This window comes from Carassius carassius, chromosome 15 (genome assembly GCF_963082965.1).
Source record: "Carassius carassius chromosome 15, fCarCar2.1, whole genome shotgun sequence".
NCBI lineage: Eukaryota > Metazoa > Chordata > Actinopteri > Cypriniformes > Cyprinidae > Carassius > Carassius carassius.
In genome coordinates, this window is record NC_081769.1 from 6,685,922 (window position 1) to 6,755,007 (window position 69,086).

The following is a 69,086-nucleotide window of genomic DNA, read 5'->3' on the forward strand; positions in this document are numbered from 1 at the left end:
CGGATTTAAATAGGCCATCATCAGAACAACGATAAAACTGAAACTGTATGCAAAAGTTGAGGCAAAAGTATAGCATCAATTTTAATCTTTAATACATTATACCAGGTATTGATGGGATTTTGAGGACTGTTTTCTCTGGAACTGAATGGGAAGTTAAATACCTTAAACTTTTGCTTTACCTTGGATTCGGTTCTCCTGCTGAACTGTTTACTTTCTTAATGTCTTCAGTTAATCTTAATGAGGCTGGTTTGGGTGGAGGTTTGTGTGTGTGTGTGTGTGTGTGTGTGTGTGTGTGTGTGTGTGTGTGTGTGTGTGTGTGTGTGTGTGTGTGTGTGTGTCTGTGTGTGTGTGTGTGTGTGTGTGTGTGTGTGTGTGTGTGTGTGTGTGTGTGTGTGTGTGTGTGAGAACAGAGATCTCTGAACTCTCTGTATATCTGTAGGATTAAACCATCACTATCATTCACAGATGTTTCTGGAAGCCAGCAGGTAAAACAAACAGATTTACATTTATTATAAATATACTTAAAATGTATATAATTAATTGAATTATTGTCTCTAGTCAACAAACTAATCATATTCAATTTAATCTTCAGTTAGTCATGATATGGACAAATTTTATTTTCTTGATTTGTTACCACCTAAAAATTATTATATGCTTTAATTCATATTTTAATCACTTAAGATATGGCCTATAACAAGTTTCTCACAAGTGTACGTAGACAAAATTCTAATACTTTATTATTATTTAATACATTATTATATTTCTTGCTGGAAAATGTAGATATAAATGTAACTAAAAAAATGCAGTCTTTATTTTATAATGATTGTTAATGTGTTACATATATTTTAACGACTGTTAAATCCTCCTTTTACTTTATAAAGATATCTAGAAAACAGAATTAATTCTTAAAAATGTAATGTTTCTGTTCTTGGTTTCGCTTTAGGAATTTCTTTCAAATTTCAGTTCAGTTAAAAATGTTCAGTAAAAGAAGAAAAAAAAATCACTTTATATTTGTTGTATTCTGTCAAATAAATGACTCAACTGCAATGATATAAAATATAAAAAAAAAATAAAAAAAATTCCTTGTATATATTAGATTTGTATTAAGTGTAATAATCCTTATGGAATGAATAAGCTGATCTTTATAAATTTCATGTAAGCAAACCCTCAAGCCACTGTCACTATAAAGGGTTTATGTAATATAGATGAATCCTGAGAATTTAATCAGTAATATAAATAGTTTAATAACACATGCACCAAATTTAGCATGGTCCTCTTTTGGTATAGATAGTCTCTGTTCGGTCATAGTATTAATCACCACGCCGCCCCCTCCGTGGTAAATGTTGTAAGGAGACAGACATATCTCCAGATGGCTGTTTTGAGGAAGTGGAGTTGAAGGAGGGATTAGAGCTCTGTTGCCCCGTTACCCCACATGAAAAGGGCTGGGAGGGGTGTCATCTGCAGAACGTGCGGCACACGTGCAGATCAGCTTCTCTAGCACATGTGTGTACACACACACACACACACTCGAACCTTCAGACTCGGGTCAATCCAGGTGTCATGGCTCAATATACTTTGCTTAATATTTCAGTAGTGGTGGGATTTGCTTGGAATAACAGCCACACACACAAGCAAAGGAAATGCACATAAGCTTTCTTTTAGTAATCATTCTATTTAGAGAGAAAGCCCTGATTAACCGATTTTAAAGAAGATAACACTGTTTACACTGTTTTAGAAGGGATGTGTTGTAGGTTGAGAGAAGGAAATTAGATTAAAAAAACACATTGGTTTCACATATCAGTCTCTGGCTACTGAGGCCTTGCGGCAGATTGGATGTGGTCGTCAACAACTTCTATGTTTGCAGTTTCAAGGATGTAAGCAATTACGCTGCACAAATTTGTCATTCCTTATTTCAAATCGGAACATTTCTATTTACGGTGCAAGAAGTTTTCGTACTTCATTTCTTCCTCTGTTGTGTGGGGATGTTATGAGCTGCCTGTGAAACGAATAGCACTGTTGATGTTCATTTGCCCGCTATTGTTTAGCTGGTTTTCTTCAGGCCACAGAGAGAGAGAGAGAGAGTCCTCCCTGCCTCCTGGCCTCAGTTTGTCCAAAGAAAGAGAAGGTGTCTGATCAAGCCCTGGAGAGTTAAGCCCTTTCTTGGGTTTGACGTCTCTTAAAGTGGATCTTATTGGGAAGGGCCTGAAACAAACTCTCTTCTCTCGGATCCAACTTGTTGGCAGGTCACCGTTTCAGCTATTTTGTTTGAAGGTGAATTTCATTGTTTTTGGTGCTGGTCCTTCCTGGACTTCTTATTGAGTGGGTTTCAGTGTAAACAGCTGTGGACCAGATTGGGGCGGGTTGTGGGCTGAGCGGGTTCTGGGCAGCCCTTGGGGCTACAACAATCTTCTGGGTAGTCTGCTGCCAGGAAATAGTAGGCTGCGACTGATGTGGTCAGCTCTTTGTCACCAGCTGAATTTCGGGTGGGTTAGAGTGTTTTTGTGTGTAATGAGTGTTTTTGAGTATGTCTGCTGATGGGCAGGCAAGAATCCTTCATTACTACATTATATTCTTCTAATAAAAGTTAAATGTTTACAAGAGAAGTTTCTCTGATTTTAAGAATGATCAACATGTAAGAACCCAAAATGTGAGTTTGTAGGAGTGCTCTTAAGCATGAATAATGCACCGGAGAAGGTAAGTATTGTGGGAAAGAGTGTGAAATGTGGGATAAAAGAGGAACAGGGACGTCAGTCAGCTCCCAGTAAACGGCATTAGTCATCGAGTCACCGTCACAGGACGTCCTTCCTTCACAGGATGAGAGCGAGGGGAAGACGCATCAACATGTTCACTTTCCTCTTCAAACAAGACCGTACCTCTGGGGGTTTGGGTCAAAACAGTCTTGTGTTATGTGTCTCAATAACTCAAAGACTATTTTGATCACTTTTTCATTTTGTAAGAGTCTGTGTTTATATATATATATATATACATACATAAACAGTATAAATTGAAATATAGTATTATGATTTTTGGTTTTAAAAAATTATTATAATCTATAATATAATGAAATAAATCAGATGCACAGAGATTAAAATTAATATTTCTATAATGAGTATTTAGAAAGTATATTTTAATACAGTATAAACTTTTTAATAGAGGAATATTTTAAGACAAAAGGTCAAAAGAAAGGAAACAATTTCAAGTGGTTAGTGCACAAGTTTTTTTTATAGTTATTTATTATAATAATGTGTTTGTAGCAGTGGAGTAATTGTTAGATCATGGACTCTGGAGGCGGAGTCAGTGACACTAAGGTGGGAGGAGAAAGTGGGCAGGGCCAAAGTGCCTTCAACAAGTCAGACAAACATGCTCAGGCAGTCAGTCAATCTCAGGCACTTGCAGGAGAAGTCACTTACCATCTGGACTAGCAGTGGGACAAGACAGGAGAACTGTGAGCTTCACCTGTCCCATACATATACACACACACTCAGGGGAGAGATCACACACAGCCTCTATGTGTGGCTGGGACCAGAGCGTCCTGGTAAGTGACATTTCTCTAAATTTGTGAGTTCTGAATTTCTTTCTGTTTAAAGCAGAGAATGTGTTTTACAATGGAAATGATTGTTTCTCTTATTTCACAAACAGTTATTATCAGTTATTTAGTTGTTGTTAATTCTATGTGGTGTGATTGTTTTGCGGCATAGAAAAACAGTTTTATTGGGGCTTTCTAGTTCATTTTTTTTACGTTAAAATTATTGACTGTGATAATTTAAACCATTTTTTATTCATTTTAGTATATAAAACAATTCTTAGAAAATAATTTATGTATTTAATAATAGTTTATAGTTTTATACATTTTAAACTAAACATTCTTTTGTAAAGTTTTCACTTAAAAGTATAATTTCTTTTTCTTATCTAACATAATATATAGTTTTATATTATGCGTGCATATTTAGTCTGCATACATCTGATTTCCATGTTTGTTAATGTGAAATTTTTCAGTTTCATTATGAGTTTTGATTCTACAGCTGTCCTAGGCACACAATTCTTTCTAACAAAAAACATAACTATTTACTGATCTTTATATATATATATATATATATATATATATTTATTTATATATATATATATATATAATGTTAGTATAATAGACAATGCTCAACTATGATTTATATTCATCACAAATCAACTTTTTCACAAATCAGCTTTGGAAATTTCACATTACTGTCTGTTTTTAAAAACATAAATGTTATTAATTCTGTAAACTTTACATAAAAATGAACTACAAACATTTGTAATTATAAGAACAAATAACTTTAAAAGTTTTTAGTTTAATGTAAATTTTCTTTAAAAAGTACTTTTAATCATTTTAAGAGATTTAATAAATTATTCTCAGAGAAGTTTAGTTTTAGTCCTGAACAGGTATAACTACATATTTTGCCTTTTGAATTTTGGTTAAAGAATGGTTGTATCAATTTGCGTCAAAGTTTTTCCTCTTTTGTTTCTGTTTCTCACACACACATTCTCTGGGATGGATTGATGGTTCCGTTGCTCTGCCACTCTGATTCCAATTTTAGCTACATTCAGATGTAGACAGGACTTCCTTCCTCTGTTTTCCTCCATTTGTGGCTATTTTTTCACTCAGGGAAGAAAACAGGGAGAGGGGTAAGATGCATGTTGATAGACAGAAATGAAGAGTAGGACTGGGATCAGTTCTGAGCTTACGGAGAGGGTCCTGTTTTTTATTTACCTAAAGAGCACTTCAGCTTCTATGTGTAGAGAGAAACTTCTTCGTTTTTAATGTTATGTAAACGATTAAGCCCTAATTTAGGCAAATATATGTAAATTTTAAATTAATTTAATTTAAATTAAGTAAACTTTTTAAGTATAAAAGAGTTTGGTACAGCACAAAAGTTGTTTAACCTTTAATCTTTCCTAAAATAATGTTTAGTTCTCTAGATCTCTGATCTGATAAGTCATTTAATTCTAATGCCTTTTCTTTTTCAGGCTGCTTCTCATCACAGCTCGGCCATGTTGACTACTGAGGGAGCACCCTATGCCGTGGACAATGAGGAGCTCAAGATGGATGTGGAGGATGTAGACATGACAAAATGGACGGAGGAAGAGTTTGAGGAGAAATGCACGTACGTCGTAAAAGACCACACCTGGGAGGGTCCTCTGGAGAACCCAGAACTCACCCGGGCCGAGGTGTCCTTACCTAGAAACCTGTCCTTCAAACACCCAGCAGACTCTAAAGAGGTATGACACAGCACTCACACACCATCACACATGCAACGGCATTACGCATGATGAACTCATGGCCTCGAGGCTTCCTTTTTGAAATGTGCCACAAGATTCATTGGATTACAACTGCAGTCCTGAGTGCCATCTGCTAATAATTGTTGTCTGCTTGTATGAGTGTACTGACAGTAAATCTCCAAACCCGCCTCAAGAGTGTCACATTATCAAACTGCAAGAAGCGGGTTTAAACAGAACTTCGGATGGTTGTGATTCTTGTTTTAACATCATCTCCATAAAGCTGCACCTACTAATCACAAAACTGGCATTAATCTTCTTTATCAGCACGGTCAGGCCAGTTTTTAAACTTGTTTTGTTGAACAAAAAAAGTCCCTGTCTATGTCTGTGTGCTTTATAATTTCTAGCTCACATTGTTACTCAGCTAACACAAACATCCATACATCAGAGCACCACATGACAAGCTCCTCAAGCAGCCGAGTGCAAAAGTTCCAGAGTGCCATCTATCAAACCTGTTTAATCTGCAGCAGACTGCCATGTCTGTGTCCATGACAATCCACAAACAGACTACTTTCCACCTTTCTAGCGCTAATGACGGCAGAAGCTTTGAACAGGATTAAGTCTCTCTTTTTTTGAAAGTGTTTATAGATCAGCAGGAACAGGGTTATAGATTTTTTCATCAGTCGCTCTGTCTGTCTTATCTCTTCCTGTGAGGAAAAGAGTGAGCCTCTTTTATGAGCATGTACTTATGAGGTGATAAAGAGTTAACCCTCTTTCTTCAAGAAACACCTGAGGTTCAAACAGAAAGAGAGTGAAGTCATGTGTTTCACAGAGGAAGATTATGACGAGGAGAGAGTATTGATGAGGAGGGCATTTAATAAGTTGAAAGTAGGAGTTTGGGTCAGGAAATCTTTGGTGATCACCTCCTCAGAAGTGTCTGTGCGGATAATAAGAGGTGAAACGGGACAAACAAATAGTCTCTCTCAGCCATAGGACACAACCTTGATGACCTTTAGCTTCCTGTGACTCTCAGGAGAGGTGACGGGTGAAGAGAGGCATGGCTTCATGTCTTTCAAGTGCGCACATCTGGCTGACTGTCAATTAATTACCCCTCTCTCTCTCTCACACACTATGTCTTGCTAATTCTGTCAAGCTAATTTAATGAATTATTTTTCAGAAAATGGTCAAATTGAGAACCTAAGATACTGTACTTTAAACGTCATCTACCGTTTTCTTAACCACCTATTTTCCTCCTTTTTTAAAAACCAGGTTATTGGTGTAGTAAGCAGAGAATTCATCCCCAAAGGCACACGGTTTGGCCCCCTTGTGGGAGAAAGTTACACTGCAGAAAATGTCCCCAAAGATGCGAACAGGAAGTACTTCTGGCGGGTAAGTTGTTTTGTTTCAGAATCTTTGAATAAAGTAGGAGCGGACGAGTAAAAAAAATAGTGGGTCACTTCCTGTTCCACTGACTGACTGCCTATGTGACATCATGGGCTAGATGATTATGTAGAAGAATTGCTTTTATATTCTCAGAGCAATCAGAAACTGCTGAGTAAAGATCTGCTGTTTTGGGAACTGCGTTGCTGTTGAGAGACTGAGAGAGCACTGATACGTTCCATGTAGTGTAATCTTTATTTGACTGTGCAGCGCTCTGAGCGTGTGGGACAGGAAGTGCTGAATGACTCTGCAGTTCTGCCGCTGTGAACATATATTTCTTTAGAATATGTCCGCTTTACAGGTCATCTGTGTCATTGCAGTTATTCAAAGTGTTTTACCAGTGAAAAATGAAATCCCATTGCAACATCACAGTTGCCACTACCACTAAATGGCACTAACAATTCAAACGAAGCATGTCTCTCACTCCTCTCTGACTTGCAGCTGTCGTCTACAGCTGTCGTCACGGAGAAAGTGCAAAGTCAACCCGCTCTGGTTTTGTGTTGACTTATTTTCTGTCACTTCCATATTGTTGCCAGATCGAAGATCCCCAAGTGGAACAACTCTGGTCTTTACCTACTAGACACAGCACTGACATCATTGTTTCCTGTGTTACTGTCTGTCCTTTACCATATGGTGCAGGGCAGGTGATTGCAGAGTCACTGCTTAGCTTTTCAAGCATTGAGAAAAAGTGCTACAGGAAGTGTAGTGTTGACTTTTCTGAGGGAAACCTTGTTTTGTGACATCTTGAAAATGTTCCAGGAACTTGCAAGCTTAGTATATACAACATACTGAGACAGGCGTCCCTCTACCATACTTCAGACGAGACCTAAGAATGCATCAGAGAGCTGGATGGAGATAATCTGAGACTGTGAATATTAGTGTGGGGGCGTTTGCTGACTCACTGTGAGACTGTATAAGAGCAAACCCCACTCTGGGGTCTGTCTCAAAGACATGAGAACGACACTGGAGGACTAGAGAGTAGAACATTGTAATAAAGACAAAGAAAGTTATTTTAATTAAAAAAAAAAGATCTGATTTTAATTTCCTTCATTGTATTTTGTAGATATACTCAAATGGAGAGTTCCATCATTTTGTGGACGGACTGGATGAGGAGAAGAGTAACTGGATGCGTTATGTGAATCCAGCACATTCCCAGCAGGAACAGAACCTTGCTGCCTGCCAAAACGGCATGAACATCTATTTCTACACCGTGAAGGCCATTCCTGCTGATCAGGAACTACTGGTGTGGTACTGCCCTGAGTTTGCCAGTCGTCTCAACTACCCTGCCTCTGGAGAGATTATGATGCAAAAACTCAGTAAGTTCACAAAAAAATGCATATATGTGACATCTCTCTATTTGCCATAGACCTGGACATATATATGTCCTTGTTATCTCAGTTTGAGTCAAGAAAAACATGCCTTTCCCACTATAGAGATAGACCATGTAAGCATTGTGCAAACACACCAGCTTCTTCCCTTTCATCTCTGTTAAGATCGGAATTCTTTGAACTACTCTATTTCTCTCCTTTCGTCCTCTACGATGTTTTTGTTCAGACTAATTATAAAGAATAGGAGTGTAATGTTGCAGCCATTGGAGTTTGAGGACGTTTTTTAAACATGAAAGTGCAGACTAAGGTTTGTTTTGCCCAACATACTAAACCAGCAATAAAAGTCTCTAAGCTTAAAAAAAAACACAGACAGAGGGAAAGATTGATACGGAGGAGAGGGGAGATTATAGGTAGGTGAACAGGCCAGTCAGTGTGACTCCTCTCCCCAGAGTCATGCGCATACCTTGGGGCCACTGGATGTAGCCGACCCCTTGAGCTCAACACACACACATTGACAAGTCTGTAATTACACCTACTTACTCATGTCTGCTGCCCCTCTACCTGCAGTCTTAAGAAGGAATAATAGCCACTGCATCTCAAAGTGGAACAGTAGCAACCGAAAAGAAACCTGGTGTATGACTCAATCTAATAGAATGGGCTGATCTGACTGACAAAGCCTCCCACATGAAACTTTCTATTTCACTACTCCTGTCTGGTGAAAGATGACAGCACATTCAGCCAACATGTATCTTGAGTCCCTTCATTCCTTTGTCATCCTGCCTCAGGATGTGTGGGAGGAACTTCTTCAGTTGTTTGCCACTTTAAGAGTAAGGAGAGGCTAGTAAGAGCGCGTACGAGAGGAAAAAATCCTTCCATTGACTAGTTGAACTTCCTGGCGGCAGGCTGCGCTGACAGATTGATATCTCTGTGATCGCCTGCTGTTTGTTTTTGGCAAGCTCTCTAGGGAGGAACAGAACTGGTACTATCTGTGGAAGAGAGGTGGGAGGGGAGAACTGATAACCTCTCGGTTTGTTTACAAGTAGCTGGCGGGACAGAAGGATCAGGGAGTAGAGAGTCTGGTACATCTTTTAAGGGATACTTATGCACACACTCATATTCACACTTGAATTCTATACAATTAACCCTGTGAAAGTTCAGTGAACAGGAAGCAGGAAGTTATTTAATTGTTTACATCCTTTTGAAGGAGATTAACAGTGAACTATTTAAGATATATGGGAAAGTAATTTTCTAATTAGCTTTCCACCTTTCATCAAATGTGAGTGGGTGGAAGGGTCAGGGTGGTTTATAATGGCACTATTTAGCCTTACATTTTTTAATTATATTACTATATGTATGTATTATTCATATTTTTTTATTTTGAATTCTGCAAAAGCTTTTAAGTTTGGCATTGTGAAGAAATTTGGGAACGCTTTTAAGATCAGTCTCTAAATAAAATCCACCCCTGGTCTCTGTGGACTCTAAAAGGGAGAGATCTAGGCATGTAGATCCCTATTAGCAGGACGCCATCAGTCCCCCCACACCCACTCAGTGAACCCCATTAGATAGTATCAGTGCATCCATCCCACCCTGACCGGGGCGGCTGTCAGGCCTCACATCCTGTCTGTAGACCCTAACGCAGGATAATTTGTCAAACTGTCACACTAAGTGTACCACTGGGGTGCTTTGTTGAAATTTACTTTAAGAAGAACTTTATCCTCTGGGACAATGGAACTGCCATGTCCCTTAAAGTAACAGTAACTGGAATAGGGATTGTGACCATGTAAAACATATCACAAACAGACCTGTATCAGTGAATGTAAATGAGTGAGAAAATTATTAACATATGCTTTTTTGTGTGTAAACAGAGCAGAGCCTGATTGAAGCCACCCAGCAAGTGAATGAAGTCAAGCGCCCAGTGAAACGAGAGCACAGTGTTTCAGAGATTTTGAAAGATGTACTGCAAGAACCCAGCAGACCACTTCCCACCCGTCCCCACTGCCCCAAAAGCCCAAACCGACCTCTTTACCCCAGTGCTGTTTATCCGCTCCACCCTCCCCTAAGCGAAGACTTTTTAAAGACTGCCGCAGTATTTGGCCTCCCGAACCGCTCCCAAAGACAGTGTTCAGTGACACCCAGCCCTTCAGCACACAGCAGTCCGGAGAGAAGTCCAGAAAGCAGTCCCACACCAGCATCCCTTGAGCCAAGAGACACCTTTCTCTCCTTCTCTCCAGCACTCTACAGTCATGGCCTGAACCACTACCCAGGCTACTCACCACCAGGCTCCATGCCATTCTACCCTAACCCGCACTACTCACGCTACCTCATGCCCCACTACCCTCTTAGTAGTCTGAGTGGACCACCTACTTTGGGCGGTATATTTCCACACATGTACCCCTTTTATAGCAGCTTGGTACCCCCTCATGTACCCTTCCCACCTGATATGCTTCCATCCGAGGGTAGTCGACAATTTCTTCTTCCACCTGACTCTCCAGCTCCCAGGGACATCCTGCTCCCGGCAGCCACCAGTGCCTTTTCTGCAGCCACCTCTCTGAAAGACAAACCAGTCCATGGGCATGGACACCTCTACGCTCCCGCTGGTGGGTCTCCAACAGCTGGCTCTGCAGCCCCTACCGGACGTTTTCCTACCAAGCCTACCCCAGCAATCCTGAGTACCAGCCGCTCGGAGGATAAGGCGATCAATCTCAGCAAGATGAAACAAGGTTCTGCAGGCTACAAAAGTCTAGATTACCCACTTAAGAAGCAGAACGGGAAGATCAAGTATGAGTGCAATGTCTGCACCAAGACTTTTGGTCAACTTTCCAATCTCAAGGTAAGCGAGAGAATTGTGCCTCCTTTTTGATGAAAAGCATATGTGTGCAACACATCTGTTAGAAACACTCCTGGTAGTACTTAGCTTACCTGTCTTTATTTTCAGGTGCATCTGCGTGTCCATAGTGGTGAAAGACCCTTTAAGTGTCAGACCTGCAATAAAGGTTTCACTCAGCTGGCCCACCTGCAGAAACACTACTTGGTCCACACAGGAGAGAAACCCCATGAGTGCCAGGTAAATAATACCAACAATTTCAGTCATTACCAGTCATTTCCTTTACTGAGTACATTTGTAAGGTCTCTGCTCCAGTAAGAACAAGATCCTAAAACTCTGCTTTCACCTCATAGGTGTGTCACAAGCGTTTCAGCAGCACTAGCAACTTGAAGACCCATTTGCGACTGCACTCTGGTGAAAAGCCCTACCAGTGCAAGATCTGCCCAGCCAAGTTTACACAGTTTGTCCACCTCAAGCTGCACAAAAGGTTGCACACACGAGAACGTCCACACCAATGCCCACATTGCCACCACAACTACATTCACCTTAGCAGCCTGCGGCTCCACCTCAAGGGCTACTGCTTAGCCATCTCTCCTTCTCCCAGCTGCAGCCTGGATGAACTCAACCGCGTGAATGAGGAAATTGAACGCTTTGACATCAGTGATAATGCGGATAGACTGGAAGAAATGGAAGGGTTTGACGTGGAGAACATGGTAGAGAAACAAATCTTTGGCCTGCTCTGGCAGGAGATGGATTTTAAGGTTTCTTATCACAAAGGTAGCACTGGAGGAGACCTGCACCCCCCACCACCTGCATTAACTACATATCGTTTGAACAAGCATGGCAGTGAGGCTTCTGTCATCAAGATTCATTGCAGCAGCCCTATCCAGCTCCTACCTGTCAAGGTTAAAAAGGAGACAGAGGAGGCCATGGAAACCTAGCCAACTAGAGGCTTGCTGACCATTTGCCTGACTAGCTCTCTAGGCCAGGTTATGGACTAGCCACGGTATGCATAATTCTTCTCAAAGAATCAGGCTATGGCCTTTACGTTCAGGGACTTGAGTACTCAGGGCTAACAGACATCGTTCCAGTCCATCAGTGGTCCAGTATGTCCTACTCAAATTAAAAAGACAATCATATTCTTTTATTAATATTATTATTATTAATATTATTTTCTCTTCTTGGAGTTTAATTTAGTTTGTTATGTAAACTATTTAATTTATTGTTAAATGCTTCATCCTTCACAACCAATACGTGGAAATAATGTTTACAATGACTGGTTAAGTCATTGTAATTTACTGTTTTGTATATTTTCTTTTGCTTTATTCTTTTGTGGATAGTAACTGTAAATAGTGTCCCAGTTGACTGTGATTGTGACTGTGTGACTGCAAAGAGCTCACCACATTCAGGTTTATTTTTAATGTGGGCTTTGAAGTCAGAGGAAGACCTTTTTGTTGAAGGCATTTTTTAACTATAGGAAAGGTCAGAGGTTACATATCTATGTGTACGTGTTTTACATAACATTTATTCTCTTAATGTTGTAACACAACATAATGAATACAAAAAGGGCATATTATCATATTATATATTACCAACAACTGTTACCTCAAATATTAGATTGTGTGTGTGTGTGTGTGTGTGTGTGTGTGTGTGTGTGTGTGTGTGTGTGTGTGTGGTGTGTGCTTGAACTGAGAGACGTCAGAGGCATATGTGATGTTTGTTTTGCAACTTGAAGAGGAAATCAAATGTCCCAATGTGCAGGTCTACATGTGGTCCAAAGAATAGCAGTCTGTCTTGCTGTCACACACAGGCTTTTAGACTGACACTGACTCTGCATTTTCTTACTTATGTGTGGCACATTACTGAAAGCAAAACGATAAAGAAATTAGAATGTGGAAATGGTAACCAAAGTGAACTCTTTCGTTTATTTTCAGAGATGTGTGCAAGTGCAGTGTCAGCTGCTGCAACTGTCTGCTCTGGAGGTCTGTGATGATGTTTATGGACACTCCACATCACTTTGGCCTTTGTATGCACTGGTTCTTTTTTCTTTTGTCTTATGTTTGTACTTTTTTCTTTGTTTTTAATATGATTTTTTGCAGCAATATTAGTAGGACAGTTTATCAGCAACATGTGCTGTGAGGTAGTGGTACTGTATCTCATACACTTTTTGTCTTAAAGTATGACCAAAGTCTACACCTCATCTTCAGCTTTAAATTAAAGAAAAAAAGACTGTCTTTGTTTACATACTGGTTTACGTAGCTATTTAAGTACAGCTTTGACAAAATGTAAATTATAATATAAATCTTCACTGATCTAAAGCATTTTTGTCACGTGTGTTTTTTTCATGAATATAAAACAGGACTCATTCTTCTCTAAAAACTCACCGAAGCACTTTCCTAAACATCTGAGATTCATAATCCATGTGGATATTTGTGGATTCTTGATGTGATTGCAGGAAGCAGCACAGAAATGATTCTGTGCTAATTTGGCCTAATTTAAATGTTATAGATTTATGGCAAATGTAAATCGATACAATTACAGAATATATTTTGCAGATAAGGTCTCGTAAATTATTTTCAGTTTTGTATAAAAGCTATAAGTATAAAAAGGATATTTGGCAATCTATCATTTACATTTACATTTATTCATTTAGCAGACGCTTTTATCCAAAGCGACTACAAACATTAATTTGTTTAGTAATAAGCAAACATTTTTAAAATGTATTTGTAATTACGTGCAATAGAAAACAGCCACAAATAAATTTAGTTTAGAAAATACAGAATTGGTTCAGTGCATTAAAAACTCTGGGTCTGTGTGTAGCTCCAGGGTAAAAGTTAGTAACACAGCAACCCAGAAATTAGAAGTTGCTTCATTTGCACTTCCGCTGAATAGATCCATGACTAGGCAGAAAAAAAGAAGCAGTTATCAAATACATAGTGTAAAACTGCACACCGCACAAATCATGACACTGTTATTAATACCAGCCACAAAAAGGCCTATAAATATATCTCTCTATGCACATACACGCTGTATCACTAATGAAACACATATGAATATCAGTCAATTAAAATGATTCTAATTGGCTGTTACTGTCATGTCTTAGATGTTTGTTTATGATTATATAAGTACTGTACAGCAGTTTACTTTTCTCAAAAGAGATCAAAATCTATTATCAGTGTAAATGATCGTGTCGAGCTGCATGACCATGCAAATTAAAACAAGGAGTCCATTTCAAAATGTTTTCTATTTAATGAAATTCTGCCAGAGCCACATTTAGCCTACTAGCTTAACTTTTGCTCTAAATGAACTCTTCAAAAGAAATCCAGAGAGTAATACAAATGTAACTGAATCTTGGCTGTAAAACCTGACTGTTAGAATCTGATGTTTACAGTGTGTTTTCTTTGTTAAGCAGAAGTGTGGTAATACGTTGCTTATGCAGTTTTGGCTCATGCGTGTTCCTAATCCAGTTCTGAGAACGCTGACTATATCAAATGGAATCCCTTTCAGCTTTTCCCAAATTTTACATTTATAGGCCCCATGTGAGCATGTGAATTATACGATAATTGGCTTTCTTCATTTCTCGCTGTGAGATGGTGTCTGAATCACTGAAGCTAAAAGGGGAAACACACAGTTACAGAAACGAGCTTGTTTTCAGAACATCGGCAAAAGTGAATGGACAGAACGGCAAGTCAGAATCTAATGATGTGGTCATACTGTTTAAACCAGAGTATAAAAAAAAAAAGTAAATAGGCTTATTGGAAAAATAAGCCTCTACCTAAATATTTTGGAAAAAATAAAAAAACATATATATATATATATATATATATATATATATATATATATTTATATATATATATACATAAAAATAACTGCGGATTCCAGCTTAAATTAACACACAGGGTAAGGATGTAACAATTAACCGTGAGCCGGTTGAAAATCGATTCAAATATGTGACTATTCAAATCGGTTGAGAAGCTAAACAAATCGCGATTCAGTGAGGGGTAGGAGTTTATATGAATGTATGTCTGAGGGGAACTTACTGTCTTTAGAAAAGTTTAGATGGCATTTTTTATTTCCTCTTGCCTCTGTATAATTTCTTAAAGGAACACTCATTTTACAACTTCCCTAGAGTTGAGCAGTCGAGTTTTACCGTTTACGAATACATTCAGCAGATTTCCAGGGTCTGGTAGTAGCACTTTTAGCTTAGCTTAGAATAAATCATTGAATCTGATTAGACCGTTAGCATCTCGCTCAAAAATGACCAAAGAGTTTCTATATTTTTCCTATTTAAAACTTGACTCTTCTGTAGTTACATCGTATACTAAGACCGACGGAAATTGAAAAGTTGCAATTTTCTAGGCCGATATGACTAGGAACTATACTCTCATTCCAGCGGAATAATCAAGGAACTTTGCTGCCGTACCTTGGGTGCAGCAGGCGCAGTGATATTTCGCAGTGCCTGGAAATATTCCCTATTTGGACTATTTACAGGCAACATCATTGTGCTTACTACACCCATGGTACGGCAGCAAAGTTCCTTGATTACTATGCCAGAATGAAAGTACAGAAGAGTCAAATTTTAAATAGGAAAATTATAGTAACTCTTTGGTAAATTTTGATATTTGATATTTTTTTATGCATAGTTTCACAAAAGTCAAACCATTCTGTTCTTGCTTTAAATTTCAAAATTATACGATGTAATTTAGATGAATAAAAAATGGCTGATGTTTCATGTATACAGCATCTTTGTCGATAATGATTAAAATGCATTGGTTGCCACTAATTTTAAATGGAAAAAGCACAGACAAAGCCTTATTTTGTTTATATGAAGATATTTCTTTTATTTATTTGATTTTGGGCTTGTTTTAAAATTTCAATTTAGTTTTGTTATTTACATTTACATTATATTTAAATTATGTTATTTAGCAGACGATTTTATCCAAAGCGACTTATAAATGAGGACAAAAGAAGCAATCAAAACCAACAAAAGAGCAATAATATGCAAGTGCTATATTAGTATAGGGTTACATTTCAATTTCACAAAGAAACGTGCAGCATTTTGTCCAAGCAATAATAATAATAATTCAATTTATAATCCAATTTATATTTTGTCTTAAATCTAATTTTGTAAACAAAAAAATACAAATAAATAAATGGTGAATTGAATCGAAGCGTGAAATCAAAATCGTGAATCGAATCGTGAGTTGAGTGAATCGTCACATCCCTATGGCAGGGAGAAGAAAATATCAATTAGTAAAGACTTTAACCTGCTAACCTTCACAATATGACCTCAAAACACTTTTACCATGCACGATTTGTAAACGAATACATTTTGAAGTCTGCATCACGTAACCAGCTGCATGTTTCTTTTCTGTAGTAAACATGCTATAGCTCACCGCGATGTGTAGCGCTCCGGTGCGAATCCCACGAAACACGAGTCACATTAGAAAAGCTCAGACTTGCAGAAGCAAGCTAAAATCTTCAGTAATTGTTTTATTGCATTTATCAACAAAATGATTCCTTATTTTCAAACATGATTGAATATTAGTAATTTAGCGTTGCTCACTAAGACATTTCATTTTCAAACTGCCTCGGAACATACAAATAATAACGTAATAAAATGTTGAACTGAACATGCTTTTAGCGCCACTCACTGGACTGTTCAATTTGAAAGTGTGGCAAAACCGACAAGAAGCAAAGCAGCATCACATTGTAGACATGTTTTCCCAATAAACCAATTTAAGTAATATTCTTATAAGTTTGATTGATGTTTTCAAATGGATTTAGCTATTCCATTAAATCAGCATAAATAAATAAAACAACAAAGGGGGAATATGTAGAAAACAGAAAAAGTACCAAAAAATTAATAAAATAAAAGTTAATGGAAACAAACCTAAGGTATAGAAAGGAAAATAAAATAATTGTGTGAAGGGGGTCATCATCATTGTCCCCTGAATGATCACAGCACCTCGGGGTCCCTCAGCACCTGTCCATTAGGAGCCGAGGTTAATGACAGGTTCTCGCTCTTCGTGAGCGAGAGGGGGAAGGGGGTCTGAAGAAAATTAGAGGGCAGCTCACGTTAGAGAAGAGAGAGTTTTGTTGTTTGTTCCTCTGTGATCGCCCCCCTCCCTCCACACAGCAGCCCAGTTCCAGGTGTATTCTGAATACGAGAAGGCCCTTCTGATCGGACAGAGGGGAAAGTTGTCTTCTGACACCTCATATAACTTAACAGGGCCTGGCTGAGTTATGGTCTTCAAGTTTTACTTTTATATCCCAATCAGCAAGTGTAAGGGAGTGGACGACACAAGAGTAATGTGGATCAAGTCTGTAAAACACATATGAGAGAGCTGAAGGAGACGTGAACCCTGTCCGCTTCCTCATTAAATTAACTTCAAAGAGGGTTCACTGCCTAAAACGGTCTGAAATGAAGGAAATGAAGAAATTCCTTTTTACTGCTCTTACGACATGCATCAGAACAAATGTCTGAAGGAGAGATGACAGAGGAAGACGCAGAGGAGGAGAGTGGCTCCTCTGATCTTTTAAGTGACGGGTTTACTGGAATCAGCGAGTGGATCTAGGATAGCTCTTTATTTAATGAACACATGAAGAGTGCTCGGCTTCACTTTGATGTCCACTGCACCGCCACACAGAAGAGACCGCTTCCCAGCCTCCTTCCTGTGCCTGAGAAAAACTAATGGCACTCAGCCCTGCCCCCAGCTGAAGACCACGTCACACAATGAGACTGAACTATAGGTTTAAAAAATCACAACAAAAAACAATACACATGGGAGAAACTAGATACACAGGAGATTATTTGGGGTTATGAACAATTCAAAAATGATACAACCAGAGCTATTGTTTTGTAACCCTTTAGACCTTGAGTATTATTATCAGACATCTTGGTCATCTACAGACGGTCCAATTTCAGAATCGGTATCAAAAACAATCTGGAATGAAAAGATTAAACCTCTTTATAACAGCATGTAGATTTTCTAAATGCAAAGAATACCTACAACATTGCCAAAGGGTGAAGTATACAACAGTATACAAGCATCCCACAATACAAGGCACTCAGCCAAACTGTCCATTTTTACTGTGACTAATGAACCGGATGTAGGTGGAAACAAGATATTGTGGCCATTTTATTCCCATGACTTAATTGCTAGTTTTAGATTAATCATGGCCACAGTGTACCAGTTCCTTCACTTATTTAAGTTAGATTGTGGACAGTTTAACTGAATGAAAACAATGGATAGAACATGGCCAAAATTGCACTTAAACAAATGGTACAAATTAGTGACACAAGTTAATAAACTGTTTGAACGAATTCATAATTTGTGGTCACTATATATATTTTTTTCATGAAATGAAAATGCTGAGAGTCAACGATTTTTAGCTACAACAGACCTCTCAGAATTTTTTAGAATCTCCTTCTTGACTCATTTCGGAAGCAGCAACGGATATTTTCTTGTGTATTTCAACTAACGTGCAAGTTAAACAGATAATAAAATAATAATCTGGATGGAGGCAGATTTGAATTTGCTGTCGACTGTAGGGTGGGATTTAAGCAGACTAAATGATTAGTCACCGGACGATTTTCACATTTTGATTTAAAATGAAGTAAAAAAAAAAAAAAAAAAAGTTTACAATCAGATCAATAATACCAATTTTGTAAAATATATTGAGTAAATTTGAATTTCATTCAGAAAAATGAAAGGACAACCAAACACTGCATAGCTATAAAATATTGTTTTAATCAAAGGCATTGTGAATTAATCTAGCAAAGACAGAAAACCAATCACTGCAATTAAAATAGCGCAAGAAAATGCACATTTGAACCATGTTATTATCATTTTAACCGTGTTATTAGTAGTGAGGAGTTGCAGCATCTTTATACAAGTCATACAAGGAATGAAATAAACATCTGAAAGTTTGTACACAAACAGCATTGTCTCAAGAACAGCCTGCCGAGAAGTCGCCTGGTGGTGGCGTATGCTCTGCGGTTTTGCCCGCTGTCTCTCTGTCTCGGTCTGGGGTAAAACACTCACCGATTCCTCTAAACGAATAATCACTCTCAGCTGTGTGTCGTCTGCAGCACTGATCTACAGTCCCCACATCCCCCTAAACACAGACAGCCAGTCTGCCTACAGGTTGTAAATAAAGGAGGGGGAAAAAATACTGTTAGGTTAATTAACAGTGATATGATAATGTATTTGTACGGCCTCTAACTTATGTTTTATACAATACATACCCATTTCAGAGATCAAGTATTTGCTCTAAATGAATGAAAACCTTTTTCCAAGCAGATGAAAGCCCCCCCACCAAAAAAATAAATAAATAAAGCAAACCATATATTTAACAGTGTCCGGGAAAGGGAGCTTCATTTGTGCTATATCCCACCAACATTTCTCTGGGACGGTGACTAATCAGCTCGCGGCATCATCACCTCCACTGAGCTGTGTGACCCCCTACACAGCTGCCAAAACCAGACACTGACACATTTTATCCAGTGCATGAAGTCACCGATATTTTCCCCTCAAATCCCGAAGTCATCTTTTTTTCTGCTTTAGTTTTTATGCAAGAATTCCATCTTTATTTTACACCTCATCTGACCTGGATGCATCCATAAAACATGCTGATAATCAAGCCCCATGGCAGTCATTTAGTACGTACAGCACTTTAGTGGCCTCATTAAACACCAAACAGGATTCCTCCTAATAATTACCAGATCTGAGAGTCTAAGTGTACGTTACTCACAAATTAGAGAGTGGGAACGGGAGTGTCAAAGAGTACAATCACATCAAGCTTGTGCAAATGTAAGAATTTTAAAGGCAGCAAGAACATGGGACCCATCTGAGAGCGTCTTCTTCATTCGATTCTGTTGTTTGATGACTATCGCTCGATAAGACCTCTGGCACAGATGAGAATGAGAAAACAGGAAGAAATGGTGTGCCATCAGAACGTCTCTGCAGATCTTTTATCCCTCATTCGAACGACTGGATCCTCTGGAATCAGTCACTTGGTGCTGGGATGATGCTGATGTGGAGAAAGTTGTCTGGGTGGCTCAAGTGTTCGCTCAACCACTGGATGGGTGTTTCCAGCAGTGGTTCGATGCCGTGAATCACAACCTGGAATCTCTTTGGCTCATCTGGAATGAGTGTGAAAGAGAGAAAAGGTCACAACTGAGCATTAAGGGAAGTACTATTCAAACTATGTCAAAAAAACAAACAAAAAAAACTTGTGTATTATGGTACATCTTAAAGCTTTTCACACAGTGGTGCTTTCTTGTAAACGGTCTAAACTTGTTGGTTTAACAACAGAACTGTTAATGATGAAATGCAGGTAGAGAAGTAACTTCTCCATTAACCAGTTTGACAATCAATGTCAGATTACTGCTGTAAAGAACAACATAGCTTCTGAGGCTACGTCTACACTAATCCGGATACATTTAAAAATGCTCCGCATCCACACTATCGCTTCCAATCGTTTCCCAAAAGTTGGTCATTGTGGCGAGTGGGGCGGGGCCTCACTCGTGTTCCCACGTCCCTCGGCTCCGCCCCACTCGCCACAGTCATCCACACTGAAAAGACTGAAAACGATTTCAGCCCTATACTGCGCATGTGTAAAACGTAGACGCTTTGACCTGCATCTTCTATTTATTTACTTTCTGGCTCTTTGAAACGTTGTGGCAATATGTTGAGGAAAAGCACCAAGTTTTTTAAATGGACCGACAGTGAGGTGGAGTTGTAGCTGCGAGAAACACAGGAGTATAAAGTTGCAAAATTGAGTAGAATATAGACTGGGAGACATGCCAAAACAAACGCGCCGAAATATTGGACCGTTTCAAAGAACACTAACGGAGAGCATCCAAAACAACTGCTGTACAATGTTGTCCACCATTTTAGCTGAATTGGTCACATGACAGCATGACATGACAGAAAAAGCATCATCATTTTTGAAAGCCTCTGTTTTCACAGTCCACACTGCGATGAAATTCGAGAGCTTTTCTTTAGTAAGGACATCGTTAAAACAATCCATGTGACATAAGTGCTTCAACCATAATATTATGAAGCTAAGAAAATACTTTTTGTGCGCAAAGGAAACAAAAATATTGACTTTATTGAACAATTTGTTCTCTTCCATGCCAGACATTACCTTTCTGCGACTTGAACGTGGTAGTTGTGCTGCTGTCTATGCAGTGTCAGAAAACTCTCGGATTTCATCAAAAACATCTTGATTTGTACACTTAAGATGAACAAAGGTCTTATGGGTTTAGAATGAGATGAAGGTGAGTAATTTTCATTTTTAAGTGAACTATCCTAAATCCTAAACCATCATAAATTGTATTAACCCCAAGAAAATTAAGATAAAACATGTAGGTGGGAGACTTGTGCCCAAGAAGTGGTCAAAGGCATGAAACACCCCTGAAATGTGTAACATCTAACAGCTGTTGGCACTAATTACATGATACTCCAGGAACATTACAAAGCCATGCAAGCATAATACATGTATATAAATATATGTTAAAAATTGCACAGAAAGTGCAAGATGATCTTGCTTTTGAACTGGTGCGTTAGGAATTCCTAGTTCCTAAGATGTTACCAATATTCAAAAGATATTCATTACCAGTCAAAAGTTTGGGCACACCTACTGAAACTTTATTTTTACAATTTTAGATAGTCATGAAAAAATGGCTCTTCACACTCTGGGCGTTTTATCAATCAAAAAGTTCCCATGTATTTTAAACAATTGACTGTTTTTTCTTCACAATCCACTCCAACCCTTCATTTTTTTAATCAGTTCTAAATCACAAGAAAAAATAAAAATAAATAAACACACACATAAAGGACCATACTAATTTAAGCACAATTTTTAAGTCAGAATATTTTTAAAAAAGCCAAAAAAAAAAAAATTGCAGAAAATGTACTCACTCTCAGGCTATCTAAGATGTAGATGAGTTCGCCTCTACATCGGAACAGTGAATGGGTGCCGTCAGAATGTCTAATCAGCTAAATTAACTTAATTTCAAACTGTTGCTTCTGGCTAATATACAATTCTCTATTCATAATTTACTTTAGTAATTAGTAATTACTAATTTCTCCAGTGAGAAAGTTGTCTCGTCTGAATCATGCAAAGAATTATGCAAAGACAGAGCACTGCTTACAATTGAAAACAGTCCAAAATGGCTCTAAACAAATATGTGGGTGGATTTAAGAGAGGAAAAACAGGAGTGGCCATCTTCAATATTTTCAGGGTTATTTGTGGATTATTGTGATGTTTTATTAGCTGTTTGAACTCTCATTCTGACGGCACCCATTCACTACAGAGGATCCACTGGTGAGAAAGTGAACTTCTCCAAAACTGTTAAGATGAAGAAAAAAACTCATCTACATCTTGGATGGCCTGAGAGTGATCCAAGTTTAAGCAAATTTTCATTTTTTGGGTGAACTTTATGACCAAAAGAAACATAATTTCTGAAATTTAAATGTAATTAAAAAAAACAAAACACTTCACATTCATAAATATATCCAAGCATTTATTAGTTTATATTACTTATTTATTTTTTGACATTTTAAAATTGTTATTCCGTGAACTGTGGAAAATACATGACCAGATCATGTGAGAGGTTCTATTGTTAGGAAACACAGCATGATAATTAGTCCTATTCTCCACTACTTTATCATCTCCTGAACAGAACAAATTGACCAAGTTCACGCTGCGTAGCTAGTTACATACGAGTGGAAAATTGAAGGAAACGCTAGAGGCAGTAACATTACCCTGTTGACCCATGGAGGTTAAATGGCTAATGCAGTTGGAGGGAAGAAGTTTCAGTTTGACAGCAAGTGATGGTTCAGGCATCAGCATGTGCGCTGGATGACCTTCTCACACTACTGAACTGCATCATGACCCACCAGATCATTTGCATAAAAGCACATACAGCAAGCATTTGCTATTTGGCCTTTAAAAACTTTCAGATAAACAACACCGAATCTCACTGAATGAATCTCCCCATGAAGAATCCTAAAGTTTCACTGTAGCACACAAAAAGCACAAGTAAACTCTCTCTCAAACTCACACAAAAGCAATTCATCATGCCTGCTCAACTTACTCCATTTATCATGAGTCTGATGAGCTGTAGCTCAGGGCTGGAGAGGTTGGGGACACAGATAACATGGGTGCAGGAAGGAACTTCTCATATTAATGCATTCTTTTGTTTCTTAAATGAGTGGTCAAAAAGGCATGGCCTCAGCTTTCCCTCTGACTGCTGTCAGCTCAATGATCTTTAACTAGATTCATGCATCATTTGCGCTTTCGTTAGGAATAGCTGTCAATAAGGGCAAAAAGACAAGTAGTTTCCTATTTCTGCGTGAAACAAGTACATCTCTCCACCTTTACTTAAATGGAAACACTTAAACCTAACTGGATAGATTCTCTATTTTCTGGTGAATTATATATATATATATATAAACCCACACTATTCAACATCATAATATATATTTCTAATAGCAAATCCAATCTGACTATTGGATATCTCTCTATGCAGTTATTTATATATTGCATTGCTGCACATATTTGTTTTTCTTATCTAATGACATTTGAGTATTTTGTATGTAACTTGTTGTATATAAAAATATCTTGTTCATTTATTTCTTATAAACACGCAGCTTCATTACTTTGCATGATTGCAGGGGATTTTTGTCATGTTATATATATATATATATTCACTCCCCCCATCCACAATTCCCGCCGGACCTGAGACTCGAACCCGCAACCTTCAGTCCGACTCTCTGCTTGAACGTTTGTAAACTCTTTATAATTTTCTATATTTCTCCTTAAATATGACCCAAAACATCATCAGATTTTGTAGGATTGTAGGATTTGTAGCCCCTTCCTCAGTACAGAACCACTTCAACTCTGTGTTGTTGGTGGGTTTCCTCCTATGAACTGCTTGCTTCAGCTCAGTCCACAGAATTTCAATTGGATTAAGGTCCAGACTTTGACTCTGTCATTCCAAAACATTAACATTGTTCTTCTTTAACCATTCTTTGGTAAAATGACTTGCTGCATGGCCCACTTTTTCTTGAGATTCAGTGAATTTGCTGGTATAATTCAGAATTCTTGTTCCATCAATGATGGCAAGCTGTCCTGGCCCAGATGCAGAAAAACAGGCCCAAAATATAATACTACCACCACCATGTTTCACAGATGGGATAATGTTGTTATCCTTGAATGCAGTATGTTCTTTTCTCCAAAGAAAATGCTTCTCATTTAAACCAAAAAATTATATTTTGGTCTCATTCATCCATATAACATTTCTCTAATAGCCTTCTGGCTTGTCCACTTTAGCAAACTGCAGATGGGCAGCATCAGATGTTCTTTTTGGACAGCAGTAACTTTCTCCTTGCAACTCTACCATGCACACCATGGGTGTTAATTGTTCTCCTGATGGTGGATTCATGAACATTAGCCAATGTGAGACAGCCCTTCGTTTCGCCTAGAAGATACACTGGGTTCCTTTGCAACCTTTTGGCCTATTACATTGTCTTGCTTTTGGAGTTATCTTTGTTGGTGGACCACTTCTGGGGAAGGTAACAATGATCTTGAATTTCCTCCATTTGTACATCAATCTGACTGTGGATGTGTGGGGTCCAATCTACAACCTGATGAGCAACAACTCTTTTTATGAGGTCCTAAGAGATCTCCTTTGCTCGTGCCATGATTCACTTCCACAAACATGATCAGACTTTGATAGATCCCTGTTCTTTAAATAAAACAGGGCATGCGATGACATCTGATAGTCATTTCACTGAATGGAAACACCTCTGAACAGATGGACTCTAATTTCACCTTCAAATTCACTGCTGATCCTAGAGATTCACAGATATGCACCACACAGATATGTAACACTGGATCATTTTTCTCAAATAAATAAATGAAAAAGAAAATATTTTTGTCTCATTTGTTTGACTGGGTTATCTTTGTTTATTTTCAGGACTTGTGAATTGAAAATCTGATTATGTTTTTTGGTTCAAATTTATGCAGAAATATAGAACATTCTAAAAGGTTCACAAACTTTCAAGCAGCACTATATATATATATATATATATATATATATATATATACACACACACACACACACACACACACACACACACACAAAACCTATAAAGGGGTAAAAACCTAGTGATTTAAAGGATAATCACAAATACTGATAAAGATTCATTTACAGTAAATTACTTTTTGGGGTTACACTGTGGTCCTTAAATAGAGTCTTTTAGTGTTGTGATGTAATATAATGATTCTTGTTCTAAATGTGCCTGAAAAGACTTTCTGGTATATAAACTACCGTTACACTAAATAAAATTTAAATGAATGTCTTCTGTAACATGGTAAAAATGTATTCAATCTATATTATGATTTACGATCTTTGACCAGTAAATATAAAAACCCAAATTCACTATATTAATCATCACATTATATTTCTAATAGAAAATCACATCTAACACTATAGGATTTTTTTGTTATTAGTGTTTTATTTATTTATTTATTTCTGCATCATATTTTTTGTTCCGACATTACCTAAGACTTCTTTTTATCTTTTACATTTTGTATGGTTTTTTTGGGGGGGGTATTTGTATAAATGTGTTGATATTGTCTGTTTAAGATAATTAGTGGTCATTAATATTCTTGTTATAACACAAAGACTTCATGAACCTTGTTAGTGAATAATAGCCCATTTAATAAAATCATCAAAATGAAAAACAACTGAGCATTTGGCAGGTGTAAATTGTACGTGTTCTTCATAACTTGAGACAGTTAGATGTTAATTTAGATGTTACTTATCTTTTGCTCAACAGGAAAAAGTTGAAGCCGTACCTCCCAAAGATACCAAGAACATGGAAGCAACAAGCACACTGGGATTGAAGCTTCGGTATACGAATATGACTAAACATGATGACCATTTCAAACACAAGCACAAACACTTCCATGAACAAAACAGCCATGTAATAACAGAACTGGGCAATTGGAATTATATATATATATATATATATATATACACACACACACACACACACATACACATATAATCCTTTGCATAATAGAGTTTGACGTCTAAAACCCTGAACACCTCTGACCTTGATTTTTTTAATTGTTAACGGTCAATCTGAACAAAAACCATCTCAAAGAGAGGACTAAACAATCAACTGACCCTGATTTTGAAGTCACACAGTAATAGTGTGATGAGCAGAAGTAACTCATTCCTTGAAGTCCTGTGTGTGTGTCTGCCCCCGTGGAGTTTGTAAGGGTGTAAGGTGGGTGCGTCCCCAGTGTAACTCTCAGAATGATGCGAGGGGAATTCAAACAACACAAACTCATATAGTAATTGAACACAACTTGCATTCTTCCGGCAGTTATGACAAACGCCCACACAAAGCCCTAGCATGGGTCGGCTCTGGACCTCTGCCACCTTGGAGAGTTTCACTCAACCAAGACCAATTTTGAAAGAAGACCAATTTTTGAAAAAATATAAATTTGGGGGTTTTCGTCACCAGATTTGAAAGAAGCTGGTAATGAAATCCCAAAAATGTATATTTCATCAATTCTTGTATTATTATATGTGCTACATGATTGCTAATAAACTATTCATATCCTTTGTTGTGACCTTACCATTGCTAGTGCCATACTCTACTCTCTGAACTAGATCAGAGTTCCCCAACCACCGGGTTGCGACCCAGTGCCAGGCCGTGGATGAGCTGCTACCAGATTGCGAGAATGTTCTTGGAAAAATGTCTATAGATATGACAATCTGTTATTTATTGCATACGAAAGATTATTCTAATAATTCTGTATTTTCATTTGTTGTATGCATTTTCATGTAGATTAAATGTTTAATTAGCAAATTAATGATTGTTCTGACTCACAGAGATGTGTTTCAGACAGCGCCAGAATTGAGTTGATTTCCAGTGGCAGCTTGTTGGGGGAGGCACAGCTTCCCCAAAATTTTGAGGTGACAATTTAATGCTAGTAAAATTCACAATTCATTTCAGTTCATGTCAAGAATGTAAATATTTTTGTTTGTAATTTCACAGTTGTAATACCATTATGTGAAAGCGGCGCTTTTCTATCGGGAATGTGCCAAATCTGCTGATGTAATTGAATTAAATTTAAATTAAATGTATGCATTTTGCAAATGCTTTTATCCAAAGTGACTTACAATGCATTCAGACTCACATTTTTTACCTTACATGTGTTCCCTGGGAATTGAACCCACAACCTTGCGCTGCTAACGCAATGCTCTACCACTTGAGCCACAGGAACATATATAGCCACTAAGTGACAGAGAAGGGGAGAGATGAGCGCTCGTGCCTCCGGTGTAAAAAAAAAAAAAAAAAAAAAAAGCCACTCAGCATTGAATGTTCACTTTTTGCGCTGAGGAGTGTTGGGAAAAGGAACATCATAGAAGAGGCTAGCCTTCCTTCTGGTATATCAACCAATCATCATAGAGACGTAAATTATGTGTGCTATTAGTCTGAATGCCTCCCGTAGAGGCTGGGCTGATAATTTACCAAGTGTTTATGAGCAACGATATTGGATATTTGATCGGCAACAGATTTCCCAAGCTGTCATTCAAACAGTATATATACAAATTGAAAATAAAGGGAGCTAGAACTATAGGCTACAGAACTATGCCTAATTAAATAGCCCAACAGGCAGCTCTCTTTTACCACAGACTTTTAAGAAGGAATGGATGTTTGTTTCAAATGTGAATTCTTGCTGTATGTGTGTTGTTTCCTTTACGTTTTCTGACTAAAAGCCACCAAAAAGCAATTTCAAAGTGGTTAAGCAAATAATAATAATAACAATCAGCAGGGATCCCCAGACCAATACAATTAGTGTGCTTCCTCTATTTTAAAACCCATGAGCCGCCAGTGTTTATTTCTATTTTACATCTCCCTGCATCTGAGATACATGCACATAAAATTATTTCAAAAAACCCTTCTTGAGATTCTCATTCTCTGTGCTTTAAATACTTCTGAAAAGGAAAAATCATATGAACCGTGAAGTCTCAAAAACCACAATATCATCCGTTGAACCACTAATATATCTTCCCGTGGACCCTCCAGCTGGTCCACAAGAAAAAATGTAATACATAACCGGTTTGTGGTGTAAAAATTATTGGAGATTCATGAGCTAGATGGTTGCACTTGGTGCCTATGCAAGATTATGCATGGCCCAACTGGGCTACAGATAACAGTCGGAGTCTGTTCATAATATAAATCAATCACGACTACTCAGAAGACTTGGATTAAACGGCTAATTTTATATGGATTACTTTTAGGGGTGTAACGGTACGCAAAAATCACGGTTCGGTACGTACCTCGGTTTTAAAGTCACGGTTCCGTTCATTTTCGGTACAGTAAGGGAAAGAAATGCAAACATAAAACTGCCGGTTGTTTATTACTATAAACTTTTTTTTTTTACAATTTGTTTACACTTTTTTTTTTAAATACTTTTCAATAAAATATATATAAAATAAAAAAAGAATAAGAAATAAAATACTGCTGCAAAGTTCTCCACTAAGTAAAATACTCTCAGTCTCAAACCAATATCATATAATAAAATATAATGAAAAATATAAATAAATAACTATGATTACAGTGCAGCATTACCAATCCCAGCTTGTAGGCCTGCTCATATTTAAAATATATATATATATAACTTTTTCAAAGTGTAAAATGCAGCATCAACCGTTTCAGTTTTTAAACCTGCTCAGATTTCGTTATTGCGTTGGCCCGATCGGAATTAAGAGCAAAGGTCTGTTTAAATGCCGACGGGAGCTGCGTTTGAATTACAATCGTAGTGTAGTAGTTGTAGTGATGTTAACACTCGCGTGATGCCTTCAACTGCAGGGCGGGATTTGCGCTGAACGCGGAGACTTACACCCCTAATTACTTTACAATGTCTTTATGAACACAAAGTTTTGGATGAATGGACTTTTAATGGAAAAACGGAAATCTCTCAGGTTTGATTAAAATATTTCCAAATGTTTAATTGGTTTGGAATGACGTAAGTAAATTATGACAATTAAATATTTTGGATGAACTATCCCTTTAAAACAAGAGTAAAGTTTAAAATGATTGCAAACATGACCTAATGTATATGCATTCCCTTATACATTCATATGTAGTTTATAAAAATATTTAAAAAAAAATTCCATGAACACTAAATACTGGGTAAACTACCCACAAGCCTTTATATCCAACATATGAAACACAGTTGACATAATCTGTCTAAAAGCCTGATTTCTAACTTTAAAATTAATCAGTCTACAGAGTTCATCATTTGACTCTACAGAGTCAATGATCCTTTTTTTCACCACATTATAAGACAAAGTGATCAAAAAGGGATATTTCAGTGCCTGCCCCAGATTGAGTAGTGAGACGTGCTGGTGGTGATGGAGGTGGGAGGGCCAGCTGGAGGTTTCCCCACTCGCAGCGTGGGTTGACATAAAGAGCTGTTGGGCGGGGGTTTTCTGTGCAAATCATTTATTTGAAATAATACCACCACACACCTCTTATTTACTATAAAACATCTCACTATTCTGACCGACTTCTTAAGCAGAACATGGGGAAATTTTTTTCGAGTACCATGTATTGCCATTTTGATATATAAAATCTTCATCTTATTGTGAAAAGCGTAGGAGAGACCACACCGTTTGAGCATGTCTCCATTTTTACCCCCGAAGGGGTGAATATCTAGTGATAGATTCCATACTGCTGGGTGTTCGAGACATACAGATGGCTTTAATATGGCACGGACATTACATGTCAGTCTGGCATATGCTTTTTATTTTTATTTGTGGGAATCCCCATTACACTGCAAACATAACAGTACTGTAACTCATCAAAGCCTTTCATAAAACAGAAAACCTCATCTGCTGATTAAACAACATGTTTAAAGTTACAAAATGCAGATTTTCATTCATGTGTAATTGAGATGAATCAAGCCGACACGGTGATAAACAAAAATGATTTGAGACCATCCTGACACAGAAAAGGTATTTTCCAGGTTGAGTAAGTAGACACATTTTTCCCTGTAATCTCAACACTTTGCTCTGCGCTGCTATCAAAGCAAACCCCAAATATCTGGAAGAGACAGAACGATAACAAAAAGAGAAGCACAAAGTGCCACTTTCTCTTCAACCAAACCACCAGGCCTTTCAGACAAAGCAAGCAGGTCTTGAATTGGGCTGGAAGCAGCACAGATGTGCTCCGTCATGCAGGCATGTCTGCCTGCAGGTGCTCCGTTTGTCACTGCTATTGTCTGCTTATCTACTTCCTCTCAGGAGAAACCAAGACCGCCCATGTTTTGGCTGTGGATTTCATTCATGCAACCCTGATTTGTCCTTTTCTTTCTTTCCCTATTTCTCATCTCCTTTGTAAATCTCGAGATGTTAAAGATTTGTTTTCCTCTAACGTCTTTGCCTCTCATCTTTGATTCCAACCTCCTGTGAGAGAGCAAACACGTTTTTATCAAATAATATGTGTGAGAATTATTTTCAGCTCACCCTCCGCACATATGGCAGCAGGAAACAGCTCCTTCAGCAGGTCTCCCAACGTATGCGTGTGGCCTTCAGGAGACACTGGTCGGAAGAGCTTTTGGATGAACGGTCTGTCACTCATCGTCTAAATTGAGACAAATATGAAACCCATTTTACTGATTATATTAGTAGAATCACAGTGTAAAGTTCTCAAAAATGTGAACTTGTTTAAAACCTCATTATCTATTGCTGCATAAGTATCAAAAGTGTTCATGTGATAAAGAAATTTCACATCACTGTTTCACTTGTTTTTGACCTAACAGCCAACTCTTCACATAACAGGTCCTGTAGGTGGCACTTGGTCTATATTTAAATGACTATGACAGTTTCTTTATAGTCGACAGTAAACGGTATATCAGTATGAAGTATGTAAATAACAGTAAATTAAACACTACTTTAAATGAATGTGACTACTGTTTTAGCCATTTTAGTTTGTAAAACAGTGTCTACATAGTATCAACCAATTTATGAACAAGACTGGGAAATGAACACTACTTCACATTGTCATTGACGGTGAAATTTGAGCTTGTTTGAGCAGGACATGAGCATGCAACTCACAGCAACTAATGTTTCGTAATGGCAACAACATCTCAGATAGACAGATAAGTAAACAAACGTGAATTTACAGACTTTTGAGCTATTTGTTCCTGTTTTGTACACTGTCATATAAATTATTATTGAAGGGTGGATTATTTATTTTTAACAGCAGAGTGAGGTTACAGCTGAGTGTGTATCTGTGCTCCATAAGCTGAAATTCTGATAAAATTAATATAATAATTATAATAATAAATAAATAAATAAAGATTTTGAATGATTGTGCTTGATAGGTCACTTTACAAAAGTTGTGTTTCTGGCAGTTCCAAAACAAATAACAACCTTATCAACAGAAAGTGAAAAGTTCAGGAAGTTCCTCGTCAGCATGTGTGAAAAGTGAAAATTCTGTCGTCTAAACGCACTGATCCCAAATGAATAATCCATCCATGCATCTACTTTCTTACAATCAACTGCAAACGACTACTGATTTCTGCTAGTCGATTTCTTATTTAAAAAATACTCAAGTTACTCGACTTCTCGTGGTCCATGCTACTGTAAATGAAAAGACATGAAATATTTCTTCTCAATAAACACTGATTATTTCATAGCCTTATGCAACAGTTACATATGTAAATTGTCAAAACTTTATAATTATGACATTAAATATTACATTTTTATGTAACAGCCAGTATTTGTATCTGTAACAAATCACAAAAAATGTTCTTATCTGCATTCGGATACAACGTCGTACAGTTACTTTATAAGACCTCTTTGACTCGATTTTTTTCATAGTTATGATAACTCACTGAACAAGTATGCCGTGTTAAACTAAAATAATTATTAATTTCTAAAATAATATTTATCATGCAAGCAGAGAGATGTCATGACAAACGTTTAGTGATCATTTGAACTCGACTGAATCAATTCAATGCGCACATAGTTAGTCCTTTTGTGAACTTCACTAAACAAATGTGCATGTGCCACGCAAACCAGTAAAATATAAATATGCAAACAAGTAGGCTAAATAGAAAATGTATCTAAGTTGATTATTAGCGTACTCTTGAGAGACAACTGGTTTGGTTTTTGAGAGACTGAGATGCACAACGCAGCTGTTTGATTGGTGAGCACGCTGTGCTTATTCCATTCATTCGTATCATATCGGACACACCCCTAATTATTAAATTACACATTGTAATTTTACATGCAACATAGATAAGGTCATAGAAAGTAACAGCTACACGCAATATTGTAATCCTAAAATTCACGTTGTGCTTGCAAACTCTGTGTGCATGCATTATTGTTAATACATGTTCGAGTAGTCGATTGTTTCTGACAGTGCCAACTAATGACTGATGCCCTACTGCAAACTAACATACAATTATTTTAGCTAATTATTATTTTATTTTTTTAGTACACTGGAAAGTGAGAATGGGGTTTCTCTTAAGAACGTCGTGTTCTTAAGAACTCATGATTTACCCTGAAATAATAATAAAAAAAACTTTTTAAGAAGAGTTTTTGAAGAGTTGTTTCAGATGATGAAACAGATGCATGTGTGGTGGATGTACATTATATACTAGAATAGGGCTGCACGATGTGTTGTTTAAGCATCGATATCGCGATGTACGAATCCACGATAATCACATCGCAGGATGTACGATGTAGGCTGTCATAGTTGATTCGTTATTCATTAACCGTATGGGTCAGCTGCTCCCCGGCACTTGACGAATGTGATTCGCGGATTAATTGCACAGCTTAACCATCATAGAGTGAAAGTTTAACATTTGCATGTGTTTTTCAGTCCTGTCAGTTTAACAGGGCGCATATAGAGCATCACAGTCCCGCCCACAGCCCGAGAGAGCTTAGGTGCTGGAAGTAAATTTCCCATTCATTTCTCCCATTGACTTTCAGAAAAATCCGTATCTAAAGATTTTAGAGCATATCTGAGGATAACCAGCTTCGGCTTAACTCATAAGCATACAACATATCATTTCGAGTGAAAAAATTAAGAGAAAATCCAAAAAAAGTCAAAGGAACAAGACTGTGTACATACTTTTATTTCGAGCGAAGGAACTACTCATCCCATAAACCACCGCGCCTCACTGAATTCGACTGAAGCCACAACCGCGAATGAGCCTTTTGAGCGACTTCCAAATCTAACTTTGGTCCCACTTTATATTAGGTGGCCTTAACTACTTACATAAAAAAATAAGTACAATGTACTTATTGTGTTCATATTGTATTGTAAAACACTTTTGCTGCTATTGAGGTGGGATAGGGGTAAGGTTAGGGAGAGGGTTGGAGGTATGGGTAAGTTTAAGGGTGGGTTAAGGTGTAAAGTATGGGTCAACAGTGTAATTATAAATGTAATTACAGAAATTAAATACAGATGTAATTACATGTAGTTTTTTTTAAATATAAGTACAATGTAAAAACATGTATGTACACAATAAGTACATTGTACTAAATTATTAATTAAAATGTAAGTACATAGTAGTTAAGGCCACTTAATATAAAGTGGGTCCCTAACTTTTTCCTCCAGTGAATTTTATTTTATATAGCGAATGTGCAGTAATAGCAGTTCTTTCAGTATTAATCGTGTAAATAAATAGTGTTTTATATAGGTATTGTGTATTGATTTTTATATTTATCATTGTGTATTTTATATATTGTGTGCGTATGTGAAAGCGGTTAACGATAACGTCAGCAACATCGTGCAGTGCTTTGTACCTGACTGCAATCACCACTCAGTCGTCAACACAAGTCGTTGCCATTACACAAATGTTCAGTAAATGCACAAAAAGGTATGCCTAGGCTAAATATTGTTTTGACAGTGGCATCATAAAATGCTTGATATGACTCATACCAAATGAAGGCTACAGTAGCCTAGCTAAAGTGGACGATAATGCTAACTAACGTTACCAACCTCCCTGCAAAACTCACCAAAACTTTGTAGGTCTTGTCCCTCATGCTGACCCTTACAAAACCAACAAGCTGACCCTCGGACACGCTACACTCAACTAACGTTACATGACCCTATCTGAAGTGGTTTTCAACCCTTTGAACACTTTTGTTTTCCTCCTTGAAAAAAGCCATCATGGCAGCCAAGGAGCTCCATGATTGCACTGATAAGTCAGGTTTTTATTTTATTTATTTATTTTTATTAATGATCTTCAGTCTTCACGGACCTTCGCGGGGTTTAACCAGACGGTTACACGAGTTCCACCAATCAGATGCATCACTGTGGGATTGTTCAGGATTGTGGGTAATGAAGTACTTATCCAAGACATCGCGAATGAAAGGTTTTTATCTCAAAACAAGGTTAGTGCCCCATGAACCTTTGGCGTTTATATGAGCATATACTATCACTTAGTACAGCCGTAGCTGGTTTTAAGTCTACCATATATGTTTACGTTTTTATGGCTTATACCCCAACTGTCAATGCAGAAATTGTATTAAATTTTTACTTCCGGCACCGGCTGTGGGCGGGACTGTGATGCTCTTTAAGAATGAGCAGAGAGAGAGAGAGAGAGAGAGAGAGAGAGAGAGAAAGAGAGAGAGCAAGTGAGAGAGCCCCGGCCGCGCGCGCACGCTCACCTTCATCGTCTTCAAACAACACTGTTTTGCTCTCTCTCCCTCGCGCATATTAATCAGAATCAATTGACACGATGGTGTCGAACCAAAAAAAAAAAAAAAAACTATCCAGTCATTGAAAAGTTTTCTGTGTTGTCAAATCTTGTGCAATATCCTAAACTGCAGAGATAATTAAACAACGCGTGCTGTACACGTCTGATTCGCGAACTAATGATTCCTTTGAACCAATTCAATTTAATGAATGGTTTAAACAACTGACCTTTCCAACACTGAACTCACGAGACGTCTGAATTGGTGTATAAAAAAAATTAACTCCATTATTTAACATGTATTATTACTAAACTGCACTTCTACAACATTGTTAATTTCAACATTTAGGCTATAGCCTTCATTGTTGAAATCAAAAGTTGTACAGTAATTGTTAACATAGCTAATGCACTATGAACTAACATTACCAAACAATGAACAGCTGTGTTTTTATAAACTAAGATAAACAAAGATTAATTAATATAGTAACAAAAATATTGCTAATTCAAACCATATCCTAAAGTTACAAACAAATAATTTACTCTAATTTAAATAAAGCTCTGATGTTTAAATCATTTAAAATGAGAATGTAAGTGTGCTCACCCCATTTTTGATTGTAAGAAAAAATTAGATTAGATTTCATATCACAATATATATCGCAGAAAAAAAATAAAATATCGCAATGACATTTTTTCCCAATATCGTGCAGCCATGCTATGCAACATGACAAAATACTATAGAACCACTGATCTATAATAGAGATTCATTATATATAGATCAGTTAATACAACTCAGTAAAATCCGCTGTCTACATTGGGTGTGGCATGGCATGACACCATAAAATTCCTGACAGTAAACTGCTTTCAAATGATTTTCAACGGTTGCTTAGTCACGTCCAGTATAGACAGTCTTTAGCTGATGTGGCTTGGCGCCACACAACAACTGTCGTGTCCAGTGTAGAGTAATGTGTAAGAAGAGATGACTGAGGACGATGGCGAATGATTTGCAGATCCTCAGTACCACTGACAAACATATAATCTTGCAAAATGTGTTGAAGTACTGCCGCTCCATAGTATAGCGTATGAGTGATCGTGAATCTCTAAAGTGATAGTGAAACTAAAAAGTGATCATGCATTCAAAAAGGGGATGGGATGGGGGATCATGATGCTGGTGCAACATCGTGACGTCTATCAGCCATCAGCAATGGACAATCTCATCGTCTATTGGCCCAACCCTAGTTTTCATGTGTCTTAACTGAAGGGAGGATTGAGTTTGGCCACACCGCCATAAAGACTGGATTGGTGGAGTGTTGCTCAATTGCTCAACTAGAGTGACCATCAAGTTCTTGGTCACCAGTCTAACCAAAGCCCTTCTCCATCAGTTGCTCAGATTGGCCAGCTCTAGGAAAAGTCCTGGTTGTTTCACACTTCTTCCATTAAGGGTAACAGAGACTACATGCTTCAGTGAACCTTCAATGAAGCAGAATGCTTTTCTGAACTCTTCCACAGCTGTGTGGCTTCACGCAAACCTGTTTCTGAGCTCTACGGGCAGTTATTTTGACCTCAGTGGTTGGATTTTGCTTTGATATGCATTATCAGCTGTTAGACCTTTTATTAAGATGTGTGTGCCTTTCCAAATCATACCCATTCAATTGAATTTGCCACAGGTTAACTTCACTTGAAATGTAGTAACATCTACTAGCGAAATGAATGCTCCTGAGATAAATTTCCACTGTCCCTGATAAGGGTATGAAAACTTACGCAATGGAAACATTTTATTTTTAATAAATCTGCAAAGATGTCAAAAACTGTTTTTTTTTCTTTTCTTTACTATTATGGTATATGTAGTGTAGATTTTTGTGGGGGAAAAAACTAATTTAAAGCAGTTTAATAACATAAGGCAGCAAAAAAAAAAAACGTAAAAAAATGAAAGGGTATGAATACATTCGCAAGGCACTGTTTATGTAATCTTTAGCCAGTCAGCATACATGACTACAGCTGGGAGAAATGGCATCTATAGCCCCTTTCACACTGAACGTCGGACCCGGCATATTGCCTGAACATTGCCAGGTCACCTGCTGTGTGAAAGCAAACACGTCCCGGGATTGATTCTGGCATTGAACCCGGGTCGAGGACCTAGTAACATTGCCGGGCTCAACCCAGGACGAGCGCTATGTGAACAAAAGCCAGATCTAATGCCGTGTCGAAGTGATGACGCACGTTATCGCACGACTCTTTTACCGGCTGTTTTGAAGGAAGATTAACGTTCGTGACGAAAAATATTTGCAAACTGTAATGAAGCAGAGATCAGTTAGTTCCTCACTTTCCGCGCTGACGCCGAGATCGTTCGGTTGCTTCAGTGAGAGTATAACAAGTATAACGTTTTCGACTTGTACATTACACATCACGCCCTGATGTCACGTGTCATTACGGGATCTTTACGGGTTGTGTGTGAAAGCACGCACATATCCCGGGTAATCACTGGGAGTGTGAAAGTGCAAAATCTAGCTACCCGGGAACAATTGCCGTCATTTCAGTGTACCCACTTTTCACACCAATTATAGAGAGCTAACAACAAATAATTAATTTGTTAATATCTTGTCACCTAGCAGCTGTTTTTTTAACCCACAATAGTTGGGTATAATGTTGTGAATTGCTGAATAAGATATCGAGTGGATTAACAGCCGGCAGTCACGGCTTAGTCTTTCCTTTGGCCTTGAGCGTGTGAGCGAGGTGTCGAATGCTGAACAGGATCCAGTTTTCACACACAGCTTGCATGTGGTCAGTGATAGAGGGTATCATTCTGTAAGATCTGGACCTGTGGTGACAAACAGTGGCCTGACAAACAATAGGAGTCAATCTTGGAACTGTGAAAAGGAAACTGGTGACACAACGGCTCAGGTAGTCCAGCTGACACTGACACCCCCAGGTCTCAGGAAGAGAAGGTGTCTCAGGATGCTACGACCTCGATCAGGTTACCAGAAAAACTGACTCACTGCTCACTTGGACCAGGATCATCTCCAGAGTCAGAGAAGAGAGAGTGTGAGAAGTGACAGCTACTTCGTTGCATTTTTAAACGGCAGCATTAATTATTGACCCCAGCATTATCAAAAAGGCTCCTGATACTGATGAGAAGTGTGATACTGTTGGTGCCGACACTTTCTTTTCAACTACCCTGACATCCTAGCTGGCAAACCAGCACATGAACCACACAACAGACATCATTAGCCTTTCTCCAAAAGCAAGAGGCCAGAGAAAAGAGATGCTCTCAGGTCTCAGAGCTCATGATCAGAGGCTAGGCTATTCTTTAGAGTATGCAGATGATTATAGGTTCTTTAAGCAATAATCGGAGTGTAAAACACAATGTAAGTCACTCAGGGAAGCAGGTACCCCTGAGCCTTGCCCTAAAGAGATGAGTGGTAATAGTAAATTAAAACATCCATGACATTTGAATATTCAAACTGTCAATTCAAAGTCCAAACATTATTAGTGCAGTCAAAAAATATCAAACTGCTGAAACATTTGAATATATGTTAAAAAAAAATTATATATATATATATATATTCTTAAGCTTCATTTTCAAACTGTCAATTCAGTCCATGAATGAATGAATGAAAAATATTAATTCAAATAACAATCCAACGTGCTAAAAAAAAAAAAAACATTAAATTGTCAACCAAAATATACAAACTGTCTTTCAAATATTCAAATGGTGAATTCAAATAATCAAATAATCATTCAAATTAAAAACATTTGCAATGTGAATTTATAACATTCAAACTGTCAATTCAAATACTTGCATACTGAATTCTCCAATTGGACATTCGAGCTGTCTGACTGAAAAATTAAAGCAAGGAATTTGCTGAATATAGCATTCTGGGCCAATTAATTTAACTACACTGAAAACCCTAATAAGTTGACTGAACTAAATTGATTGAGTAAACTCGTTGCCTCAATTTAATTGAGTAATGGAGTCTCCCAAAACTTACATATTTAAGTTTATTTAACTTGACGCTTTTGTAGACTCTACCTAAATCACTCAGAGGTTTTAAATGTTGATACTTGATTCATCTGAAGTCACCATTGTGGTGGAAAGTGTTTGGTTTAGTTGGGATCTTGGTCCAGTTGCTGCTGGGTTGGTGTATTTTAAAACGCTGTTTTTGTGGTGAAAAAAGACAAATTTAAATGAGCTCAGGTGTTATCAGATGTTTTTTGTTGATGAGAAAGTCATCACATAATACGTATTTGAGATCATAAAATAAGTTTTGTTTGATATTTTTAACAGGCACCAAGAGCAAAATACTTATTTTGAAGATGGACAAAATGAATGCATTTGAAATATTTTGAGTAAAAGAATCAAGTACTCACACACACAGACTTCTAGATTTAGCATATGCATCACAACAACGGTGACAAACAAAAGAGCTCCATAGCACAAACTCATCCTTATTTTACAGCCTTTTTTGTTCTGATTGTCACCATTGATGTGATGCATATCCAAAATCTTGATGTCTGTTTGTGACGATGTGATCTGTTTTCAAAAAGTAAGTACATTATTTTATCTACTAGGTTTCTATCCATAAAAGTGAATCCACAGTTGCAGCAATACATTTTATTTTAACTTGTCACCATTACAAGCAAGATGTGCATGTCTAATCTCAACTCTCATTGCCACAATAACAGTGTTTTACAACACACAAGTTACAGCAGCAAGAGACAAGCTAACACCAATAAAGAGCTGATGACACCTGAGCTCATTTAAGTTTGTCTTTCTTCGCCACAAAAACAGTGTTTTAAAATACACTGTTACAGCAGCAAAAGACAAGCTTACACAAGAAGTAACTGGACCAAGATCCCAACTAAACCAAACACTTTCCACCACAATGGTGACTTCAAATGTATAAAGTATCAACATTTAAACCTCTGTTAATTCTCAATAAGAGCTTCTCTAGATGTCTGACAGAAATAAAGTCACAGAAAACCTTGTAAGGAGGATCTGTGAACGTCTATATCGGACGTACAGAAGACATAAAAAACATTTTAAAAAAGACATCATAAAACATTCTGCCTCCTCAGTGGACATCTTTTCAACGTCTGCAAAGACATAAAAAGATGTCCACTGGACGTAACTTTGCCCAATGGATTAGGTTGATGTTAAAATACGCAAACATAGTAATTTTTTGTTAAGTTTACTCAAAAAAGCGCTAATGATAAGTTGCCTTATTTTTTAAGTTGACACAACTTTTTTTTTTTACAGTGCAGTATAGGGTTTACTGCATTTTCATAAATATTGTGACATTTTGTCAAAAGGTCAAAGTTTAAATATGCTGTTATTTGTTTTACTTCAGTGTGCAAAAAGTGTGCGGTCAAAAATAAGAACATAATTTTCTGTTAAATTTACATGTTGAGTTAACTTAAATATATAAGTACACTTGAAATTAATACCAAGTTAAGTGAACATAATCGTTTAAGTACATTAAATAAGCACCAAGTTTGGTGAACTGAGTGATTTAAGTACAATCTACAAAACCGTCAAGTTAAATAAACTTAAATATGTAAGTTTTGGGAAACTCCATTACTCAATTAAATTGAGGCAACGAGTTTACTCAATCAATTTAGTTCAGTCAACTTATTAGGGTTTTCTACAAAAGCGTCAAGTTAAACTTTTGTTCTCTTGTTGCTAGGCAGAATTCCTCCCATGGCCAATCACATTAAAGGAAGAACAGAGTGACGTTGAGTTTTTCCAAAGGATTACTCATGATTTTGAGCTCACAACACTTGAAATCTTAAGTTTATGCATTTTGAAGGTAAATTAGTTAAATTAACTCATATTTTTAAGTGGCAGGGCCAAAACGCAAAATTTTAAGTAATGTTTAGTCAACATTACTTGATTTTTTAAGTCAAGACAACATTAGGGTTTACAGTGATCAAAGGCGGAGTAACTCTGTGTCTGGAGAGCGTCAGCGCGGATCATTTCAGAAAGATAACAGCTTTAACACTGGTATTAAAGGCTTTTTTAAATAAGTTGAGCTCAAAACTCACTCTTAGTCAGCAGCGAGTGTTTGAAATAACTCGATCCGATGTGGATTATAATCACTAAACAAGGCAGAAATATTTAAAAGTGATGTAAAAGACTATGTAGGCTAAACATTAACGTTACCATAGTAAACATGGTAAATGCAACCACTTGAAGAAATCAGACGTCAGCTTCTTATTCTCTATCACAATTGTGTATTTATTCAGTAACATATTTTATCTGTCGTCTTGTCTGAGTTTAGCTCCACGTAGCATAGCCTATCATCAAAATATAATAGCCTAATGATTTTTGTTCGGGAGCTTTTATAAAGTAGAGAGTCTGTGCTGCGGATCATTTCAGAAAGCTTACAGCTATAACACCAGCAATAATTCTTTTTTTTTTTTTTAAATAAGTTGAGCTCAAAACTCCCTTTCAGTCAGCAGGAGTCTTTGCAATAACTTGACCTGATGTGAATTACAATTACCATACAAGGCAGAAATATTCATAAACGATGCAAAAGTCTGTGCACGCTAAACATTAACATTACCATAGTAAACATGGTAAATATGACCGCTTGAAGAAATCAGATGTCAGCTTCTTATTCTCTATCAAAATCGTGTAATTATTTAGTAACTTATATTATCTGTCATAAGTCTCGTGTTGAGAGTTTAGCTCCACGTAGCCTATCATAGAAATATAATAATGTTTTATGTTCAGGAGCTTTTATAAAAACATAGATATTATCATTCATTCTAAATGTGACGTATAGGCTACTGTGACTACAAATAAACAGAAACAGACTCGACTGAATAAGCAGGCTATTTTCATAAGCGTTAAAAATAAATAAATAAAATATAAAAACATTTATTTCTGTGTGATTAATTTTGAGTCCCGATAAATTAATTCATTATGATCAATGTATCACGTATTCTATTGTTAAACATAGATGCTTTTGAATTTGAATATTTAACAAAGCATGCAAACAAACGGCCACTTTTATCGTGTTCGTTTTGGATCGTGCAAGTTCCAGTGACTCATTTCTTAGTTTTCTGATAACTTCTCTTTGTTGGTGAAATGATGGGGTTGCGTGACGTTGTTCCTGAGAGGCGTGTTTTAGTGACGCGCAGCGGAGCTTCAGGCTCCACTGTGGAAACCCTGCGCTATTCTGGCCTCAGTGCTACTGGCCCGAGGCTATTAGCCCCGCCCGGCCCGGTTTAAGCCCTGGCTCGCATTGGCCCGACAGTGGAAATGCAGCTATTGAGTACGGATATGCCGGTATCAAATTTTCCTGTTGCGATTAATTGCTCATGCTTTTATCACGGTAAACAGTATTATCACGGTATTGAAATTTAGTTTTAAAAAGTGCTCAAAATATAGTGTAATATAATATAATAGGTTAAATGACTTATTTTCTAATAACAAAAATAATTGAACATTTAAATAAAATAAAGCAATAAAGAAAAATATATAAAGTTTAAAGTTTTGCACAGATTAAAGTGCAAAAGAACTATAAAGTAGAGCTGAAGATCTTTGCCCGAACCCGACGGGACCCGACGTCTGAAAAAGTCTGAAGTGTGGAAAAGTTTTGATCATGTTTATAATGAGAATAATAAGTGAATAATGCAGCACCATCAGTGAGTGCAGGAACGCGCTGAAGACATCTACACTGGATTTCCTAAATATTTTTGAATGTTTTCGCAAAAAAAAAAAAAAAAAAGATCATAAGATTTAATATAAAGTCATAAACAAATATTTCTGCTATTCGCTAAGTCAAATCAGTCAAATCCTTTACCGTACAGTACAGTACAGGACTGCAGAAAGTAGATAAATGAGGAAATACCTGATATATTCTAAAGGGGACATAGCGGAAGCCTCCCTCTTCGGTAGGATACTCCATGAGCTTACGATTCATGGCCCAGAACTGGTCGAATTTATCTGATAAAAGAAAGAAATTGTTTTAATCAATGACAATAAATCATGTTTCATTTTGATTCTTTCTCAAATTATGCAGCACAGTATTGTACCAACAATTCGAATTTCTTTCTTCCATGGGGAAGCCTCAGTAACCATTTAATTTTAATATATGGAACAAAAACTCAATGAAAGAGAATAGTGTCTACGGCAGTCAGTCCCTAACATGTGTTTAGCATCTCTTATTGTGCTTCACAGAAGAAAGAAAACAATTTAGATTCGGAAAAAATACATATTTCTAATAAAGGTCCATTTCACACCAAGAACAAAATACTATACTATATTATCATCCACAGCAACGGCCAATAGCATTCTGTTTATTATTTATTATGTTTTGTTGTCAGCCACTTAAAATGCTTGAGCACTTTAAAGTCGGACAGATTCTGCCTGGCTGCCATTTATACAGAAAATGTATTTACTGTTATTCAGCTGGAAAAAAACCTTCTGAAAGTGATTCCACTGATACCATTCCTCTGTGTTAGTATCATTACAGCTGTGAATAATAGTTGTGGATTTCCCAATTCTAATAGAATTATAATGATTATTAAAATGTTATAGTTACTGTTGATAACTTTGGAATAAACAGGCATGAGTTCTGAGCTAAGCCATGTGTGTTCCGTCACGCTGGCTGCGTTCTCACATGTGCAGGTGAAAATCAACATCCGCTTAGAAATTGTTACTTTCTCTGCTCACACAGCTGTGACAGTGTGTTATCAAAACATCTATGCTTCTGAAACTTACACCTCTCTCAGTTTATCTGCAGAGCTTCACATTTTCACCTTTAAATTAACTACTGAAACCACTGCCTAAGCACTGCCTGCATCACACACTTATTCTCAGATGAAAGTATGGGTTTGAAGTTACTGAAGACATTATCTTTAAAGCTCAAAGCTAGAATGCACCACACAACTTTTAAACTATTACACCCAAAGATGAAAATTTGCTTACTCGGGACATCCATGATTTTTTGGGCAGATTTATAGGAAATTAGCATTACATCATGTGCTAACTTCAAAGGATCCACTGTTGTGCATTTGATATAATGCTACATTTCTCCAAATCTGTTTGAATGAATCAACAAACTCATCTACATCTTAGATGGCCTGAGGATGAGTACATTTTCAGCATTTTTTCACTTAAAATAAAAATTGGGGTAAACTATTTTTTCAAAATCTGAACAGATTTTTTAATTATTCATACACGTTCCAACTTAAATGGTTACAGAGGAAAAAAGTGGACTTCATAAACTAAACAACAAGGGATCACACAAACTCAAGCAAAAGCATGCGCCTCATTGCTAGGAGACACATGAAAAATTAATACAAAATATTTTATGTCCTCCGACTGGATGGAATCATAGTCTAAATATCAGAGTATGTAATTTTCTATGAAATCTGTCAACTATGACAGCTAAAAATCTCTAAACTGGCTATAAGGCCATCCTTAAAAATTTCCTTTAAAAAAAAAATCCTTTATTTTATTTTTTGCTTTTAGTCCAACCGACTTGCCGATTGTAAATTTGCGTTAAAACCGACCAATTTTTTTTACTCTTCAAACAACTAATACAAAAGCAATAAAATAATATTAATTATATTTAAGTAAGTATTGTAAATATATAAATTTCCTAGGCCTACATACAATCGAAGGCTATCTTCCTTGATTAAAAAAAAACCTGTGACGTCATCTATGTTTACACTATTGGTTAACGGATGTCACACTATGGCCTGTGCGTTCGCTTCGTCTCATATTCTCATTCATTGTCAGAGTCAACGGTTTGTGCTTGGTAATGATGGCTGCGGCTGCAGTAAACAAAATGTTCGCAGTCACTGTTTAAAGTCATACTGGTTCGGGCACCATAGTACATCTAAAAAATGCATTAAAACAGCTCGACACCGCTTTAACTTGGCACAAAGTTCTGGAAAAACTGTGCTAGGGGCTGCACAATATTGGGAAAAAATGCCATTGCGATATATTTTTCTGCGATATATATTGCGATATGAAATCTAATCTAATTTTTTCTTACAAACAAAAATGGGGTGAGCACACTTAAATTCTCATTTTAAATGATTTAAACATCGACACCATCGTGTCAATTGATTAATATGAGCAAGGGAGAAAGAGCAAGACAGCGCTTGTGTTGTTTGAAGACGGTGAGCGTGCGGCCGGGGCCCGCTCGCTCTCTCTCTCTCTTGCGCTCACGCTCTCTCGCGCACTCTCTCTCTCTCTGCCCTGTTAAACTTACAGGACTTAAAAACACATGCAAATGATAAACTTTCACTCTATGATGGTTAAGCTGTGCAATTAATCCGCGAATCACATACGTCAAGGGCCGGGGAGCAGCTGGTCCATACAGTTAATGAATAACGGATCAACTACAACAGCCTATATCGCACATCCTGCGATGTGACTATCGTGGATTCGTACATTGCGATATCGATGCTTAAACGACACATCGTGCAGCCCTAAACTGTGCCCATATCTTTTCCCATCCCTTCTCCCGTCTAGCCTAAAACCGTGACCATATCGGCTGTCACTTTATGTTCGAAAATCTATTCCACGAATCGATTGGACCAACCAACACAAGTTTCGAAAACGAAAATAGGAAATTGATTTTAACGACCTTCTCTCGGAGCGCGTCCAGGTTTTTTTTTGGAGCGTGTCCAGGTTTTTTTTTTTTTTTGGAACACTTGTCACACAGCAACTACAGCTTCGGACACACACGCATAACAGCAAATAATACTTCTACACAGTGTTTCTCTTTTTAACAACAGAAATGTGAATTCTGCCGGTATTCAGACAGTCTCATGCATACAGATACCGATTCGGGCTAGAATCGCCTAGGGCTGTCAAAATAGCTGAAAAACTAAATTCAAATTTTTTACTTAAATATGATCAAAATTCGATTTGTATTCAAATTTAAAATGCATAATTTCAGTTAGGGTGAAGAAAAGCTTTTTGCTTCTCTTCTGAGGCCTCAAGATAACATATTACTGCACGTTTATTCAAAGCATTAGAATACATGACTGTGAAAAAACAACATAATATTTAAAATAATTTTTATGAACCAATTATTATTAATTAAGTTGCTTAAAGAACTATAAACAAAACAGCGTCATGTATGCATGCATTGTTAAATAAATAAAAAGGGCGGAAAACCAGTCACACAGAATAAATTCTTTTCATTTAAAAACATGAAATGCAGTGGGATGGGGAACAAAAACCCAACATAAAGTCTCGAGATATTTTTTGAAAATTAAATTAAATACATTAATTTTACATGTCTTTCTAAACATGCAGCTCTCTTGTGTGAGACGCGAGTCCAACGGTGTCCCTCTAGAAAATGCGCGAAATATGCATTCTATGTGAACGGCTTGGTTTCAGTTTTGATGTAAACAAGATCTTCTCCACATTGATGTTCTCTTCTTCTTTTTTTGTAGTGGCTTCAACTGGATAGGCTAACATAACCTTATAATGCAATGCCACATACATCGTCATTGCATCTCGTGCGCCACTGATAAAGATCAAGTATACTTCGGCCGTCCGCACACTGTCTGCATTATGTCCTTTTCATCATCCACATGCAGGCATTTTTTGAGACCGCGCGGACGGTGCGCATACACGAGGTGAAAGATGAGATAGCTACTCCGTGTCGAGCTCGTCCGTGTTTGAAAGATGTGTAGACACGGCTGTGCACACGGCAAGATGGAATGGAACACGGACTGTGAAGTACCGGGGATCATAAGGCAGCTTCCTTAATGCACACCTAAAATTTGAATGTGGATTTTTATTTTAAATTCGACGAATATTCGAAATTCAATTTTTTTTTGACAGCCCTAGAATCGCCTATACGATTTTTTGTTGTTGTTGACATTTCTAATCGCAAACACAGCCACGTTGAAGCCTGCAGTAAATGTATTTACCTATATTTGGTGTTATTTGCCGTATAAAACTTATTTAGACACGCAAAATCGAATTTACAATCGATTTAATGAACACTTGTCACTCAAATCAAACAGGATTTTTTTCACAAAAGTGACAACCCAAGAAAGCAAAGTTAACAGTCTCTCATTTGTAGGTTGCATTGATACCTAGTGGTGGATGCAAGTAAAACAGTATAACAGTACCTCATTTATTTTCTTCTCACCTGAAATTCATGCAATAAACATGTTTTTGACAAAAATTTTAATTTGTTTGTGGTCTATATAGCATGCATCAAAATGAGGTTTGCAATTATGCGCCCAAAGGTACGGGTTGAAGACGCAGTCAGTGACGTCACGATATGCTAATTTGTTTAAATTCATACCTACGTCATCACCATCACCAAAACTTTCCTTTTTTTTTTTTACATTGAAACTTGAAAAAAAAAAAAAGAGACCGACCTACCGACCCTTTTTTTTTTTTAATTACTGTTACTGCAAACCAAAATATTTTTAAGGATGGCCTAAGTTTCTGCAGCTACCGTCAACTCATTCAGACGGCAAACTGGGGCAAAACGCATTGGGCAAAAGTTGAGTAGTGTATCCCAGCTTTAAAGGTGTTGTTCACTAAAAAAAGGAAATCCTGTCATCATTTACTCACACTCAAAAGTTTCTTTCTTCTGTTGAACATACAAGAAGATATTCTAAAGAATGTGGGTTACCAAACGGTTGCTGGTCTTCATTGACTTCCATAGTATGGAAGAAAAGAAAAAATATGGGGAGCTATCCGCTTTCTTCATAATAGGCCTACTTTTTTGTGTTCAACAGAATATATAAATTCATAAAGGTTTGAAAAAACTTGAGGGCAAGTAAAGGATAGTTTTCATTTTTGGGTAGCTTATCCATTTAAAGCAAGACACGACTAGTTTCTAAATATTTCCCAGCTGTTGACAGTATTTCCTGAATTATGGAGCAATAAAAAGAGTTATCCAAAATCTAATATTATATTTATATTTTATTTTAATATTCCCACCTGTATTGTCTTGCCTTACAGAGTATGCACATGAAGAGTACAAGCAAAACGGATATATGAACGTCCTACATGCCTTCTGTCATTTGATTGACTGTTTTTGTCTTAACCAAAGAAAAGGCTTTTTAGTACCACCTACAGGTTGAGGTACTGTTTGTTTTTTTTTTGCTGTAAAATCTATACTGATCTTTATGAATTAAACATAAGAATAAACTTAAAATTGTTAGTAATATTTCAAGATGAACACTTACTGAACTTAGGGTTAGGGTTAATTATCCATTCATGTTTTTTAGCAGGCTTTTGTATAGTACTTTATTATCCATGCATCATTTTAGTGGGTTGTAGTAGGATAACTTACAAAATGTCAGCAGTTCTTACCGTTCTGCAGACCCATCCACAGTTGTTTATGGTCTTTTTTCTGCATGTCGTTGATGACTTGGCCTTTGTGTTTGAGTGCATCTGCCTCTTTAATGCATGACATGAAATGCGCTTCTATCACAGAATTCGATGCGCAGTGAAGCAAGTCATCTTCTGGGAAGTTCTACAAAATAAAGTAAATTACAACTGTAGAATAATAATAACTTCATGAAAAATAAATGTTTGAGTCTACGCACCTTAAAGTGCACTGTGACATTCCAGGGCAGAGCAGTGTTTGAAGCGTGGAGATCAAACAAAACGCCAATGGGATAGTGCCTTAAAACGATGAAAATAACACGTTTATAGTCCATCAAGAAAACATAAGGCATTAGCAGAATCAATCAGGGAGTTACTCAAAATGTGGAAAAAATCTAACGGTTCTCGTTCCTCAAGCAAGCAGAGATCTCATCCATAAGCCTTGTTTTGTCCTGCCACCTAGTGGTACAAGACAAAAGTAAACCTATATCTCACACCATTAATGGACTAAAACTAGCTGCCAGGATTTAGGAGTATTAAAAATATCTATAAAAAGGAATAAATCAGATCTGTGTACAAGTGCTGGACATAAGTAACCACATATATGCATCAGCTAAGAAAATGCCATCGAGAAAGTAATGTAAACAGCCTCTAAATGATCAACATGACGAACACTTTCTGAAAAACTTCTTGTTCACAATGTACTACATGCCTTCTGGCATATGATTGACAGTTCATGTCTTTGGCAAGTGAAAGTAATTTTAGTACCAACTACAGGTACAAGTGTCTTTCTGATGTGAAATCTTTACTGATCTTTATAAAGTAAACGTAAGAATAAATGTAATATTTCAAGATGAACTCTAACTGAACTTATTTACTTAATTATCCATTCAAGATTTTCTGCAGGTTTTTGTATAATTACTTGATTATCCATATCCATTAGAAAAAAAAATAACTGTATCAAATATGATTCATCACGCTTTTGAAAAACACATATTTGTACTAGGGTGGTTTCTTAGCTGATGCATATATGTGTTTATTGACATCCAGCACTAGTACTTAGATCTGATTTATTGCATTTCATAGATTTTAAAACTCTCAAATCCAGGCAGCTTTGTATCTGTTAGTCTTGTAATGGTCAGGGCAATGTATTGCGTTGCATTATTTGTTTTGAAACTACAGACTTCTGATCATAAAACAAAGTATTTAAATATCTTCTTCCCAAGACATATTATTGGAATAATGATATTCATATGCATTTTGTATACGTGGCCTGCATTCAGCCTTAATTGCTTCTGTACCTCACTTAGTTGAGTAGCTGTGTAAGTGACTCTGGATGAAAACAGCCGCAAAATTAATGAATGTGAAAATGAGTTAGTTTAGATTAAACAAGAGGTTTGAAAACACACCGTCAGCTCAACATACCATTTGAGAGGCGTTCCCTCATATTCTAACCACATCTCCTCCACGTCTTCTGCCTTCATGACTCGGAGGAAATGTTTCTTGACTTTATCAGTGACTAGCGTCAGGTAACTGACCCGTGGGAGGAGCAGCTGACAGATTGACAGAGAGAAACAGCACAGGTCAGGTGACATGAGACTAACCACTCTACAGCAGAAAGAAAGTCTGACTCTTAACTGACATAGTAGGGTTCAGCCTCTCTCTCTGTGGTTTCCTCTGGAGACAGGGTGAAACAGGCCGGGATCCTGCCGAACCACACATCTCGGAGCACATCCTTGTCATCTGCCATTATTATTACCTCTCTCCAGGTGACACATACAATGTCTTCAGTTTCTGAGCTGTTTAGAACACAGAACTTCAATATTTCATAACACCAAGCAGTTCTGATAGTAACTTAAGTGATTTTAAGTGTTTGAATATGATGAAATATATTTACAACTGTGGAAACAATTAAAAGTGAGTGTTATGTAAGTAAGAATCCTAAACACCCTGACACAGCAACATTGGCTCAACTAGTGACCTGCGTTTGGGCTGGGACTATCTGTTCGTCTGATTAATAGCAGATAGGTGGAACAGAGATTCAGCAGTTCAGAAACATAGACAAACATAGACAACATCAAGAGGTAACCTAAAAAAAACCTGGAATATCTCTGAAAATGGATATTCATTTTTCCACTAATGTGTGTGCTTTATAGTTAACCACTTTAATTTTCACGAACTCCACTACTTTTTTATTTATTATTATTATTTTTTTTACTACTGATGGAACATTTGAGATTAGAAAATGACTATAAAACGAAGTTTTAGGGTTGTCCGAATTGTTCATTTGATGTATTCATTGTTATATTTTTTTTAATTTAATACTTTCTCCTGTTTTGAAAACCATGGCATAATCAATTGTTTTATTCTATTGACAAATCAAGTTTTTAAACATGCTAAACATTTGTCTCTGAATGAGAGCGACATAATAATAATAATGAACGACATAATAATAAACAACAACTTTCTAAGGAGTTGATCTGGGACGAGCCTAAACACAAATACTATTAAAAACCCCTTGTCGTATCTCATTAAGAGCTCTGAAAAATACAGAAAACAGCTTCTAGTCTAAATGACTCCAGAAATAATAATTAATAGAGGAAATTAAATGTAACCATAAGTAAAATATTAGCTATGCTAACACTGAGGCTAGTGTTATCATGTAACTTAACGTCGTTTATGGCATACAGAAGAACCATGACAATCTTTAAATCGACACACTATAAAACCGTCTGATATAATCAGGTATTAGTGACACTGTAACTATGATCATGTTTGAAACACAGAACTGACAGAACAACATTACACACGATGAGACACCTCTGGAACTATTAACGATACCAGAATGCCTCGAACTCAGAAACTACTGTATCCACACATTAATGACAGAAAACAGAATAACAAATTACATTCATTAGATGTCTACAGGAAGCGTTAGGCTCATTTTTAACACCAAGCGATGTCATGTATCCCTAAAACGGAGAAGGGTCTGGCTGCAGACCATGGGCGAGTGGAGCTCCACTCTCGAACCGGAAATACGTCACCTCCACTTGAAAATATCAAGATGGCGTCGCCGTGAGTTCTTCACTCAGGTAATTTTATCTCAGCATCGCTAAAATGGTGAACTGACGCTGTTGTAACGTGCAGTGTAAGAAAAACGCACATGGCTTGCGTGAAATTACTCACAAAAGGATTAATAAACACTATGGATTTATAGATTTATCTTATATCGCGAGCAATGTTGATGTCTGGCCACTGATCTATAAATCATTTATACACCCTTTATAGTCATGTAAAGATCAATGTGTCTGGCCAATGTTTTTATTTTTATTTTTTTTTAATTTTTTTTAATTAAGGTATCAAGTTCAATTACAAACCTTTACGGCACATTTCAACAACTGAACACATATTATTAGTGTTGATACAGCCAAATAGAAAGAAAAAAATACAAAAATAATCACAATAATCACACCATAAGATAAAACAGAATAAAAAAGGGAAAGAAAAAGAAGGATGAGGGTCTTATTCTAAAAGCAAAAACAAGTTAAAAGCATGTCCATCATGTAATGAAGAGACTTTGCAAATATCTTTAGTTCATTCTTTCATCCGCTGAAGTGAGGTTTAACCTTTAAAAGCTTACATCTATGAATATAGTATTTGCACAAAGTAATTAAGTTATTTATCAAAAATTCTAGGATCTTTTCCTTCAACAATACTCCAACCTTAATTGAGATCACAGTCAAACGGTGTCTTGATTTATGTTTGGAATGAAGCCAGTTTTGAAATTCCAGCCAAAAAGTCTGTACAGATTAACATTGGAAAAACATGTGATCAACACAGTTTCAATATCTTTCTCACAGAACCTGCATGAATGGTTCTCCCAATTAAATCTTTTATGTAGGAAGTTATTAGATGGGTAACTGTCATTGTGAATTTTAAATGTTACTTCTTTGGCTTTAGGAAGAACTGAATAAGTAAAATAACGCTTCCTTATTTTCTTTGATCTTCTTCACTAAATTCTTGAAAAACGTTTCTTTTCAGTTGACTGGGGAAGTACGGTTTGGATAATACATTTCTGATAAACTTATTTGTTAATTGTTTGCTCTTTAAATTTTTACCTTCAGTACATGACGGCTAGCATAGGTGTAACTTAAAAAATAACGTAGTGAATAATGAAAGGACACAATCGTTTTGTATGTGTATGCCTTTAGCATTTGTTGTATAATGTTAAAAAGGTCATATGAGGAGGTTGTTTTCATATTTAATTTTTCATTCACTTCCAGGGATAGGATTGGCATGGAAGATGCAGCACTCTTTACATTTTAAATGTATGTTGCCATCCTAGAAGTCAAAGTCTTTTTACATGTGACATTAACATGTACATATTTATTTTTTCTATTTTGTTGTTCTATTCTATTGTTTGACTTTTTTGTTTCAGATCAAATGTATATCAAGTGTTATCCATGCTCATAACACCTCCACAAATAGAGACTGGATCTTCTGTGCACCATCATCTTGTCTGCTTTGGGACTGTCAAAGGTGTTTGATGCCGTACTTTTCTGTGTTGAATTTACATAACGTCAGTATACAGACATAGTCTTGTTCCAGTTTTGCTGTGCTATCTTCTTTGTGTCCCCAGCCCAGCAATCAGATGCATCAGAACAACAAAGCACAACTGTGGTGGCCCAGGAACCTTCAGCAACAAGTACATTGCTTTAACATTAATGATAATGCAATGTCAGTATTGTAATTAAACTAGACCCATCTGACGTAATTGTTCATGCCAGAGATTTAACAACATTGTCAGTCAGGAGCATATTTAACTAACAGGAGGCACACTTCAGCTGGCTTGATAGTGACTTCAGTAAGTGTGATTGACCCTCTTGTTTTTTGTGGCTATAACAATTAGGCCAAGTAATCTCACTCTCTTCCATTTCCCAAACATGAAACTTTTGACTGAAACATTAAAATGTATTTATTTTTTATTTTTGTTGATACTGAACAGGTGCAGTGAAGATATTTAAAGAGACACTATCACATAAAGTACAGAAAGCCTTACATCATCTCTAGGTGCAGTCGCCTACAGTGCAGCCAGCTTCACAAAGACTGTGGGGCTGTGGTCACCAGGGAAATGGACAATAGGGAGTGCTTTTGGGGTTTACTCCGAAGATGACCACCCTGGCTACTGTAGCTGGGATTGCTTCACTGAAGATGGAGGTCTTGAAGAGTAAAGTGTGTGTGTGTGTGCACACACATTGTGTATTTACTGTAACAATTATGGTCACTTGCAGTTCATGTGTTTTTAGTGTAGTCTAAGATGTGTTTATTATTATTACTCCAAAACAATTAAAACTGCTAAATTGTGGAAATTATTCTTCATTATTTTACTGTGGTTTATATGTATATGTTGTTATTTTGCTTAAAATACAAAATTAAAAAAAAAACAAAGTTCTGGTTGAGGTATTATTTTAATAATTTATTTAATATTTAATTTATTTTTCACTGCTAAATATCACAAACATAAGGTTAACTTTCTAAAAATGTATGGAATGTTACATTGGCAGTTGTACATTGGTAAAACAAAAGAACAAAAGGCAGAATCCCTCAAAATATGGATTGTGGATGTCTAGTGCAAATTGCTGGGGGGGGGGGGGGTTAAAAACCCGCTGTTGTGTCATAAACCGTAAAAGATAAGTATCGATTATTATTTTTCTTATTATTTCTACTAGGTAAAAGTAACAAAGATAAAAGTACAGAACATATTAACATTACGTACAAAGAGGTGACATTACTTGGAGGCCGCGTCATTTGTGGAGGTGACGTAATTCCACGGAAAGTGTTGCCTTATTTCTACTAGGTAAAAGTAACAAAGATAAAAGTACAGAACATATTAACATTACGTACAAAGAGGTGACATAACTTGGCGGCCGCGTCATTTGTGGAGGTGACGTAATTCTACGGAAAGTGTTGCCTGTGCCAACATGGCGGCGGCGTTGCTAGTGGAGGTGACGTATTTCCGCTCTTGAGTGGAGCTCCACTCGCCCGTATGTCTGCAGCCAGACCCTCTTGCTAAAATGGCACATACCTTCAAAATAAAAGTCTCTATTATATCTATGACGTTACACGTTAAACGCCGTCATTGTCTTTCACAATAAAAGTCGCAGTTAATCTATATCTATCTATCTATCTATCTATCTATCTATCTATCTATATATATATATATATATATATATTAACTGCGACTTTTATTGAAAGACAATGAAACGCCGTCATTGTCTTTCACAATAAAAGTCGCAGTTAATATATATATATATATATATATATATATATATATATATATATATATGGAATACAATTTTTTTTTGGACTATCATCTTACAGTAGGTCATGTGCTTTTGATTGTGTCAATCATTTAAACTTTTAAAGTTATAAAATACACATTATTATTATTAAATAACCAAATTTTTACAAAACACATTTACCAAATTAGAATTTCAGTTTCATTCAATTTATAATTTGAGGGAATATTGGCGGAATTTCAGTTTTCATACATTTGATTCGCAAATGTTATAAACGTTAGTATGAAAAAAAGATCCCTTTCAGTCCGATAGATGGCGCGAAACGAACGGTAAAAAAAAACCGTTGAGCATGCGTTAATCGTCATTGCACGTGCGCGTTTTGCCTAGTGGGGCAGCCGAGTGACATTTTACATTTATGCATTTAGCAGACGCTTTTATCCAAACGCAATGCTCTACCACTGAGCCACAGGAACTTGTTGATGGCATTTAGGCAAACGCATAATGGGGAGACGTGAAACTGGAAAATGTGAATATTGTAATATGGAGGAAGATGTAGAGCGTGATATGATTACATGTCCAAGATACGGAAAGGAAAGAAAGATACTGATTCATGTCCTCAAGGAAAATAAAGGAAAACTTAATTTGTTGAATATTTTGAGAATAAAACGGGAAAAAGAAATTTGAATGAATTAACACGGGATTATATAATATAATAATTTAGTGGAGATCACGTTCCTGATCAGTAGGTGGCGGTAATGCACCTAATTAAGTTGTATGCCATCCGCCATTAAACACCAACAAGAAGAAGAAGCCGAACGCATATATGCTGTTTGGAATTTGCTTTCATATAACAAGTAAAATATACGTTATTTTGCATTTATTATTAAGAGTTTATAGTGGCTGGCGGTGTTTTGTTGTTAATATCTTAGTTTCTCCAGATCTTTTTTTGTGTGTGTTTATCTACGGTTCGTTTAAAGTTCGGGTTTAACATCAGGTAGTCAAAGTGTTAAAAGGCTTGAAGTGTCCAGAAGAGTCAGTTTCAGAGTGATGGAGGCTCCTCCGGTCACTGCGATGCCCGTCACGGGTGGAGCCATTAATATGATGGAGTATCTTCTGCAAGGTAAACACCAGTTCTTTATTGTAACCTCACTACTGTTATTATATCCCTCAGCCATCTAGTTTACACTAATCTGTTGAGTGTTTGAAACTTTGTTATATGAGAATGTCTTGTGTTTCCTTGTGATAAATCACTCATTGTATTGTATTTCTCATTTCTAAATCTTTTGCTTAAAATGGTCTGCTAAATAAAGAAATGTAAATGTTATTCATTACAATAATTATATGCAAAAACATTTTGTGAGGTTATTTTCTTTTTTTTTTTAACTCGTACACATATTAGTCAGGGACTACTGGTATTCATTCTATTGATTTGAATTTGATAAAGAAACTGTGAATTGATTTGAACAGAAGCATGTATGGAAGCCTGTTTCCAGCATGGAAATAAAAATAATAAGAAAAAAAAGCGTATTGCGACTTTTCATCTCACAATTCTTTTCTCATTTTCATTTCTTTTTCTTTTCCTTTAAAAAAGTCTCACAATCTTTATCAGTCTCACAAGACTTTTTTTCTCACAATTTTGAGTGTTGAGTCTCCTTATTCTGAGAAGATAAGTCAGATTTGAAAATATAAACTTGCAATTGCACACACACACACAAAAAATAATTTTTATTCCATGGTTAAAAACAATTTGAGATATATAAACTCAGAACTGTGAAATGTAAACTTGGAATTATGAGGGGAAAAAAGTCAGAATTGTGAGTTTATAACACAGAATTGTTATAAAGAGTTATAAACTGCAATTACCTTTTTATTTATTAATTCCATGACAATAAAAGACTCCCATAAATGTGTCACTGGTTTTTAAATTTAAGTTAGATTTGTAAAGTTATATCTTCTAATTTGACTGTTTTGTTGATTTTTTTCGGCACAGGCAGTGTACTGGATCAGTCTATGGAGAGTCTCCTACATCGACTCAGAGGTCTGTGTGATAACATGGAGCCTGAGAGCTTTGCTGATCATGAGCTGGTGTATCTCCTGAAGGGTCAACAGGGCAACCCATTCATGCTCCGTGCGCGCCGCTCGCTTCTTCACCCCACTGCCCCTTGGCATCTGCGCTATCTAGGTCAGCCTGAGGTGGGCGACAAAAGCCGTCATGCCTTGGTGCGCAACTGTGTGGATGTGGCTGCCTCGCACAGCTTACCGGAGTTTCTCAACGAGATGGGTTTCCGCATGGACCATGAGTTTGTGGCCAAGGGTCAAATGTTCCGGAAGGGTGCTATGAAGGTGGTAGTGAGCAAATTGTTACGTGTCCTGGCGACAGGAAACACGGAGAACACAGAGCCACTGTCTCTGTCGTATCTTGTTGAGCTGAGTGTACTGGCTCCTGCGGGACAGGACACTGTGTCTGAGGACATGAGAAGCTTCGCAGAGCAGCTGAAACCTCTGGTGCACCTAGAGAAAATTGACCCTAAAAGACTTATGTAGTGTGACTTCATTTGAGAGTTTTGCTTGTGTTATTATGATGATGGGTATTTTATGGTAATTGAATTATAAACATTCAAAACATGCATTTTTAGCAACTAAATAAAACTAAAATAACTGAATGATAAAAAAAGTGACAAACTTCTCATTTGAGTAATTTCCTCCCTTTTTATCGCTTAATGATTTCAGTTCTTAAGCTATTGTTTAAAAAAGAAAAAACAATGCTTCATAAGATTTAGACAAAGTTAATCTGTGTAAATTCATTCTTGCATGAATTGTTGCTTTCGACTTCAAACATCTGGTGTGACAAACAGTGTGTTTAAACAGCATCCGTCAAACTCAAAGCCTGCAGTTTTCCTAATGATTTCATTTTCAGCATTATTAGCCTCTTCAGTGTTCTGAAGTAGCCTACTTATTTTGGGCTGGTTAGTAAAGTAAAATAAATGGCACATCCGGTTAGAATGCAAGGACTATGATGTCTCTTATTAAACATTTATTCTCCACTGTACATGCAAGTATAGGTGTGGTTTTCTAGTTGCACGCAGAAACTGGAAATAAACTTGTGGAGAACATGCATTAGCTCCGCGCTAAACTTTCTAATGCAAAGCACTTCTTTTTCCTTCTAGTGGAACTACTTTCAGATGACGCTAAAGCTGTACTGATTTGTAGTTCCAACTGTCAATTAAAAACACACCAATAGCATTCACTGGCCATTGTAAGTTATCACAGTCCTTGCAACATGCATTGTCACATGATCCTTCAGAAATCATTCTGATATGCTGATTTGGTGCTCAAGAAACAGTTTTTGGCTTCTAAATATTTATTCGGGTTTCTGAAGTATTTTGACAGAGAACGCAATGGCTGTCATAACAAATAAAAATGCTGTGGTTCTAATTTTCTCACCCACTTGTTGGTCTGAATGAAAATGCAAATTCATTCTTTGCCACTAGGTGCCGCATTTGGAGCGGTAACATAACTGTTCCCTTTCGATACTTCTCATGCTGCGTATGGGGAAAAGCTCATTTTTTCCACGATGCTGAAGCCTTTTTCCAATAGCATAGTGTAACTGCACTGCCATTGGTTTAAACTGTTAAACTTTTTAAACCAATGACAGGCCAAGTTAGACCATCACAGATCCGTGCTCCTCAGCCACTAGTGCCTAGGACTCCGGGCAATTTTGCCAAGAGCTCAGTGCTCCCCAGCCAACGTATCACATTTCTGGGTGCAGTCTTCGACTCAGTCAATATGTGGGTTGTAGCAGCAGCTCGCCAGGAACAAAGGCTGTTTCCCTCTTAAGTTCTTTCAGAGGATGCTAGGGCTGATGGCTTTCACTTCCCCAGTTTTACAGCTCGGCCTCCTACGAATGCAACCCCTGCAATACCGGCTAAAACTCTGGGTCTCACCTCACGCTTGGCGGAAAGGCCGCTTTCGCATCAAGGTCAACCAGGCCTGTCTGGCAGCCCTGAAACCTTGGATTTCAGCCCTGCAGGCGGTTTCTAGAAGGACGGTGTTCTCAACAGATGCGTCCAACTTGGATTGAGGCGCTTTGTGCGAGGGCAGACCAGCCTTTGGCTCGTGGTCACACGAGGAGAGCCATCTTTATATCAACTGCCTCGAGATGCTGGCAGTGGAATAAGCCCTTCACTCCTTTCTGGTGATCCTGAAGGGACCCTGCGTCCTAGTCCAAATGTACACCATGACAGTGGTGTCCTACATAAATCACCAAGGCGGCCTTTCGTCCAGCCGCCTCTGCGCACTGGCAAAGTGCCTCTTGGAATGGGCACTACCCAGGCGACGATCGCTCAAGGCGACGCATACACCTGGCAAGACAAATCTGGGAGCAGATATGGTATCTCGGAGCAATGTCCCCTCGGACGAGTGGATGCTCCATCCCCAGGCGGTTCTCAAAATCTGGGAGATCTTCGGGAAGGCAGAGGTCGACCTATTCGCCTCAGAAAGCAACTCTCATTGCCCAACCTATTTTTCGAAGGACACAGATGCGCTGGCCCTGCCTCCTTCTTTACGCTTTTCCCCCGATCGCTCTGATCCCTCAGGTCATCAGACAAGTCAGGGAAGACAAGCACAAGAGTCCTCCTGGTGGCTCCACTCTGGAGGAGCCAAGTTTGGTCCTCGGAGCTATTCAGGCTTTCCACGAAAGCCCCATGGCCGATTCCCTTGAGGCGGAACCTCCTCCCTTAGGCGAACAGGACAATCTGGCATCCACAGCCAGAACTCTGGGCTCTGCACCTGTGGTCCCTCGATTCGAGCCTTTAAGCCTCCCTGGGGATGTGCTACACACCATTGATCAGGCGAGAGCCCTGTCTACGAGATGCCTTTACGCTCAGAATTGGTTGGTCTTCGTTGACTGGTACTCAGCACGAAACGAAGACCCTGTTGAGTGTGACGTATCTCCGATACTGTCATTTCTCCAGGAGTGTCTGGACAAGGGTCTCACCCCTTCCACACCCAAGATGTACGTAACAGCCATTGCAGCATTCCATGCACCTATTGCTGGCCAATCATTTTTTTAAACACTTTCTACGTGCATTTCCTGAGAGGTTCTATGCTGTTGAACCCCCACGTCCTCTCACTGTTCCCACTTAGGATCTTTCCACGGTCCTCAAAGCACTCAAAGGGCCTCCCTTTGAGCTGCAGCGGCCAGCTGACCTTCAGCCCCTAATGCTCAAAACCGCTCTGCTACTTGCGCTAGCATCGGTCAAGCATGTTGGCGATCTGCAGGCCCTCTGGGTGAGCCTGCATGCCTTGAGTTTGGGCCCAATGACTCGAAGGTCATTTTAAAACCCAGGCATGGTTATGTCCCTAATGTACTCTTGACCCCGTTCAGAGCGCAGGCCATTTCCTTCTCAGCACTGCCTCCTTTGTCAGCGAGCGAGAGCTGGAATTACTCTGCCCAGTGAGGGCATTGAGGATCTACATTGAGCGGTCACTGCCGTTCCGGCAATCTGACCAGCTTTTTGTCTGCTTAGGTGGCTGCACCAAGGGGTCTTCGGTCTCAAAGCAGCACTTCTCGAGTTGGATAGTCGACTCTATCACTCTGTAGCCGCGTTTCCACTGTCGGACTAAAAGCGGGTGTGCTAGTGCGTGCCAGGGCCAGTAGCATTTCCACAGTCATGTCCAGGGCTTGATCGTGCCTCGTCTGGGTTTCCTTGAGGCCAACGGCCAGGGTTTTTTGGCCCGACAAAAACCCTGGGCCAAACCGGGCCAGCTGGGGCTAGAGGAGTTGTTATGAACAAAAGCGGAGTTTCTCCGCGTCTGGAGAGCGTCAGCGCCGCGGAACATAACAGAAAGTTAAGCTATAACACCAGGACTATAACACCAAGACTTTTTAAAATAAGTTCAGCTGAAAACTCACTTTCACTCATCAGCGAATGTTTGAAATAACTTGATCCGATGTGGATTATAATCACTAAACAAGGCAGAAATATTTATAAAAGTAATATTTACAAAAGACTTTGCACGCTAAACATTGACGTTAACATAGTAAACATGATAAATGCAACCACTTGGATAAATCAGACGTCAGCTTCTTATTCTCTATCAATCGTGAATTTATTTAGTAACATATCGTATGTCATAAGTCTCGTCTCGCGAGTTTACCTCATAAAATATATCATAAATTATATTATATGTCATAAAAATATAATAATGGTTTTTGTTCTGGAGCTTTTATAAAAATAGAGAGTCTGCTCTGCGGATCATTTCAGAAAGCTAACAGCTATAATACCAGCTTTAAAAATTAAAATATATATATTTTTTAAAGGTCCCATGACATGGATTATTTCATTTTCTTTAAATGCTTTTTAATGTTTCCTTAGGTGTACTTATATTGTTAGTATGATTTTTACATTTAAAATTTTGAAATAAAAAGCATTTTTATATCCTGATAATAGCCCTCTGGCTTGAATGTTTTCCATGAAAACATTCACAAACATTTGCTTGAAAATCTTTGCATTTGAAATGCGTATTACATGTGGAACCCTCTCAAATACTACAGCTGTCGAGATTAACGAATCGTGGATTTGTTGATTATATAATTATTTTTTCGATCTTTTCCCATCACATGAAAGGCTGCAGTGATGAGCTGAGTAGACAGAGTCTGTTTATCGCGTGAATGCAGTGATCTCGTCATTATTGCAACACGTTTTCTCTCACAAAATGCTTTCACCACAACTAACAGCAAACAAATGAATACACCACATGAATACAGTAAGAGCTCCGTTGTGCAGCATAACAGCGTCATTCATTGTAACGGCAGTTTGGGCAAGAGTGCAGATAATATATACTCGCGATGTGTGACAGCTCCGAAAGAATGGGAGCGTTCTTTGATCGCTCTCTGTAGTTAAATCACAATTTAAATAACAGATTTGTTTCATGCTACTAAGAGAAACAACGTGAAGTTGATTGTTTAGTCACTGGCTTGATTCACTGATGCATAAACAGTATTAAACGATTTAGAAAGAAAGTCTGTGTGAACTTGAATAATTAGCTGCACATCAGAAATCACTGATCACAGATCAGGCATTAATGAACACTGTTACTCACTGTTTGTGGCGGTGCTGTCGAATCCATATCATAAAAGTCTGTTTGTAACGCCTGTGCTGACATTGCGACTGAATTATATGTAAATATTTGGGCGGGCAAAGCAGAGAAAGGGGAGGTAACATTTCTCTTTACAACGTCACAAAGAGGAGATTCCAGATCAGCCCGTTTGAGCTTCCATTTTCTCAAAGGCAGAGAAAGATAGCAAAATCTCGATTTACACCGATTAAAATTTTTAGAAACTTAGGGACCATATACAGGCTAGGGGAACTCATATTAATGTTAAAAAACCTCAGAAAGTGAAATTTTCATGTCATAGGACCTTTAAATAAGTTCAGCTCAAAACTCACTTTCAGTCAGCAGCGAGTGTTTTAAAAAAACTTGATCCCGATGTGGATTATAATCACCATACAAGGCAGAAATATTTATAAACGATGCAAAAGACGCTGCACGCTAGGCATTTTATAAAAATAGAGATATCATTCATTCTAAGTGTGACTTATAGGCTAATGTGGCTACAAATGAACAGACTCGACTGAATAAGCAGGCTATTTTCATAACGCTTAAGCGTTAAAAATAAATAAATAAAATTGAAATACATTTATTTCTGTGTGACTAATTTTGAGTCCTGTTAAATTAATTCATTATGATCAATGTATCACTTGTTCTATAGTAAAACATCAATGCTTTTGAATTTAAATATTTAACAAAGCATGCAAACAACAGCCACTTTTATCATGTTCGTTTTGTCAAGTCAAGTCACCTTTATTTATATAGCGCTTTAAACAAAATACATTGTGTCAAAGCAACTGAACAACATTCATTAGGAAAACAGTGTGTCAATAATGCGAAATGACAGTTAAAGGCAGTTCATCATTGAATTCAGTGATGTTGTCTCTGCTCAGTTTAAATAGTTTCTGTGCATTCATTTTACAATCAAGTCAACGATATCACTGTAGATGAAGCGACCCCAAATAAGCAAGCCAGAGGCAACAGCGGCAAGGAACCGAAACTCCATCGGTGACAGAATGGAGAAAAAAACCTTGGGAGAAACCAGGCTCAATTGGGGGGGCAGTTCTCCTCTGACCAGACGAAACCAGCAGTTCAATTCCAGGCTGCAGCAAAGTCAGATTGTGCAGAAGAATCATCTGTTTCCTGTGGTCTTGTCCTGGTGGTCGTCTGAGACAAGGTCTTTACAGGGGATCTGTATCTGCGGCTCTAGTTGTCCTGGTCTCCGCTGTCTTTCAGGGATGTAGAGGTCCTTTCTAGGTGCTGATCCACCATCTGGTCTGGATACGTACTGGATCCGGGTGACTACAGTGACCCTCTGATCTGGACACAGACTGGATCTGGTGGCTACGGTGACCTCGGAATAAGAAAGAAACGGACTAATATTAGCATAGATGCCATTCTTCTAATGATGTAGCAAGTACACCGGGTGTTATGGGAAGTGTTCCCGGTTCCGGTTTACCGGAATTTACCTAATTACCTAACAGCCTAAAAATCCTTTAATGGATATGGATATTAAAAGCATATTAGTAGGTTATGTGTAAACCAGGTTAAAGAGATGGGTCTTTAATCTAGATTTAAACTGCAAGAGTGTGTCTGCCTCCCGAACAATGTTAGGTAGGTTATTCCAGAGTTTAGTCGCCAAATAGGAAAAGGATCTGCCGCCTGCAGTTGATTTTGATATTCTAGGTGTTATCAAATTGCCTGAGTTTTGAGAACGTAGCGGACGTAGATGATTATAATGTAAAAGGAGCTCATTCAAATACTGAGGTGCTAAACCATTCAGGGCTGATATGGTCATACTTCCTGGTTCTAGTAAGAATTCTTGCTGCTGCATTTTGGACTAGCTGTAGTTTGTTTACTAAGCGTGCAGAACAACCACCCAATAAAGCATTACAATAATCTAACCTTGAGGTCATAAATGCATGGATTAACATTTCTGCATTTGACATTGAGGGCATAGGCCGTAATTTAGATATATTTTTGAGATGGAAAAATGCAGTTTTACAAATGCTAGAAACGTGGCTTTCTAAGGAAAGATTGCGATCAAGTAGCACACCTAGGTTCCTAACTGATGACGAAGAATTTTTAGGTCCTATAATTAATACCTCTGTTTTTCCAGAATTTAGCAGTAAGAAATTACTCGTCATCCAGTTTTTTATATCGACTATGCATTCCATTAGTTTTTCAAATTGGTGTGTTTCACCGAGCCGCGAAGATATATAGACCTGAATATCATCAGCATAACAGTGAAAGCTAACATCATGTTTCCTGATGATATCTCCCGAGGGTAACATATAAAGCGTGAAGAGTAGCGGCCCTAGTACTGAGCCTTGAGGTACTCCATACTGCACTTGTGATCGATATGATACCTCTTTATTCACTGCTACGAATTGATGGCGGCCATATAAGTACAATTTAAACCATGCTACTACACTGCCATTGATACCAACAAAGTGTTCAAGTCTATGCAAAAGAATGTTGTTGTCAATTGTGTCAAACACAGCACTAAGATCCAATAGAACTAATAGAGAGATACAACCATGATCAGATGATAAGAGCAGGTAATTTGTAACTCTAAGGAGAGCAGTCTCATATATTGCCCCGTTTCCACCGCAGGAACTTTACCCAGGAACTAGGGACTTTGGCCTGGTACTCGGTGTGTTTCCACCTCAGGAACCAGGAACTAAATAAAGTTCCGGGTAAAAAAATGCCCCTCAGAAAGTCACTGCTGGCAAAGTGGTACTTTTTCAAAGTTCCTGAACTTTCGGGGGCGGGACTTGGCCGCTAAACATCCTGATTGGTTGAGTTCACGCAGCATTGGTTGAGTTCAACCACCATTTATTCGGATCAACATTTTCAAAATATTACTGTTATTGTGTCATGAAATGTAATTTTAAAAGTATTTCAGGCGAGAATGTAGTTGTTTAAAACTCAAATCTGTGGTTTATTTATAAAGACAGCGCCTATTTAAAAATGTGTTTCGCTGATCTCAGAGACGGTCAGCTCGACGCGACCAGCGGGAGCTCAGTGATCATCTATCCGCCTAGAAGCAGCCTCACCTCGGCTAGACCTTCTCATATGTGCCGCTGACTCTGATGTCTCTTTAGTGGTTAAACATAAAATATAATTCAGCTGCGGGGTAAATCTAACAGGTTTTCTTTGGTCTGTATTCAGTTTATCTATATGTTAAAATGAAAATAAAAAAGGCAAATCTATATAATATTTCGTTTCATTGTAATGGCTGTATATCCCTGAACTAAGTACACTTAACGTTATGCAGCTGTTATTATGTTTAAATGAAAACGAAAGGAGGCAGTGGTATTTGACATCCTATTTCATTTTATTGTAAATATACTGAGAGGAAAATTGCAGTAGCCAAAGCGAGCTGAGTTCACGCAGCATTGATTGAGTTCAACCACCATTTATTCGGATCATGTTCAAAATATTACTGTTTTATTGTGTCATGAAATGTAATTTTAAAAGTATTTCAGGCGAGAATGTAGTTGTTTAAAACTCAAATCTGTGGTTTATTTATAAAGACAGTGCCTATTTAAAAATGTGTTTCGCCGATCTCAGAGACGGTCAGCTCGACGCGACCAGCGGGAGCTCAGTGATCATCTATCCGCCTAGAAGCAGCCTCTTCTCGGCTAGACCTTCTGATGTGTGCCGCTGGCTCTGATGTCTCTTTAGTGGTTAAACATAAAACATAATTCGTTTTGGGTAAATCTAACAGGTGATCTTTGGTCTGTATTCAATTTATCTATATGTTAAAATGAAAATAAAAAAGGCAAATCTATATAATATTTCGTTTCATTGTAATGGCTGTATACACATATCCCTGAACTAAGTACATTTCTGCAGCTGTTATTATGCTTAAATGAAAACGAAAGGAGGCAGTGGTATTTGATATTCTATTTCGTTTTATTGTAAATATACAGAGAGGAAAATAGTAGCCATGGTCAGCTGACTGAAGTTATCAAGTATATGCTGCTGTTTGCAGATTTACTGGATTTGCGTCGTCGTGGACATCACACTCCCGAGTCGAATGCGCAAAGTCCGCACTAACGAGGATGCACGTCCAAAATCAGCGTACTTTGTATTGAGAAACACGCGCAGACCTACGTCACCAGTCTATTTGCCTAATCTTCCCGGTACTTTACACCGCGGTGGAAACGCAGAAAGCAACAGGTCTGGGGGGAAAAAAGTTCCTGGGAAAAAAAGTTCCTGGTACAAATGTTCCGGGTAATTTCGGTGGAAACGCGGCATATGATATGGTCTAAATCCGGACTGGAAATCCACACATATACCATATAATTGTGAGGATACCACCTTTTCTAGTATCTTGGACAGAAAAGGGAGTTTCGAGATTGGTCTATAATTAACTAGTTATTTGGGGTCAAGTTGTGGTTTTTTGATGAGAGGCTTAATAACAGCCAGTTTGAAGGTTTTGGGGACATATCCTAATGACAATGAGGAATTAATAATAGTCAGAAGAGGATCTATGACTTCTGGAAGCATCTCTTTTAGGAACTTAGATGGTATAGGGTCTAACATACATGTTGTTGCTTTAAATGATTTAACAAGTTTATACAATTCTTCCTCTCCTATAGTAGAGAATGAGTGGAACTGTTTCTCAGGGGGTCTATAGTGCAATGTCTGATGTTATACTGTAGCTGACGGCTGAATGGTTACAATTTTATGTCTAATAGTATCGATTTTAGAAGTAAAGTAGTTCATAAAGTCATTACCGCTGTGATGTTGGGAAATGTCAACACTTGTTGAGGCTTTATTTTTCATTAATTTAGCCACTGTATTGAATAAATACCTGGGGTTACGTTTGTTTTCTTCTAAAAGAGAAGAAAAGTAATCAGATTTAGCAGTTTTTAATGCTTTTCTGTAGGATAGGTTACTCTACCACCAAGCAATACAAAATACCTCTAGTTTTGTTTTCCTCCAGCGGCGCTTCATTTTTCGGGCTGCTCTCTTTAGGGTGCGAGTATGCTCATTATACCATGGTGTTATACTGGTTTCCTTAACCTTCCTTAAGCGTAAAGGAGCAACTGTATTTAAAATGCTAGAAAAGAGAGAGTCCAAAGTTTCTGTTACATCATCAAGGAATTCGGATACATCAGGAAGATAACTTAAAAAGCAGTCTTTTGTGGGAGAAGTGAAGGTTTTACAATACTTGTAACAAGTAGTAGAATTTGCAATTTTGGCTATATGAAGTTTGCACAAAACTAAATAAAGATCTGAGATACCCACAGAATAAATGTCGCACAGTGTGATCTGTAATGACCTCAGGATTGCTAAAATCATGCAGTGTGTAGAAGGCTTAAGGCACTATTTTAGTGCTACAGGAGATCAGCATTCCACAGTAACACGAGTTCAAGGTTGTTGAAACAGATGCCTGCTTCTTTCTTCACTACATTGTTACCCACACACACAGTGGAAAAAGTCACTGCAGACTTCTCACTCGACTACTTGGAACATTAACAGCAACTTTCCAGAGACCTTGGCATGGTTCTATATCATCAGTATATTATTTTCTAATTTATTTCACATAGCTGATGCCAGTTAATAATTAATCTTTCATTTATTTGTTTGACGCATAGTTCTTCACCTTATTTTCAGAGAAGAGAGAACAGTATATCATTATGCATTGTATTTCTGTAACATGCATAGTATTAATTTAATAGTTGTACTAATTACTCTTGCTTATCTTTTGTTAAAAACCTTTGTTATCACACTTGTGACCTCCTTGTGTTGATAATGCATTAAGAGGCTCTACAAGTTAAGTGAATTGTAAACCAAAAATTGAAACATCAGCCATCGCTCATGTGAGTACCAATACAATGCCCTAGTGAGTCCATTAAGCTCTGTGTTGGGCATGATAACATCATAAGTGTGAGATCACAGTTATTTGTGCACATTTCTTGGTTTCTGTGGGTGTATTGTGTAATGTATATGTGGCTGTGTTGGGTGGAGACAATAAAATACTTGTATGTGGAGGATTTAAGGATTTGGATTGTGGTGAATTATGTCACTCTTGGAATGTCTAATTGTGATTCTATCCTTCAGTCCTTCAACTATATCCTTTTTGCATGGCTGATCTGTAATGTAGAACAAGTCTTTAGCAAACACTGTATTTAGAATGAACACAACTGTCATGCCAAAGCAAAGAAGAAAATGGTTCACATTTAATCAGTTTATCCTCAGTGAACTCATTTGAACATCATTATTTTATCCTATACAGTTGAAACATCCCAACTACCTCAAACATCAACACTCCACTCCGAGAAAAAAAAAAAAAAAAAGATATAAAAGCTGTCATGGGGCGGTGCCCTTTCAAAAGGTACATCGTTGTACCTTTTTACCCATAAAGGATGTATATTAGTACTTTGAAAGTGCATATTAGTACCTAAAGTGTACACATCAGAACCTAAATGATACCTAACAACTTTAAAATGAGTGTTATGAAAGAGTGAAGAGTGAAAAAAAACAACTTTAAAGTATGATTCTATGCTAATTCATTGATTTATTTAGTGACTTACATGAAGAGGCATTTATTAAAGGTTCCATTCACCTGAAATATTATGTCATGATATGGGACACTGTAGTGCCATGGTAATAACCACTATAACAAATTAAAGGGTCATGAAACCCCAGACTACTTATTCTAAGATTTTAGCAGAGGTGTTTGTGTTGCACATCATAGAAGACAATGTTAGCATCCGCTTATTTTAACTGTTGGAGAAAATTGGTTAATTTTAAGCTTTTTTGCTCTATTTTCATCTTCCGGATTTATAATCTACATTGTGTTGACGTCACGATTTTTGACGTGGCAATGGACTATAGTACATTGATGAGCGTCGGTGTCTATTCAATTATTCATGAGATTGCGTGTTTATCCTATGAGAAGACGCTTCGCTTAATTATTCACAACAGCATGTGTTCATTTGCTATGAAAGACTCATCAGGCTGTGAAATGACATCGCACACATTAACAGAGAAACATTCATGGATTGCAGAAGAGTGTTTGTTTTTTCTTTGTAATAAGAGTTCGGCACAAACGCGATTCATTCACTTGGTGAGTGTAACCGTTTTTATAGCTCTGCGACACAACCTGTCAGAAGGCTTATATAAACGCCACAGAATAATATATATGTCTCATTTGTGAGTCGCTTTGAATAAAAGCATTTGCTAAATGACTGAATGTGTAATATGTTTTTGATGCAAAGTGCAAATGGCTGTGCATTTATTTGTGCTTTTAGCTCGATGGGAGCGAAATGAAACTTTCTGAAAGCAAAGCTGTGTGTGTTTTCTGTCTCCCCTCTTTCTTCCCCCTCCCCCGGTCCGCTGCACACCACGCCCACTTTTTTAGCATTTTTTAAAACCATGGTGAGAACTAACCTGTGCTGAAATTGGGGGTTTCATGACCCTTTAAAGCCCTCTAATACCAAATTATAGTAACCAATATAACAAATTAAATTGTTGTGAAATGGCTGTGGAAATATTAGTCTGTCATTTGGCCTTGCATTGTATAGTCAAGGGTGGATGCAACCCTGATCTTGTTCACCCTATACACAATTGATGATCCGAGTGCATGAGAGAATGACTGGTAAATTACTGACTATGAATCCGAAATATATTTGTCTGTGGTCTACTAACAAAAGATAGAATACAGCATATAGAAATAAGAATTAGGGTGGGGTGGAAATTTGAAGCACTCTTATTTTTGTTTCCAGTTCTGA

General features: G+C 37.5%; 3 protein-coding genes and 1 long non-coding RNA gene across 7 annotated transcripts; 3 read left to right on the forward strand and 1 right to left on the reverse strand.

Annotated features, from left to right (window-relative positions):
• The first annotated feature begins 3,383 nt into the window (after positions 1–3,383).
• prdm1a (PR domain containing 1a, with ZNF domain) lies at positions 3,384–13,160 on the forward strand. Its single transcript, XM_059567302.1, has 7 exons — positions 3,384–3,535; positions 5,002–5,253; positions 6,520–6,639; positions 7,754–8,006; positions 9,884–10,848; positions 10,954–11,082; positions 11,196–13,160. Exons 1-7 carry the CDS (start codon positions 3,509–3,511, stop codon positions 11,781–11,783), a joined length of 2,334 nt encoding a protein of 777 aa, XP_059423285.1. The 5' UTR covers positions 3,384–3,508; the 3' UTR covers positions 11,784–13,160.
• Positions 13,161–18,576: 5,416 nt separating this feature from the next.
• Positions 18,577–50,904, reverse strand: atg5 (ATG5 autophagy related 5 homolog (S. cerevisiae)). Of its 4 annotated transcripts, none has more exons than XM_059567304.1 (8): positions 50,833–50,904; positions 49,566–49,686; positions 49,349–49,476; positions 48,145–48,223; positions 47,909–48,071; positions 42,453–42,547; positions 30,413–30,530; positions 18,577–19,990 (listed from the first exon to the last, which is right to left on the reverse strand). In XM_059567304.1, exons 2-8 carry the CDS (start codon positions 49,671–49,673, stop codon positions 19,854–19,856), a joined length of 828 nt encoding a protein of 275 aa, XP_059423287.1. In that variant the 5' UTR covers positions 49,674–49,686; positions 50,833–50,904; the 3' UTR covers positions 18,577–19,853. The 4 variants fall into 4 exon arrangements, with proteins under 4 accessions (XP_059423287.1, XP_059423288.1, XP_059423286.1 ...); XM_059567305.1 differs by having other exon boundaries at positions 49,566–49,722; XM_059567303.1 differs by having other exon boundaries at positions 49,566–49,682; positions 50,833–50,873.
• Positions 50,905–52,083: 1,179 nt separating this feature from the next.
• LOC132157664 (uncharacterized) lies at positions 52,084–53,034 on the forward strand. The gene is made up of 4 exons (XR_009437580.1): positions 52,084–52,251; positions 52,362–52,462; positions 52,563–52,628; positions 52,929–53,034. It is a non-coding gene; the product is annotated as an uncharacterized LOC132157664 (long non-coding RNA).
• Positions 53,035–55,049: 2,015 nt separating this feature from the next.
• On the forward strand, positions 55,050–56,904 carry med18 (mediator of RNA polymerase II transcription, subunit 18 homolog (yeast)). The gene is made up of 2 exons (XM_059566986.1): positions 55,050–55,342; positions 56,213–56,904. The coding sequence occupies exons 1-2, from the start codon at positions 55,270–55,272 to the stop codon at positions 56,764–56,766; spliced, it is 627 nt and encodes a 208-aa protein (XP_059422969.1). The 5' UTR covers positions 55,050–55,269; the 3' UTR covers positions 56,767–56,904.
• The last annotated feature ends 12,182 nt before the right edge of the window (positions 56,905–69,086 follow it).

Coding starts and splice junctions, on each gene's coding strand:
- prdm1a (XM_059567302.1), top strand. CDS start 3,509: ATGTGTGGCTGGGACCAGAGCGTCCTG. Junction 5,254..6,519: donor ACCCAGCAGACTCTAAAGAG/GTATGACACAGC, acceptor TTTAAAAACCAG/GTTATTGGTGTAGTAAGCAG. Junction 8,007..9,883: donor GATTATGATGCAAAAACTCA/GTAAGTTCACAA, acceptor GTGTGTAAACAG/AGCAGAGCCTGATTGAAGCC.
- atg5 (XM_059567303.1), bottom strand. Junction 49,477..49,565: donor GAGAGGCTGAACCCTACTAT/GTCAGTTAAGAG, acceptor TCAATCTGTCAG/CTGCTCCTCCCACGGGTCAG. Junction 48,224..49,348: donor GAGGGAACGCCTCTCAAATG/GTATGTTGAGCT, acceptor CATCGTTTTAAG/GCACTATCCCATTGGCGTTT.
- med18 (XM_059566986.1), top strand. CDS start 55,270: ATGGAGGCTCCTCCGGTCACTGCGATGCCCGTCACGGGTGGAGCCATT. Junction 55,343..56,212: donor GATGGAGTATCTTCTGCAAG/GTAAACACCAGT, acceptor TTTTCGGCACAG/GCAGTGTACTGGATCAGTCT.